Source organism: Neoarius graeffei, chromosome 20, assembly GCF_027579695.1.
Source record: "Neoarius graeffei isolate fNeoGra1 chromosome 20, fNeoGra1.pri, whole genome shotgun sequence".
NCBI lineage: Eukaryota > Metazoa > Chordata > Actinopteri > Siluriformes > Ariidae > Neoarius > Neoarius graeffei.
This window is the reverse complement of record NC_083588.1, coordinates 45088784-45160872: the sequence shown is the minus strand read 5'-3', so window position 1 is coordinate 45160872 and position 72089 is coordinate 45088784. Positions and strand designations below refer to the sequence as shown.

General features: G+C 41.7%; 2 protein-coding genes across 2 annotated transcripts; both read right to left on the bottom strand.

The window, feature by feature from the left end:
• Positions 1 to 1552: 1552 nt before the first annotated feature.
• tmem150b (transmembrane protein 150B) lies at positions 1553 to 4339 on the bottom strand. The gene is made up of 7 exons (XM_060902633.1): positions 4124 to 4339; positions 3653 to 3736; positions 3491 to 3550; positions 2702 to 2769; positions 2480 to 2607; positions 2203 to 2380; positions 1553 to 1845 (listed from the first exon to the last, which is right to left on the bottom strand). The coding sequence occupies exons 2-7, from the start codon at positions 3715 to 3717 to the stop codon at positions 1637 to 1639; spliced, it is 708 nt and encodes a 235-aa protein (XP_060758616.1). The 5' UTR covers positions 3718 to 3736; positions 4124 to 4339; the 3' UTR covers positions 1553 to 1636.
• Positions 4340 to 39376: 35037 nt separating this feature from the next.
• adsl (adenylosuccinate lyase) lies at positions 39377 to 71669 on the bottom strand. The gene is made up of 13 exons (XM_060901793.1): positions 71367 to 71669; positions 60487 to 60690; positions 55910 to 55954; positions 53760 to 53839; positions 53509 to 53680; positions 52995 to 53041; positions 52769 to 52859; positions 52509 to 52578; positions 52256 to 52403; positions 49299 to 49389; positions 48817 to 48906; positions 47678 to 47854; positions 39377 to 39684 (listed from the first exon to the last, which is right to left on the bottom strand). The coding sequence occupies exons 1-13, from the start codon at positions 71511 to 71513 to the stop codon at positions 39598 to 39600; spliced, it is 1449 nt and encodes a 482-aa protein (XP_060757776.1). The 5' UTR covers positions 71514 to 71669; the 3' UTR covers positions 39377 to 39597.
• Between the last annotated feature and the right edge of the window lie 420 nt (positions 71670 to 72089).

Here is a 72089-nt window from a genome sequence, read left to right as displayed (position 1 = left end):
TCAGCATGACAATGATCCCAAACACACCGCCCGGGCAATAAAGGAGTGGCTTCGTAAGAAGCATTTCAAGGTCCTGGAGTGGCCTAGCCAGTCTCCAGATCTCAACCCCATAGAAAATCTTTGGGGGGAGTTGAAAGTCCGTGTTGCCCAGCAACAGCCCCAAAACATCACTGCTCTAGAGGAGATCTGCATGGAGGAATGGGCCAAAATACCAGCAACAGTGTGTGAAAACCTTGTGAAGACTTACAGAAAACGTCTGACCTCTGTCATTGCCAACAAAGGGTATATAACAAAGTATTGAGATGAACTTTTGTTATTGACCAAATACTTATTTTCCACCATAATTTGCAAATAAATTCTTTAAAAATCAGACAATGTGATTTTTCTGGATTTTTTTTTTCTCATTTTGTCTCCCATAGTTGAGGTGTAGCTATGATGAAAATTACAGTCCTCTTTCATCTTTTTAAGTGGGAGAACTTGCACAATTGGTGACTAAATACTTTTTTGCCCCACTGTATATATACACATGCATACACACACATACTGAGATACTTGGTGGCACAGTGGTGTAAGTGGTTAGCATGGTCGCCTCACGGTAAAAAGGTTCTGGGTTCGTGGCTGGCGGGGGCCTTTCTGTGTGGAGTTTGCATGTTCTCCCTGTGTCTGCGTGGGTTTGCTGTGGTTTCCCTCACAGTCCAAAGACATGCGGTTAGGTTAATATGGGACGGCCTTGGGCTGAGGTGCCCTTGAGTGAGGCACCTAACTCCCAACTGCTCCCCGGGTGCTGTTAGCATGGCTGCCCGAGCAGTCTGGGTATGTGTGCGCTCATTGCTCACGTGTGTGTGCATGTGTGTGTTCACTGCTTGAGATGGGTTAAATGCAGAGAGGAATTTCACAAGTGTGTGATGAATAAAGTTGTGCTTTCTTTCTTGAATTACCTCAGAGTTTGACTGAGCCTCTGAATCTCAGTAGGGCAAATAAAAAGTGTCCTCCTACAACAAATTGGAAATGTCCACCAAATTCCATCACCATCCCAGAAACAAGTTTAAAGGAAAATAAATTGAAAAAGTTAATATAATTAACCACTGCAATTCCAAAAATTTCGATGCCACCACCCACCACTAAGCACTTAGCTTAGACTGCTCACTGCCAGTAAAGGAATCCCTGCAAATAAAAATCAGCTCATATCTTTCACCAAGTCCTCATCTAATCATGACTAATGTTGATTCTTCTGATCAGATTGATGAAGACTGCTATTACCTGAGAGCCACAGTGGCTGAAGATGTGGTTGTATTTCTGCACGCTGACTTTCGAAAGTCACAGCAAATACTTAAGCAGTGAGGACATGTATTTTTATTCATTATTTCAGCAAGATATAAACATATCACTGATAGCAAAGTCATTAATAAATGTGAGCAGCAAGACTTAGGAATAAGTCAAAACTGAAAAGAATGGGTTGGGTTTATAATTTAGACATCTTTAGTAAAACCTGATACATACGATAAAAACAGTTTTCTTATTCTATAGCATTAAGTCCATATTAACAGCATAAACCCATACAATACAGTATTATACATCTTTACATCAATACTGCAGGTCAAACTCTCACTTGGCAACAGGTGCGTGTGTTGGTTAATTATCCTGTTGGTGCCACCACGTTACTTTGCTGTGTTGGAAACGCAAGGCTAATTTTGCTGAGCCCCTCGTTCTGCACGTGTAGTTCATGGCAGTCAATGTGGTAAAATTCTGCAGAGAAAACAGCGAAAAGCATGAAGAAGCACATGACCAAGGCCCACTCACATATGGCTGATGCAGATCGGTAGCCTGTATTATGGAGCACAGACACTGTAGGATAGGGGTTAAGGTTCATCACAGGGAGTTTGAGAGTGTGTGTGTGTGTGTGTCCATCCCCGAATCCAAATGGACTGACTCATTTTACACATACTTATGATCCACTGTTAGTGAGACAGACAGAAACAGTACAGAGAACATGACAACATTTGTCTACAATTTGATTCTGTAATCTAATCATGTTATTGCTTCTTAGGTCACAGTCTGTGTCTATGCATCGGAAAGTTGATTAAGGATGCAAGATAATTTCAATAGGAACATTAGTTCAATTCTCTTTAAAATGCTAATTTCTAACTGGCACAATACAAATCAGCTTTTGACTGTTATTTGTGATGGCGGTTTGAAGGATACTGGCAAGAACCAAGCAAGTGCAAAGACTGCAGAAAGTAATTCGTGCAGGCCCCACCCACTTCTGCTCACATGATGGTTTTGTGTAGTAAGTGAGCCACACCTGAAGCCAGAAGTATGCCAGACCCACAAAAAATGCCAGGAACGCGCCCAACAAATGAGCACCCTTCACCACTGATTGCTAAGAATGAGAGAAGTAGATTTTTATACACAGGATGCAGAAGAACAAGAACAAGACAAGAACTTGTTTTTTAAGAACAAGTGGGTCAGGGGATCATACCTGGAAGTTTCCCAGGATGGAGATTCCAATTGATGAAATGAATCCCAGGACCAGACTGGCTGTGTTCACACGTGATGCACAATTCAAATCCCTAACCTGCTGGAATCTTATAATTACAATCCACAGAGCTGCAGAGAGAGAGAGAGAGAGAGAGAATATGAATGAATGAAAGTAGGTGAGAGATAGTAAGAAAGACAGCGAGAAAGAACAAGGAGCACTCACCTAGCACAGAGCAGATGTTGCATATCTGGGAGAAGAGACAGCTCTGTGGATTATAGGTGCCACATGTGCTGAGAAGAATAATACCAGTCAAATTACCATTGACTAAAGATATAGAAGACTTGAGTTGGCGTATGTCAAATAATATTTATTATTCTATCCACATTCACCGGATATGAGCAATCATGCACTCTGATTGGCTACTCTGCTACTAGGATATCAGCTCATATACCATGAGTAGAGAAAAACAAAATGGTGGAGCGTGTTGCTGAACTAACCAAGGACGAAGTAAAAACTTGACTCGAAAACAAAACCCCCAAAATTATCAAGTGTTTAAAAGAAACAGAAATAGCTAGCGGTAATAGCGGTAATGCACCTTTAAAGTTGGTTTGCTAACCGCCAAAAAACCCGAAAGAAGAAGGAAACCCCCCCCCCAAAAAGAGCAACAAAATATGGAATAAAAAGTATTTGATGGTAAGAATATATCTTTTTTATTTTTCAAGAACTATTATTGAAACATTTTTCACAAATTGCTATTATTATTTCGCCGGTTTGTTTCCATTCTAAGTGGAAATGATTTTGTTGGACGTTTTTTATAAAAGTTTTTATTTATCAAATGTGCAAAAAATAAAAATGCTCTGTTTCTCAAAATCCAGTGAATGTGGATAGAATAAAGCAATTATTCCACTCAATCTCATCGTACATGGCTTATAGCCAACTCAGTGCTACGCGCCTCATCAGCCATCACCTCATGTATGACACGATTTCATGGAATAACTTAAATACACGCACCTGATGTATGGGAACTCGATTGTCAGATTCACTGTCTCATTCGACACAGCTAAAGCAAACCTGGCACATAAAAACACAAACATGCAGCCAGGAAGTGATCGAGCCAGAATGCAGAACATTAATAGGAATAAAAACTCAAGATACGCAGATACAGATACATACACAGTCCAAATGCCTATAGTACCAAACAGTGCCAGGATAACAGGAAGTAGCACCCATGCCCACATGATGTTCCAATCGAACTGCCTGTTGATTCAACATGTGACATGTGTAACAGTCTCTTATTTCATGTTATAATTAAGCTCTTGTTTATACTTTCTCATGAATACGACAAATGCTGACATGTCTCACATCAAAAACCATTCAATCGGACGTCATGTGATTTGCCAAAAGATTAAAGAAGAACCAGCTCAACAAGGCTGTTGAGGATCAGCATACAGTATTGAAAAGTTACACGTCACCTCACACATGGCCATGGAGCTCAAAAGTGCTGCCTGTGTGACTATCAATGTTGTGCATTGGTGATGTGTCATTTGTATATGAGTCAACTCTTTGAGCCAGCTCACAGTTGAACATTGTGTCTCAAAATAGATGCTTTTATGGTTTTGTTGATACGGTGGCAGTGTTTAGTACCTGTAGAAACGTTCCAGATGTGGGTGGAGCACAGAAGTACAGCAGGCTGTTATTTGCTTGTGAGTGTTCTTTAATTTTGCTTTTCAGCACAACTCTGTCTGTTGGGGACACACACACACACTCATACACACAGACTACTATCGTGTTCTGGTCCCCGATCTCTCCTCCTCTATTCCTCTCACTCCTTTTATAGGGCACCGTCACTGTAAGAGACACACAAACACACATTAATTGACAACAGGTGTAGCGATATGACCACTCACCTTCCCCAACTCCGCCCTCCATTCAGCCACGCCCCCACTGCCACATACCCCCACCACCTGACTCAGGCTGGGGAGCCGTCCGGCCTGCAGCAGATTCCCCCCCCCCAGACGGGACAGGAAGTCCACCACCACCATCTGCGCCCCCGGCCTGTGTACCACCTCGAATTTGAATGGCTGGAGAGCAAGATACCAACAGGTGATCCGCACGTTGGCATCCTTCATGCAGTGGAGCCACTGGAGGGGCACGTGGTCCGAACAGAGGGTGAAAGGGCGTCCCAGTAGGTAGTACCGAAGGGAAAGGACTGCCCATTTGATGGCTAAGCACTCTTTTTCTATCGTGCTGTACCTGCCTTCCCACATTGACAGCTTCCGGCTAATGTACAGCACAGGACGTTCCTCCCCCTCATTCTGGTACATTTCAGACCCAGTAACACCCTGAAGCAGAAACTGGTCCACCCTAAGGACAGAATAGCCAGGCACAAACAGGACAACGTAGTGTATGCAATTCAGTGCAGTGAGGAATGCACGGATTTGTATATTGGGGAAACAAAACAACCACTTCACAGGCGCATGGCTCAACACAGGAGAGCAAGTTCCTCAGGCCAGGACTCTGCTGTCTATATCTTAACAACAAAGGACACTCATTTCAGGATTGCAATGTACACATTTTAGCCAGAGAGGATCGTTGGTATGAGCGAGGAGTTAAAGAAGCCATTTTTGTCAACCTGGAACGGCCATCACTGAACAGAGGTGGGGATCTAAGGCTACGTTCACACTGCAGGCTGAAGTGACTCAAATCCGATCTTTTCGCCCATATGTGGCCTGTATCCGATCTTTTATTGACAATATGAACGACACAGATCCGAGTTTTTCAAATCCGACCCAGGCCGTTTGGATATGTGGTCCTAATTCCTATTCCTATCCGCTCTTTTCATATGCGACTTCAGTCTGAACTGCCAGGTCGCATTCATCCGACTTACACGTCATCAACAAGCCACAAACGTCACTATTCTGCGCTGAAGTAGGCGGCGGGTCTCTCAAAAAAAGTTACAACAACATGGCGCATAATCACTGGCGCAGATAGAGGGTGGGACTCATCCCACCCAGATTTAAATTCACTTCGTTCGGTCCCCCCCCACTTTGCATAAGGCAAACCTCACGGAAAAATCAAAAGACTAATTACCATTCGGTTTATTGAGGTGCACAGCAGTGTATACATAGTTGCAACAACTCACATAAAACAAAGACTGATATTTGGTTGGTTGAGCTGCGCAGACTGCACAGGTTGCGAGCTCGAGCTTGGTTGCTATAGTAACCCACAACAAGTTTGACAGGCATATCGGGGTTGGGGTTGGTTTGCTGGCAGCTTTGTCCCCCCCCAGTTTTTTGTCCCCCCCAGTTCAAAAAACGTATCTGCGCCCCTGCGCATGACATCAATGCGAGGGACGCTTCGGGCTGTGAAGGTTCTGAATCTTCTCAATGGAAGGACGCAGAGGTTAGGGAGCTGATTTCCATTTGGGGGGATGCAGCTATTCAAACTAGATTGGATGAGTCATACCGCAACCGGGCGGTTTTACTTCCGTAAACACTGGCCATGCTCACTGCGTGTGACGTCGTCGTATCCTGCAATGTGCATGTGGAACACTTTTAGGTCGCTTTTCGTTCATACTGAGGATCACATACAAGTCGCATATATTTGTTAATGTGAACGACCTCACAAAAAAATCGGATTTCACAAAAAAATCGGAATTGAGCATTAAGCCTTGCAGTGTGAACGTAGCGTTAGACATCATTTATCAGCCACCTATAATGCAGTCCTTGGCACACTTCCCAGACAACTGAATGCACACCAAAACCCAGCTGTTTTCAGTGATTCACAGGAGGACAGAGAGAACCAGCAATCCATTGATCACCCTAATGACTCTTGAGGCCATTCACACCCAGCCCCCAGTGACCCACACAAACAGGATGGCTCAACGACACCTTAGGATTGCTTTTCATCCATGAGAGGATAAATACTTGATACTCCCTAATGAGGTTTTTCACCTGACGTCACAGGGTCACGTGACGCCCCGGTGTCCACCATTTTGAAGGTCAAGCTACATACTAACGCTGCAGACAGAGAGGGAGAACCAGCTTGAAAAAAACGTGTTACAGACACCGGATCCAGTGTAAATAGCTGCAGGAGCGCACTCCGGCTTGCTCCCCCTCAAATTAAGCAGCGCGCTCCGGCCGAGGTTATGGAGCGCGCTCCGGCTTGCTCCCCCTCAAATTAAGCAGCACGCTCCGGCTTGCTCCCGGAGTGCTCCGGCCGAGGTTCCGGAGCGCGCTCCGGCTTGCTCCCCCTCAAAATAAGCAGCGCACTCCGGCTTGCTCCCGGAGTGCGCTGCTTAATTTGAGGGGGAGCAAGCCGGAGCATGCTCCGGCAGCTATTTACACTGGATCTGGTGTAAATAGTTGCCGGATCATAATTACAGTAAACTAGTAAATACAGTAAAGGAAAAACTTGAGACTGAAAGGTTTTAACAGTCATCCAAATGACTGAACGTAAACATTGCTACAGTAACATACCAGCTACTATGTTGTTGACATTAGCTAGTGCTAACAGCTAGCTGCTAGTACACTGCTACAACACAGACACCGACCCTAATAATACAGTTCTTGGTCATTGCCTGGTAACAGCAAATTTATAACAGGCCATGTCTCAACAGACTAAGAAGTTATTTCAATGACATTTAATAACATTTTGTTTATCCTGAGGACTGAAAGTAAATGAAAATGTGAACAAACCTTAGCTGTAATAAGATGGCGACCACCGGCTCCAGGGACGACCCATTGATGTAGGCATGTTACCCAGCCTGACAGAAAATATTTGTAGGCTTCCAAACTCTTATACGCTTTCAGATCAATACCTGTGTATGGCGATGGGTTTTTAACGACATAGGTATACAGATCATGTGGGCCGAAGTCAGGTAAAGATGAGGGCTTCGTGTACTTCTGTACGTCAGTGAACAATCCTGGTGGAAGCAGGTAAACGTCGTTCTCTAAGCCTGCTAACCTCAATTTTTGCAAATACCTCTCCCTCTGCTCGCCCTGTAAATGCCCTACGTCACTGGATAGTGAAGGTGTTTTCTGCATCTCGCTCCTTTTTCTTTTATGTTTTTCATTTGTCGCCTTCCTCGCATTCAAACTGATTCGAGCCGTGACGTCCAAAATGGCAGCCTAACGATGCATCACATGACTTGGTCACGTGGGTGAAAAACCTCAATTAGTCAGACAGAACTGAAGAAGCCTTTTGGATGAGAGGTGAAACGTCTTCAAGAATCTTCAAGCAAGTCCAGTTGCTCTCTTTTACCACCCACAGTTTACTGTGACCTGGATGACTGAGAATCTTCACAGACATGTTCCTCCCCCTCCACCTTCTGGGACAAAACGGCCCCCAGTCCTCTGTCCGATGCGTCCGTCTGTAAAATAAAGGGGAGAGAAAAGTCAGGGGAGTGTAACAGTGGCCCCCCACACAGTGCAGCCTTTACCCTAGAGAAAGCCTGTTGGCATTGCTCCATCCACTGGACTGGATCTGGTGCTCCCTTTTTAGTGAGATCAGTCAGCAGGCTGGTGACGTCCAAATAATTAGGTATGAACCTATGATAGTAGCCAGCCAGTCCCAGGAACTGTCTCACCCCCTTTTTGGTCTTGGTCCTTGGGCAGGCCGCAATCGCTGCAGCCTTATTAATTTGGAGACACACCTGCCCATAGCCCAAGTGGAAACCCAGATACTGTACTTCCACCCGCCCAATTGCTCACTTCTTTGGGTTAGCTGTGAGACCTGCACGCCTCAGCGACTTTAGGACGGTCCTAAGGTGTTCGAGGTGCCATGGCCAGTCATTACTATAGATGATAATATCATCAAGATACGCAGCTGAGTAGGCGAGGTGGGGGTGGAGAACCCTGTCCATGAGCCGCTGGAACATCTCAGGAGCCCCAAATAACCCAAAAGGAAGTGTGACGAATTGGTGTAAGCCAAATGGTGTGGAAAAGGCCGTTTTCTCTCAGGATAGAGGAGTCAAGGGAATCTGCCAATATCCCTTCGTTAAATCCAGTGTCAAATAAAAACAAGCAGTGCCTAATCGATCGAGCAGCTTGTCAATGTGAGGCACTGGGTAAGCGTCAAATTTAGATACTGCATGAACTTTTCTATAGTCCACACAGAACCGGACCGACCCATCGGTCTTGGGGACCAGGACCACTGGGCTGCTCCAGTCACTGTGGGACTCCAATTATGCCCATTTCAAGCATGGCCTCAAGTTCATCCCAGACCACCTTTTTCTTGTGTTCAGGCAGGCGGTAAGGGTGGCTGTGCACTACCACCCCCGGGGGTATCTCAATGTGGTGTTCTCTGAGGTGGGTACAGCCAGGCAGGGGTGAAAACATGTCGGAAAATCCCTTCTGCAACTGGGCTACCTCTGTGAGTTGGGCCGGGGAGAGGTGGTCTCCACAAGGGACCGGAGTGGTTGGCGATGTCAATTTTCTTTTTTGAACCTCCGGCCCCAGCTCTGCCTTCTCCAGGATTACTGACACCAACACCATGGGGACCCTCTCATTCCAATGTTTTAACAGATTGAGGTGGTAAATTTGCAATGCCCCACCCATCCGTTCGCCTCACCTCATAGTTGACGTCCCCAACTCACCGCGTGACCTCAAAGGGCCCTTGCCGCTTGGCGATCAATTTGGAGCTCGACATGGGCAATAATATATGAGTACTTTGTCTCCCGGTGTGAACTCCCTAAGGCACGTGCCTGTTGTACAGTCAGATTTGATGTTCTTGTGCCTACCGCAAATTCTCTTGGGTTAAGTGCGTGAGTGTGTGGAGTTTGGCGCGCAGGTTGACAATGTATTGAATTTCATTTCTTACTAGATGAAGGTCCCTCCTCCCAATTTTCACGTAGCACGTCCAAAATGCCATGCAGCTTACGCCCATGTAATAATTCAAATGGTGAAAAACCTGTGGAGGCTTGCAGGACCTCTTGTACTGCAAATAACAGGGGCTCGAGCCACTTATCCCAATTACATGCATCTTTGCTTACGAACTTCCAAATTATGTTTGAGAGTTCGATTAAAATGTTCCACTAAGCCATCCGTTTGTGGGTGATAGACACTGGTGCAGATAGGCTTAATCCCCAGTAACCCATACAGTTCGCGCAGTGTGCATGACAAACGTAGTGCCTTGGTCTGTCAGGATTTCTTTCGGAATTCCGACCCGGGAGATAAAGCGGAAGAGCGCTTCCACAATACTGCGTGCTGAGATATTGCGGAGAGACACTGCTTCCGGATATCACGTTGCATAGTCCACCAGAACTAAAATAAAACAATATCCCCGTGCTAACCGATCTAATGGCCCGATGAGATCCATCCCAATTCTTTCAAAAGGGGTCTCGATTAAAAGGGAGAGGGCGCAAAGGCGCTTTTGGAGTGGCCGCGGGATTTACTAATTGGCATTTGCGGCATGCTGCACACCACCAACAAACATCCCCGTGAATCCCTGGCCAATAGAACCGGGCCATTATTCGGGCTAGTGTTTTATCCTGCCCTAAGTGTCCGGCCATGGGATTAAAGTGAGCCGCCTGGAATATGAGCTCCCAACGGCTCTTTGGGATTAATAACTTATCTTTTCGCCAGTTTGAGTGTCCTGCATCACTCGGTATAACCTATCCTTAATAATAGAAAAGTAGAGGAAGGCCGGCGTCGCATTTGGCTGGAGATTTTGACCAATCAATTACTGTCACTTGGTCAAATGCATGCTGCAGAGTCCTGTTTTGCAACTGCTCTAACGGGAAATCCCCAAGGGAATCCCCAAAAGAGAGAGGAGGGGCGGGGCGCCCCTCACTCCGCGTATCGCCCTGACACGGTGCTGGTGTAGATGGCTCTGTGACAGCTTCTCCCACCAATGCTAGTCCAGGGTCTTCCCCAGATGGATTACTGCAGGACCCACTCCTTACTATATGTCATTAACTCCTTAAATCCCGACCAATCAGTCCCCAAAATCAGTGAGTGGGTGAGACAAGGGTTAACTGCTGCCTTTACACTATGCTTTTCACCCCGAAATAGAATGTGGACGGACACTAAAGGGTAGCTGTGAACATCCCCATGCACGCACACACACACACACACACACACACACACACACACAACACCTTCACCACTCGTGCTCTCCCCAATGCCTCACCTTGCACCAGGCTTTGGTGGATTGAGGTCTGGTTACAGCTGGAATCCACCAAAGCCTGGTATGTATCCCCTTGGACACTTACCAGTATACGATATGCTCCGGCCTGATCGAGGGTGGTTTCTGGTGCATTGGGGACCCGGACCACCGCACCCACCTCCATTGCGGAGTGCTGATTTTGGAGATGTCCTGGCTCCCTGTAGCGCCAGCACACCGGCCCATGCTCTCCCTCTGCATTGGTGTTAAGGACATCACTCACCTGGGGGGGAGAAGACACAGACAAGGAAGGGGAAAACGGGAGGACACCACGGGTGCACTGGGCCGGCTGGGGGGAGCCGGCCCCCGCAGTGGGGGAATGGGATGAGGATGGGAAGCAGAGGGAGAGAGAGAGGAAAGCAGAGGAGAAGCACGTCTTCCTGCCGTCAGAACTGCCACCATGTGGTCCTCTGCCAGCTTGACAGCTTGATCCAGCAACGCCGGGCAATGACACTGTACCCACTCTGCTGTTCCTTCTGGAAGTCACATGATGAACTGTTCCAGTGTCACCAGGTCAATAATTCCCTCGGCGTCACGGTTGTCTGCCCTCAGCCACCACCGGCAGGCGTCCCGGAGTTGTTGCCCGAACGCGAACAGTCGGCCAACCTCCTCCAAGCGCAGCGAGCGGAAGCGCTGCCGCTGTTGCTCTGGGGAGCGGCCGACACGCTGGAGGATGGCTCTTCGGAGGTCCGTGTACGTGAGGCGGCTGTCAGCGGTGAGCTGCAGCGCGGCCAGCTGCGCCTCACCCGTCAGCAGGGGGACAAGGCGCACTGCACGCTGTTCGACCGGCCACCCCACGCCTCCGCTGCTTGCTCAAAAAGCGTGAGGAAAGCTTCTGGATCGTCATGTGGACCCATCTTTGTTAGGATGAGGTGGGGAGGGTCCGCTCCGGTGGCGGTCGTTGACCCCGCCAACGTGAGCAGGTGCTGGAACGCCTGGTGGTCTTCTTGTTGTGCCAGCACCAAGGCTTCGAACCATTGTTCCTGCTCCTTCCGGAGGGCAATCAGTGCTTGATGCTGGTTCTGCTGTGCTGTGGTGAGGGCATGAATAAGACCTTTAAACAGTGAGGACTCCATGGGGCTGTTCCCTTCTGCACTCCCGGGTTTCGGCACCACTGTAGAAACGTTCCGGATGTGGGTGGAGTACAGAAGTACGGCAGGCTGTTATTTGCTTGTGAGTGTTCTTTATTTTTGCTTTTCAGCACAACTCTGTCCGTTGGGGACACACACTCATACACACAGACTACTATCGTGTTCTGGTCCCCGATCTCTCCTCCTCTATTCCTCTCACTCCTTTTATAGGGCGCCGTCACTGTAAGCAGGGGCGTAGCTGGGGTGGGTTCTGGGGTGCCCGTGACAACCCCCTCCCCTTGTCGGACCATACATTTTTTCAATAGCCGCATAAGAATATTAGAAAAGTGCCCACTGTAATTTTTCTAACTTTTTTTTTTAACTAGATTGTCACCTCAGCCTCATTAGGGTTTCTATAACCTTGACTTCCTGTGGTTTGGGTGCAAAAACCCAGTTTGTCAGTGTGTGTGTGGGAGAGGCAGATGTAAATGCAGATATGTTAAATAATACACAATGTGATATGAGCATAAAGTGTGTGAAATGCAGGCAAAGTCGTAATCGAGGAAACAGGCAGGTGGTCAATCGAGGTGCAGACAGAATATCAGAGGCAAAACTATACAAGATCAAGGGACAAGAAACAGGAGTTGAAAAACCAGGAGGTCAACAAGGACAGGGAACAAGGCTCTATCAGGCACACTAGACGCGGTGTAATACTTCACATCGTCCTTGCATGGGCGCAGTCCTTAAATAGCCTAAACATAGTTCATTGATTAAAGACAGGTGTTCATTGTGAACGGCGCACATGCCGGAGCTCATTAGGCACACGCGCAGCCTGAGGCGCACCTTCAGGTGCACAAGCCAAGGCGCACAGGACTGACACAGTCCTGCGCAAGCACAACACGATCGCACTAGAAAGCATGGTCAAGCTACCAGTGTAGCTGCAGTCTTTTTAGTTGCGAATTATGAGTATTTCCTCGTGTTAATAATTCACCATGTCAAAACAAGTGAAACTTTTCTCCTTCTTTTGATGTGAAGAGAGGTAAGCAACTTATTATATATTTTTTTCCATCAAAGTTGCATTTTGTGGCTTCAAAGCTAAGTTTTAGTGTGCCGTTTCTAGAACACATCAAGAAAACGTGGAAGAAACAGCAATAATGTAAGATCCGGTTTCTAAGCTACCTAAAATTAGCAATGGTAATTATTTTTTGTTACATAATGTACTCAGGCTGCCAGTCAGTGTATGAACCCCCCCTTTGAAAAATCCTAGCTACACCCCTGGTAAGAGACACACAAACACACGTTAATTGACAACAGATGTAGCGATACGACCCACTCGCCTTCCCCAACTCTGCCCTCCATTCACAGACTGATGCTCGGCCACGCCCCCGCTGCCACAGTACCCTAAGGGTAGTATCTCACTAGGCTGCAACAGCCTGCGACTAGTTGGAGACACAACAATTGTGATAAAATATGCGAATTAGCAACAATTTTCACTTGGAATCACACTGAATTGATATTCCCATATTTTATCGCAATTGGTGTGTCCCCAACTAGTCGCAGGCTGTCGCAGCCCAGTGAGATACACTCGCACTTCCTGTCTCACAGAAACTGACTTGAGAAGGGTTCGTGAAGGCTTTGCGACACCAGCGACGCATTTGTGGCTATTTTCAGAGAAATTTTGTCACACGAATTTTTTGAACATGTTCAAAATTTCAGCGACAAAGGAGTGACACTTTGCGACTCATGCGAGGAAATTGAAAAGCCCCGCGAATGTTTCAAGACACTTTTGAAACTCTCTTGTGAATGGCATTCACAATTTGTCACAAGCTGTCGCAGCCCAGTGAGATGCTACCCTTTTGAAACTCTTTCGCGAATGACGTTCGCAATTTGTTGCAAGCTGTCGCAGCCCAGTGACATACTGGCTTAATGCTGTCAATCACTTACAGTGCAATATTGACTGAAATACATCCAGTGAATTTGAACAATATCAGATTTATTTGGTAGAAAATGATGATTTTGAGTTCTATCAAGAATGTTGAGACGTGTAATCGATCAGCAGGTACAATTTTTACTGTCTCTCTTAATGCAATATACAAACACAATGCAAAGTATAATGCTATATCATTAACCAGAATGTTGAGTAGGATTTTAGGCATGGTGGAACAGTGATTAGCGCTGCAACCTCACAACAAGAAGGTTCTGGGTTTCGAGCCTGCCGGTTGACGGGGGCCTTTGTGTGTGAAGTTTGTACGTTCTCCTCATGCCTGTGTGTTTCCTCTGAGTGCTCCAGTTTCTTCTCACAGTCCAAAGACATGTGGATTAGGTCAACTGGCTACTCTAAAATTGCCTGTGGGTGTGAATGGTTGTCTATCTCTGTGTTAGCCCTGCAATAGATTTCCAACCTGTCCAGGATGTACTCATCTGTTCTGCTAAATCATTTTATTTTATTCTGCTGTTTTTATGTGAATGAAACTTGTAGTAGGTAAGATAAAATTCACTGTCTATGTCGTCTTGCAACCCATAGATATCCATCCATTATCTGTAGTTGCTTATCCTGTACAGGGTTGTAGGCAAGCTGGAGCCTATCCCAGCTGACTATGGGTAAGAGGCGGGGTACACCCTGGACAAGTCGCCAGATCATCACAGAAACAACCAACCAACCATTCACACTCACACCTACGGTCAATTTAGAGCCACCAATTAACCTAACCTGCATGTCTTTGGACTGTGGGGGAAACCGGAGCACCCAGAGGAAACCCACACAGGCACGGGGAGAACATGCAAACTCCACACAGAAAGGCCCTCATCAGCCGCTGGGCTCGAACCCAGAACCTTCTTGCTGTGAGGTGACAGTGCTAACCACTACGTACATCACCATACTGCCTCCATAGATATCCATTATGTTTATTTACATGTTTTCTTTTCCTATTATTTAACCGGCATTTATTCATTGGCTAAGCCTCATTAGGGCGTGGTCTGGTTAACATGGTTGGAAGGAAATGAACAGGGAAAGAGAGATTTTGGAAGGGAAAGGGAGGGAAAGAAAATAGGCAGCTCATGTCTAGTGTTCTTTTATAGCCATGATGCACTCAAAAAGACTTTTTATTGCCAACCTTATTTTTTTTAATAGTTCGAGAATAGTTTTTTTTCCCCCCCAACATTATCTTTTGTAGTTTGAGAACAGTTTTGTTTTTGCCAACATTGTTGTTTTGGAGTTTGAGAACTTTTTTTTTTTTAACCTGGGATGTTGATAGAGGACATTCACTTTCTTTTCAGTGAAAATTTAACATGCTTAATTTATACACCGAATTTGGGTGGTTAATATTTGCACATTCAGCTACAGTATATTATGAGGAAAATATCTCTCAAGCAATATTAAATTAGTGTGGGAAAAAAAACATCCTGTCCTTTGGTTTCTATAGACTGCTTCGTCATAAATATTTGTCTATAATTCAATTTGATTTATAACCACTGTGCAGTGCAATTTTCATATTTTGCATGTCCTAGTTTAGAAAACAGAGTACATCAGTATTATAACATGTTTGCCTATAACGTCACTGATTATTAGACTGTATGTTACATCTGCTTAACCATAGAGTATGACTGCCATCACCAACGACAAAATCCTTCCATCCCATACACAGCATGACAGAGAAATCAGTGGTTGATTATTGATCTTTTTGTCAGTACAATCAATGTTAACCAGTGCTTACAAAATGGTGTGGTTCACCTAAACTGATTTTCAAAAAATAAGCTCAAATAACCCTGTACTTAAATCACAGTCAGTTATTCGAGGCACGAATAAAATGAGCAATATCTGGTCTGAGGATTAAAAAAAAAAAGGTTTAAAAAGGTAATATTTTGTGCTTCCAAGGATAAAAAAAGTAAATATTTAAAATAAAGGATTGATTTGGGCAAAGGTTTTTATTTTATTAATCTTTATTACATAAATTACCAGTGCTCTGTAAATTTGCTGTAAATTATTTCCTAACAGATTGCTGTATCGGTATTCAGTATGTTATCACATTATACTATAATTCTACTTGCGCCCCCAGGGATAACCTATCCTCCATTTTTATCTTAATATACTTCATCAAATACTGTAGATCCATACAACATATCATTAGATCACTGAACTCTTCTAGATCCCCAGCCAGCCCAGGCCCGGGACAACTTTCCATATTATCCCTGGATAAAATAAGTACAGTAAAGTTGTACAAAACATCATAATTATGGAAATGTATATTAAATATTGAATGGAAAATTCTATGGTAACTTCGTAACCAATCACGTCCCACCCTTGTCCTGAATTACACTCATATATTTTCCTGATACATTTGAACAGCTGATGAACAAGCCCCTTCTGAGTCCATGACTGACATGAAAAGTACAGCAAAACTAACCTGTGGAAAGGAAGAAAAAGCACTTACGTGGCCCTGGTTTTGTGAATATGTCCTCTTGAGTTTGAGCTCTTCCTCGCTCATTCCGAGGCTATATATTCATATGGATTATATCTCAGTGTTTTATTAGGGAAGGCTGCACTTTGTCCTTGCTGAAAAGTTTTATTACCCAAGTGATATGAATAATAACTGTATTACACCAGAGACCAAATACAGCCCATTTGCAGGTGTCTAAATGATGATGGTGGTTGTGGTTTCAAATTTAGAGGCAATGTCATTTTGGGTGTGTCTCCAACAAGACAGACTCGCCTTAGTGTGGATATAAAAATAGAAATTAGGCACAGGCAGATGAACCGATGAACTTCATGACAAATGATATTGTTCTTGAATGCTTTAGCAAGTGAACTTAATGGCATCTCTTCCTTGTTCCAATAGAAACTTTTGTACATTATTAATACACTAATACTCAAGCTCCTTGAAATCCAATATAGACCAAAATATTGAATGAGACACATAAGAAGGGTGGCTGTCTCTAGATTTGTATTTTTACTAGTTAACAAATTCACAAAGTGAGACCAGGTAGCTACAGATCAGTAAAACCCATTTAAGGAGCCAGTTCCAAGTAGACTGGAAACCAAGATGATTCCAACTTGTATTAGTACAGTAGGCTAATAATTTATCTTTAAGCTGGACTTTGATCCAGCATCACTGATTTATTGCACATTTCCACAGCCAGTCAAATTATTTCATATGCAGACACAAATGTTATATGACATACTCAACACACTGCAATAATTCATTCATTCATCTTCAGCAAATGTTTTATCCTGAGTTTATCAGAGTCACGATGGATCCTTAGTCTATCGCAGGAACACTGGGCATGAGGTGGAAATACACCCTGAACGGAACACCAATCTATTCAAGGGCACCATAAATGCACAGTCACACACACCTACAGGTAATTTACTATTTTGTGTGGTGGAAGGAAACCGGAGAACGTGGATGAAACCCACAAGGACACAAGTGAGGAGCTAAAAGATGGCAACGTTACCTGCTACACTATTGTGCCATAGACTTCAAACAGTCACAACTTGTTTTTATAGTTCGTGAGGAGCAAGCATTTCTATAGGATCTAGTAAAAACTCAAGCCTTTCATGAAAATGCCATACCTTATATCCTAACAACCCTGGATTCAGGAGGGACAGGCCAGGGATCTGTAGTGGGCCCCGAACATCCATTGACATAGGGTAATTGACCTTAATCAAAACACGCTACACAGAAATGTGCACAATGGGATACAAATATACCATATAGGGTATTTCAGTTGCTTTCTGGGTGTTTTGTATTTTCTATACAGGGAAATATAACTGAGTGAGTGGGTGGCCTGCAATTTATTCAAGTGTGTTTGCTGGTTTTCTGTTGGGATTCAAAGGTATTATCAGGACTCAAAACGTGATCATCTGGTATTATCTTTGGGTTTAATAGCTATTTATATCATGTGCCGGACAATCCTCATATATATATATATATATATATATATATATATATATATATACACACAACAACCCGATTCCAAAAAAGTTGGGACCAAGTACAAATTGTAAATAAAAACGGAATGCAATGATGTGGAAGTTTCAAAATTCCATATTTTATTCAGAATAGAACATAGATGACATATCAAATGTTTAAACTGAGAAAATGTATCATTTAAAGAGAAAAATTAGGTGGATTTAAATTTCATGACAACAATACATCTTAAAAAAGTTGGGACAAGGCCATGTTTACCACTGTGAGACATCCCCTTCTCTCTTTACAACAGTCTGTAAATGTCTGGGGACTGAGGAGACAAGTTGCTCAAGTTTAGGGATAGGAATGTTAACCCATTCTTGTCTGATGTAGGATTCTAGTTGCTCAACTGTCTTAGGTCTTTTTTGTCGTATCTTCCGTTTTATGATGCGCCAAATGTTTTCTATGGGTGAAAGATCTGGACTGCAGGCTGGCCAGTTCAGTACCCGGACCCTTCTTCTACGCAGCCATGATGCTGTAATTGATGCAGTATGTGGTTTGGCATTGTCATATTGGAAAATGCAAGGTCTTCCCTGAAAGAGACGTCATCTGGATGGGAGCATATGTTGCTCTAGAACCTGGATATACCTTTCAGCATTGATGGTGTCTTTCCAGATGTGTAAGCTTCCCATGCCACACGCACTAATGCAACCCCATACCATCAGAGATGCAGGCTTCTGAACTAAGCGCTGATAACAACTTGGGTCGTCCTTCTCCTCTTTAGTCCGAATGACACGGCGTCCCTGATTTCCATAAAGAACTTCAAATTTTGATTCGTCTGACCACAGAACAGTTTTCCACTTTGCCACAGTCCATTTTAAATGAGCCTTGGCCCAGAGAAGATGTCTGCGCTTCTGGATCATGTTTAGATATGGCTTCTTCTTTGAACTATAGAGTTTTAGCTGCCAACGGCGGATGGCACGGTGAATTGTTTTCACAAATAATGTTCTCTGGAAATATTCCTGAGCCCATTTTGTGATTTCCAATACAGAAGCCTGCCTGTATGTGATGCAGTGCCATCTAAGGGCCCGAAGATCATGGGCACCCAGTATGGTTTTCCGGCCTTGACCCTTACACACAGAGATTCTTCCAGATTCTCTGAATCTTTTGATATTATGCACTGTAGATGATGATGATATGTTCAAACTCTTTGCAATTTGTCGAACTCCTTTCTGATATTGCTCCACTATTTGTCGGCGCAGAATTAGGGGGATTGGTGATCCTCTTCCCATCTTTACTTCTGAGAGCCGCTGCCACTCCAAGATGCTCTTTTTATACCCAGTCATGTTAATGACCTATTGAGTTGCAATTTGGTCCTCCAGCTGTTCCTTTTTTGTACCTTTAACTTTTCCAGTCTCTTATTGCCCCTGTCCCAACTTTTTTGAGATGTGTTGCTGTCATGAAATTTCAAGTGAGCCAATATTTGGCATGAAATTTCAAAATGTCTCACTTTCGACATTTGATATGTTGTCTATATTGTGAATACAATATCATTTTTTGAGATTTGTAAATTATTGCATTCCATTTTTAAAATTAGCTCATATTTTAAGTCGTTCAAATTCTGTAAAACTGCTTTGCGACAATGTTTATTGTTAAAAGCGCTATACAAATAAACTTGACTTGACTACTTTGTCCTAACTGTTTTGGAATCGGGGTTTTATATATATATATATATATATATATATATATATATATATATTTTTTTTTTTTTTTTTTTTTAAATTAATTAATTTATTTATTTATTTTTAATGTGTGTAATTGACAATGAAGTTTTCTGTAATGAGATGTTTATTTCACAAGTTTCCAGTGGTGGGGCTTTGTAACAGGTGGCGAGAAGGCTGTGCCCTTTGCTTATCTGGCACAAGAAGTCTGCAGTTTCTCAGGAATATAACAAGCTGCATTTTTTTTCTTTTGAAAGTTGAAGAGGGATGGAATTATAAAAGGCTGGTGAGAAAAACATCTGTTTATAGTTGCTATAATATAAGCAATTACAGGAAGTAACTTGTTTCATTTTACGTTTCACAATTTTTAATCTAATTATAGAGGCTTTGCGCCATCATGTGACCCTATAGCAACGGTAACTACGCTGCCATGACAAGGACCAGACTTGTAGCGCTTCATTCAGCAGAGTTAGTCGTTATTGATCAGTACGGGAAGGTTTTGTTGTGTTTTTGGATGTGCAAATCATTTTGAACGAAACAAAGACATCAGATTTTTTTTTAATTTACCAAAAGTAAATTATCATCAGGGGGAAAAAAACGTAGAAGGGAAAAATGAAATATCAATAAAATTCTCTCTCTTTCTGTCGAACAGAGAGGTCAAAAACCTGATGGTATGCTCATTTCATTTCCACAAAGGTGGTTGTTGTTTTGTCTGTAACCGCTTATCCCGTGCAGGGTCACAGGGCAAGCTGGAGCCTATCCCAGCTGACCATGGGCGAGAGGCTGGGTACACCCTGGACAAGTCACCAGCTCATCGCAGGGCTGACATACGCAGCCATATATATATATATATATATATATATATATATATATATAAAAATAGAATATTTACCAGCTGGGAGGTCCGTATCATGAAATACCGTGACCTCGGCCTCTGTCAATTTAGAGCTACCAATTAACCTAACCTGCATATATTTGGACTGTGGGAGGAAACCCACACAGACACGGGGAGAACATGCAAACTCCACACAGAAAGGCCCTTGTCAGCCGCTGCGTTCAAACCCAGGACCTTCTTGCTGCAAGGCAACTGTGCTAACCACTACACCACCGTGCCGCCTTCCACGAAGGTAAGAATTTAAAAAATAATAATAATTAAAGCCGCTAGCGGCCTTGACAGGCCCTCACACGTGTGGTTCTGCAACCCAGGACATCCTGCCACCCAACAAAACAGTCACATGTCATATATTCATCAAATGTTCAAAGGTGATGTGCATGTTGCAAATGCCATGACTGCTTGACAGATGAGAGATAGACAAAGACTGTGTGTGTGTGTTTCTGTGGTGTGAAAATGTACATTTATATATGTACAAAACTATACATGTGTCTCCTCCTTATCTCTATCTCACGCTGTAATCTTAAGTCATCTTAGCTTTCCTGTGTCTGCAGCGTGTGTGTGTACATGCAGAGTTTTCAAGTCAACTTTATTGTCAAATATGCTATACATGCTCGACATACAGCACAGATGAAATATCAGTCCTCTCTGACCCACAGTGCAAACAGGCAATGCAATAAATAAAAATAGAATAATTGAAAAAAACAATATAAACAGTATAAACACTCTAGATAGGAACTAGACATAGACTAAACACTCACACAATATAAACAGTATAAATAAACAGTATAAACACTAGATAAGAACTAGATAAGAACAAGACATAGACTAAACACTCAGACAATATAAACAGTGTAAACACTAGATAAGAACTACACACAGACTAAACACTCAAACAGACAATATAAACAGTATAAGCACTCTAGATATGAACTAGACGTAGACTAAATACTCATATATATACACATAAATTGGTTCAAATAACCAAACAGTCAAGGGCACTTGAGGTATAGCAGGTAAACATGAAATAAGCAGTATAAACAAACTAGCAGCTGTTAAGATGAGGTAGTGCAGAATAGTGCAAATGAGCGAGGTAAAGTGAGATGTGCGGTCCCTGAGTTCAGTGTGTTAATGAACAATGCACACATTTCATATGTCTGCAACAAAATGCACAATGATGGCAGGTCACTAATATATAGATCTAGGCACTGCCTAAAAGCGGAGCTCCCATCTGTTTCTGGGTTGTAGAATTTTCTTATATCCTAGCCAGTCTCTTTTGTTTTATTTCTTTACTGGCTAGCACTGGCCACTAGGCGGTGTGTATGACTGGTAATTACTAACACTGGCCACTAGGCGGTGTGTATGACTGGTAATTACTAACACTGGCCACTAGGCGGTGTGTATGACTGGTAATTACTAACACTGGCCACTAGGCGGTGTGTATGACTGGTAATTACTAACACTGGCCACTAGGCGGTGTGTATGACTGTAATTACTAACACTGGCCACTAGGCGGTGTGTATGACTGGTAATTACTAACACTGGCCACTAGGCGGTGTGTATGACTGGTAATTACTAACACTGGCCACTAGGCGGTGTGTATGACTGTAATTACTAACACTGGCCACTAGGCGGTGTGTATGACTGGTAATTACTAACACTGGCCACTAGGCGGTGTGTATGACTGGTAATTACTAACACTGGCCACTAGGCGGTGTGTATGACTGGTAATTACTAACACTGGCCACTAGGCGGTGTGTATGACTGGTAATTACTAACACTGGCCACTAGGCGGTGTGTATGACTGGTAATTACTAGCACTGGCCACTAGGCGGTGTGTATGACTGGTAATTACTAACACTGGCCACTAGGCGGTGTGTATGACTGGTAATTACTAACACTGGCCACTAGGCGGTGTGTATGACTGGTAATTACTAACACTGGCCACTAGGCGGTGTGTATGACTGGTAATTACTAACACTGGCCACTAGGCGGTGTGTATGACTGGTAATTACTAACACTGGCCACTAGGCGGTGTGTAGACTGGTAATTATTAACACTGGTCACTAGGCGGTGTGTATGAGTGGTGGTACACGTACACGGACAAACCACAAAAAATCGACTCGATGGGTTTACCATTTTTTCTTAGGTATGGTGCTCCGCTGGAGCGCCGCTATTATTGTGTGTGTGTCTGTCAGAGGGAGAGAGAGAAAGTATGTGTGTGAAAGAGAGAGTGCTCATAGATGTTGCGTGTGCTGTGCATGAGTGCATACTTGTGAGTGTATGTGTGTATGCATAAATATGCATATGACTGTGTGTATGAGTGTGCACAGAATTGTATATGTTATATCATCAGACTCATGATATCCAATATTTTGTAAAGTTTCAGATCAATCCATTAATGAATTGAACATTTTTCCCCACTTCCTGCTTGGCCAGATGGTGGCGCTGTGCTAGGCATCTGAATTACACATGTGAATATCATCACAGTCAGAATACACAATATTTTGTAAAGTGTAAGGTCAATCAGTTAAGGCATTGCCAATTTCTGGCACATTTCCTGGTTGGCCAGGTGGTGGCGCTATAACAGGCAGGCCCATTGGGCGTCAGGTTATCATAATAATCATAATATCTATTGAAGTAAGAAGTGTCCGACCATACAGTCAATGCACTGTGGCTTTCTGACACGTTTCCTGTTTATGTGGCAAGATATTAAAATCACCTGTGTGAAGTTTCAACATATGGGGTGCCAACTTCACACAAACATTAAAATCATAAGGCCATTTCAACATATTACAAGATATCAAAAATCCCTTCGCAATTTAATATCAGCGACATCTTGGCATCACGTATAACAAATTTCACATGAATCTCATGAACCGTCTAGGAGAAGCATGTTAAAATTCATCGTGTCAAAACACACATTCAAAACCCTATTCTTTCCTTGGCCAGTTGGTGGCGCTATACCAGACAGGCCCATAACGGCTAAAGAGTGTCAGAATCATATTACAAGATATCAAGTTCAACATTCAGCAATATCTTGGCATATTATGTGTTATAATATTTCAACATATTAAAAATCCCTTAGCAATTCAACTTCAGCAATATCTTGGCATCATGTTTGCCAAGTTTGACATGAATTTGATGAGCCGTCTAGGAGGAGTACGTTAAAAATGACCGTGTAATTTCACTCCAAATGGCCTTATGACATCATTCCAAAGTTCTACCCATTCATTTCAAGGGGAAATGGAAAAGGGGCGCCATGAAGTCCCGGGGCCAAAAGTCTGTGGCTGAGTAGCGGTGACGATGACTGATGTGTATATCGAATTTCATGAGTTTTCGTGCATGGGAAATGCCTCAAATAAGGCCAAACGCGACAGAAAAAAATTTTAATAATAATAATAATAATAATCCTTCGAAAAACAATAGGGTCTTCACACCAAACGGTGCTCGGGCCCTAATAATAATTATTTTATTAGTGTGGTGTAGTGGTTAGCGCTGTCGCCTCACAGCAAGAAGATCTGGATTCGAGCCCCGTGGCCAGCGAGGGCCTTTCTGTGTGGAGTTTGCATGTTCTCCCCGTGTCTGCGTGGGTTTCCTCCGGGTGCTCCGGTTTCCCCCACAGTCCAAAGACATGCAGGTTAGGTTAACTGGTGATTCTAAATTGACCGTAGGTGTGAATGTGAGTGTGAATGGTTGTCTGTGTCTATGTGTCAGCCCTGTGATGACCTGGCGACTTGTCCAGGGTGTACCCCGCCTTTCGCCCGTAGTCCGCTGGGGTAGGCGCCAGCTTGCCTGCGACCCTGTAGAACAGGATAAAGAGGCTAGAGATAATGAGATGAGATGAATTATTTCACAACTTCAGCAAGGTGCTCATTCTTATCCAGCAAAGTGAACATGAGCAACACAGCAGCTCGGCAGAGCCTAACCTTCACAGAGACTTCGTGTCTTCACATTCGGGGATCCTTCAGAGCACATTGTGCACGTGCTTGGTACCCAGTGATTATGGGAAACACCTGATGCTGATTTGAGCACAATTGGCACATGCACAGAGACTTTATGAAGTATTCTGTCAGGTATGGGGTGGTAGTCGGCTCTAAATCCAGGAAGAGTGTATTAGCAGGAGTGATCTTTACAAAAACGAAAGCAGAGCCATAAACATGGCTACAAACAAACATGACCGTGATGATGATAATACTTCACAAAGCCTCTGTGCCCTTATATGCATGTGCTGATTGCACTCAAATCAGCATCAGGTGTTTCCCATAACGACTAACTCGGCTGAATGAAGCACTACAAGCATGCTCCCTGTCATGGCAGCATAGTTACCGTTGCTATGAGGTCATGTGATGGTGCAAAGCCTCTATAAATGGCCAAAAAAAGTATGAGGTGTCATTCTTTTTTTTAATCATAAATTTTGTTGGCAAATTGTGGTATAATAGGAAAACACTTTGAAATAGCACTCATACTACACCACACTGTTATTAATTTCCTATGGCATGGTTGTCTTTTATCCTTACCAAATGGATGTAATAGACTTAAGTGACATTGGTATCTACAATGATCATGCACGAGAAGATACTGCAAACGAAAAGCATATGGTATTCATGGTTGTCTACCCAAAACTGGCAGTGTAATCAGTAGCTTACAGTACACACCTGATCACATAGATTTTACATTCCATCAGGATGTACGTCCTGAGAATTTTAAGGCATGTATAAATTAGGCAGCTTAGAGGAGACAAAGGGGAATGGTGAGGATCATGTAAGAAAACAAACTGGCCAAATCACACCCAAATTCTACACTGGTGTGCAAAATGCCCTCGAAGTAATGATGCTTTACTCATCAGACTTTGTGTCCAGTGGGATACAAGCATTGAAGACCATGTTGGGTGCGGATTCCTTCTACGTAGAATAAGAAAGTTTGTCCCCAGTGAGCACAGCGCATCAAAACAGGACCAGTGAGGAATCAGAAACGTTTTGAGAGTCATATTGCATCATGCTGTAGAAAGGATCAGAATTTCTCAATGGTAAGAGGAATGTCATATTACAGAATATGATCAAAATGGCACCAACATCATTGCTGACCAAGAAGAAAACAATTGGGGATGTGCTGTTAGAGGAAAATAATCGATCAGTGGTGGGGTGGTGTAATGGGGCTCAAGCTATAAGAAGAGTTAGTGGAAAATAAATCAACTTCAATTGATGATAAACAACAACAACAACTCAAACTGTTTTATTCCTCTTACACCACAGCCATTTGCCAAGAATTTCAACCTGCCACATGATACTTTTTGTCATGTTTTAGTTATAGAGTAGCAATTTGATGCTGCCATTAACCTTAAATCTGTGCAGCAGCTCCCTCAAGCAACAGAAGTTTTTGGTTTTTTTTGCTTCCCCCCCCAATTAGATTTTTGGAAAGTTACTGAGAAACAGAGGTGGACAAAGTACCCAACTTCATTACTTAAGTCAAAGTACAGATCCCACTGGTCAAATGTTACCCCTATACAAGTGAAAGTTGTCCAGTCAAATTTTTACTTACACGTAAAAGTGTACATACACGTGTGTGTATTTTTTTTTTTATATATATATATATGGGAAAAATATTCTTTTAGCAATGTCTGTTTCTTTTAAATACTTGATTAAAAACACCATTTTGTTTTTCTTTATTCACAGTATGAGAGCTGATATCCTAGTAGTAGAGTAGCCAATCAGAGTGCGCGATTGCTCATATCCAGTGAATGCGGATAGAATAATGTAGATTATATAGAAAAAGGGTGACGTGAGCTGTACGTTTAATATGAGTGAGAAGTCTGGCTGCTGAATTTTGAATGTCTTGGAAACAAGAAAATGTTCTAACTGCGAGGCCAAAAAGGAGGACATGGCAGTTGACTATGCTGGGATTGGGCTGTGTCTTGGTATTAAAAAGTATGACAGGTTATTTAGAAATTCCAACAGTATGATTTTTCAATACCATCAAAAATACAATTCATCCATTATCTGTACCACTTACCTGTCAGGGACACAGGGAAGCTGGAACCAATCCCAGCTGACATTTGGGTAAGAGGCAGGGTACAACATAGACAGATCACCAGTCTATGGCAGGGCGCTATTTAGAATCAGAATCAGAATCAATTTAATTGGCAGGTATGTGAACACACGAGGAATTTGACTCCGGTTTCACTTAGCTCTCTTAGTACAAACAGATAAAAAAAAAGCGTAGACAAAAAACAAAACAAAAAGCTATGTACATGTAGAAGGGTAAATACATCTTTTGGTGCAAAATGGTGCATAGTGCAAGGATGAATTAGTAAATATAAATATACAGTGTGCACAGAATGACGGTATGAGTGTGCAGATATTTCACAGTTGATGTTAACAATATTTGAGTCTGTCTGTGAAGATTCTCAGTCATCCAGGTCATGGTAACTGTGGGTGGTAAAAGAGAGCAACTGGACTTGCTTGAAGATTCTTGAAGACGTTTCACCTCTCATCCGAAAGGCTTCTTCAGTAACCAACCAGAGAAAGATGTTTTATCCAAGGGACTTAACTTTGCAGTTTCACCAGAGCGGATACCAGTGGTAGATCTCATCACAGCCACAGAGTCAGCCATCAGAAACAACAATCTGGCCAACACAGAGGCAGAACAACTTAGACTGAAGGTATCAGCTGCTCTGTCCAGTGCAAAAGCACCCCCCTCCAACCTCACCAGCCAAGAAAGGAGGGCTCTTACATTGCTTCAAAGAGACCGGGACATCACCATCCTTCCTGCTGACAAAGGGAGATGCACAGTGGTGCTAAACACAGCGGACTACCACTCAAAGATGACCAGTCTCCTCAGCGACACAACCACCTATGAAACCTTAAGGCGGGACCCCACTAGTTGTTACAAAAAGAAAGTTGTTAGCTGCCTGCAACAACTAGAAAAGGACCAAGCCATCAACCGATCTCTGTACTACAGATTGTACCCTGGGGAAGCCGTTCCTCTCATATACGGACTCCCCAAGATTCACAAGGAAGGAGGTCCACTCAGACCTATCATCAGCAGTATAAACTCTGTCACCTATAACATTGCCAAACACCTAGCCACCATCCTGGCTCCTCTTGTTGGGAATACGCTACATCACGTCAAAAACTCCCAAGATTTTGCTACTAAAGTTGCAGACCTCAAACTAGACTTAGATGAAACCATGGTTTCTTACGATGTCACTTCTCTTTTCACCTGCATTCCCACCACAGAAGCAGTTGAATCTGTTAGAAAACGACTCCTTCAAGACAACACCTTACTGGATAGAACGAACCTCATCACGGACCAGATTTGCACCCTGCTTGACCTCTGCCTGACTACCACTTATTTCCAGTTTAAGGAAAGTTTCTACAGACAGAAGCATGGATGTGCCATGGGCTCACCGGTGTCCCCTATTGTGGCCAATCTTTACATGGAGGAAGTGGAACATAAAGCTTTGACCACTGTTTCAGGAGTTGCTCCCAGCCACTGGTTCAGATATGTGGACGACACCTGGGTCAAAATCAAAACCCATGAAGTGGAAGCCTTCTCTAAACACATCAATGCAGTGGATATCAACATCAATTTCACTCGGGAGGACGTAATTGGGAATAATCTAGCCTTCTTGGATTGTGATGTACACATTAGACAAGACAGAAGCCTTAGCATCGAGGTCTACCGGAAAGCCACACACACGGACCAGTACCTACTCTTCGACTCTCACCACCCACTGGAGCACAAACTGGGGGTCATTAGGACCTTGCAACACAGGGCTCAGAACATCCCTACAATGGTAGAGGGAAAAGAGAAGGAGCAGAATCACATCAGGAAAGCACTTCAGAACCGCGGGTATCCCAATTGGTCTTTTTCAAGAGCAGAAAAAGGAACATAATGGACAAGGAGGATAACAGGAACAAACGCAAGAACATTGTCATTCCCTACATTTCTGGTCTATCTGAGAAACTCAGGAGGATCTTCTACAAACACAACATTCCGGTACGTTTCAGACCGAGTAACACCCTGAAGCAGAAACTGGTCCACCCTAAGGGCAGAATACCCAGACACAAACAGGACAACGTAGTGTATGCAATTCAGTGCAGTGAGGAATGCACAGACTCGTATATTGGTGAGACCAAACAACCGCTTCACAGGCGTATGGCTCAACACAGGAGAGCCAGTTCCTCAGGCCAGGACTCTGCTGTCTACCTTCATCTTAATAACAAAGGACACTCATTTCAGGATTGCAACGTACGCATTTTAGCCAGAGAGGATCGTTGGTATGAGCGAGGAGTTAAAGAAGCCATTTTTGTCAACCCGGAACGGCCATCACTGAACAGAGGTGGGGGTCTAAGACATCATTTATCAGCCACCTACAATGCAGTCCTTGGCACACTTCCCAGACAACTGAATGCACACCAAAATCCAGTTGTTTTCAGTGGCATACAGGAGGACAAAGGCTACATCCACACGACAACGGCAACGAGATGTTATTTTAAAATATATCGCGTCCAAATGGGCAACTATCAGTAAAATATCAGGTCCATATGGCAACGCAACACTTGCTGAAAACGATGCAATACACATGCCACACCTCTAGGGGCGCTGTAAGACGGTCCCTTCGGAGACACCAGAACAATAGAAGTAAGGACGCATGCGCATAAACTGTTATGCGCGAGACTTCATATTAGCCACAAAGTCAGGAAAATCTGTTTGTAAAATTACATTATAATGACCAAATACAATGAAAAGTATTTTTCCAGTCTCACCTGTGAAAGGTAATCCCATGTGATCTTGTTTGGACAGAAAACCTGTTGGTACAGTTAAACGCAGCTAATCTTTATTCTCCGCTTTGACCTATCCAAAATGGCGGCGAGGATGACGTATGATTCTACACGGAAGGCGGCGTCTTTAATGGTCCGGAATAAATTGAATGATACACGTTGATGGATTAATTTGTTGTTTCTCACCTGTGAAAGGTAATCCCATATGATCTCGTTTGGACGGTAAACCTGTTGGTACAGTTAAACGCAGCTAATCTTTATTCTCCGCTTTGACCTCTCCAATATGGTGGCGAGGATGACGTATGATTCTACGCGGAAGGCGGCGTCTTTAATGGTCCGGAATAAATTGGATTAATTTGCTCCTCTACGCCCTTTTTGAGGAATGTATTGTCGGACTTAAATCAACATCTGAAGAGGTGAGATCGCTCCTTTTTTCCCCTATTTTTGCTGGCGGGATTGCACCATTACACAATATTCACAGTGAAAATATTTTGTAAGCGCGTTTCATGAACCAAGTTATAGGATTTGTTGACAACTCGCATCGCAATGAGAAGATCATTGGCACTACTGGTGTTAAGAATCAGACCATTTCATAAATGAATATTTTGCTGTAGAGCTGCAGTGTTTGTACAATTGCATGTTTTTGCTTCACTATTACTGTCACTATTCTGCTTCTTGCATTACTACTGTGAACTAACACTGAACATAATAATAATAATAATAATAATATCCAAGCTCGTGTTTCACTCTCACTAGTGCTCTGTAAGGCTTTTTCCTGGTGATATTCGTTACACTTCTACCCGGCGTGAAGCATTCACAGTCATGTGGTTGTGACGTCATCATAAACAAATCCGTTCTACTCATCCAGACGACTTCACAACGGCAACGTTGCCAGATCTTTCCACTCTGGAACCCGTTCTCAAAAAGATTGCGTTTTGGGCACCCAAAACGCCAGTGCCGTGTGGATGCCAGGCCTAAACGATAAGCAATTGTATCGGAGTCACCTGAATCCGTTGCCGTGTGGACAGGGCCAAAGAGAATCAGCATTCCATTGATCACCTTAATGGGCAATACATTGATCACCCTAACGACTCTCGAGGCCATTCACATTCAGCCCCCAGTGACCCACACCAACAGGATGACTCAACGACACCTTAGATGAGCTTTTCATCCATGAGAGGATAAATACCTGATACTCCCTACTAGTCAGACAGAACTGAAGAAGCCTTTCGGATGAGAGGTGAAACGTCTTCAAGAATCTTCAAGCAAGTCCAGTTGCTCTCTTTTACCACCCACAATATTTGAGTCTGGTTTTAGCTGTTCATCACAGAGACAGCCTAAGGGAAAAACTGTTCTTGTGTCTGGTTGTTTTTGCGTACAGTGTTCTGTAGCATCTCCCAGAGGGAAGAAGTTTAAACAATTTGTGACCAGGGTGTGATGGGTCTGCAGAGATGTTACCTGCCCGTTTCCTGACTCTGGACAGGTACAGGTCTTGGATGGAGGGCAGGCTGACACCAATAATTTTCTCTGCAGACCTTATTGTCCATTGCAGTCTGTTCTTGTCCTGCTTGGTGACCAATCCAAACCAAACAGTGATGGAAGAGCAGAGAACAGACTGAATGATGGCAGAGTAGAATTGTGTCAGCAGCTCCTTAGGCAGGTTGAGCTTCCTGAGCTGGCGCAGAAAGTACAACCTCTGCTGGGCCTTTTTGATGATGGTGACTGTGTTGGTCTCCCACTTCAGGTCCCAGGAGATTGTGGAGCCCAGGAACCTGAAGGTTTCAACAGCAGTCACAGCGTTGTTGGTGATGGGCGGCAGGGTGGGGGGGTGGGGGACTCTTCCTAAAGTCCACCGTCATCTCCACAGTTTTGAGCGTGTTCAGCTCCAGATTGTTCTGACCGCACCAACAGACCAGCCGTTCAACCTCCCGTCTGTATGCAGACTCATCGCCATCTCGGATGAGGCCGATGACCGTTGTGTCGTCTGCAAATTTCAGGAGTTTAACAGACGGGTCTCTTGAGGTGCAGTCGTTGGTGTAAAGGGAGAATAGCAGTGGGGAGAGCACACACCCCTGGGGGGCGCCAGTCCTGATAGTCCGGGTGCTGGATGTGATGCTCCCCAGCCTCACCTGCTGCTTCCTGTCAGTCAGGAAGTTTATAATCCACTGACAGGTGGAGGAGGGCACAGTGAGCTGGGTGAGCTCATTCACACTCACATGAGCAATTTAGAGTATCCAGTTGACCTAATCCACGTCTTTTGACTGAGGGAGGAAACTGGAGCACCCGGAGGAAACCCACGCAGGTATGAGGAGAGCATGCAAACTCCACACAGAAAGGTCCCAATCGGCCACTTGGTTTTAAACCAAGAATCTAACTGCTGTGAGGCAACAGTGCAAACACTGCATCACTGGATGAACCCTGTTAGCTAACTTTTGCCTTCAGTTAACCTAAAGTTCACGTTTACCTTTCACTTCCAGTGTTGGCTTGGCATTTCATTACCAATACAAGCCATACTTACATAATTTATTACTAGAAAAGCACTCGGAGAGCGCAGACCTCCGCCAAGAATCCTTTAAAAAATTCCGGGATCCAGAAGGTGATCCGGATCACAGCCAAAATTTAATGGATTGTTACTTGTGCCCAGTCGCACCTCTGGAAAAAATTTCAGAGCAATCTGTTCATAACTTTTTCCATAATGTTGCTAACAGACAAACCAACAAATAAACAAACCAACGCTACCGAAAACATAACCTCCTTGGCGGAGGTAATAAAACATTAGCTAATGTTCGCCAACACTGGTGTTCAGTCATAAGCAGGCAGACAGTGGAGGATTAGTTGTTCTAGAGCTATGTTTTGACATCAATAATAATAGTCTATCATTTCATTTTGCTAGTCTTTTGTGTAGCTATTGTGGTTTAGTTAGTCTTTTTGGTATTAGCTTTTATCATCAAGTACCTTCTTTGTTTTCACTTAGGAATTCAGGACCGGCTAAAAAAGGGGTGTGCTACATGCCCAATGAGTATAATGGATTTGTCATCTACAGACTGCAGACACTGCATTAAACAAGCAAGATTGTATGAAGATTGTAAAGACAAGCACACGCCTGTGCTGCAGCAAATAAAAAACATATGGTGTTTAATTAGTTTCAAAACCCATGCACATGATCTGAGCACACAGAACAGTATACATGAAAGGAAAACATCCTCCCAAGGAAGCATTTCTGCTCCACATCCAAAAGTGAGGTCTTGCAAGCTCGCCGCCGTAACTACTGCTCAACTCTCCCTACACGTTCACAACTGCTCAACACTCACTTGTTGGTTAAGTTGAATTCGGAGACTTTGGAGGCAGGGACAGTGGCTGCAGTCTCTGCTCCTTTGATTGCTCACTTTCAACACATAAATACCTTCAAACAATGCTGCAGTGGGATCTCTGAAAGATGTTAACTTGGTCCAAGACTTAGGCTACATCCACCCGACAACGGCAACGAGATTTTAAAAAAAAAATATCACGTCCACATGGGCAATGGATCAGTAAAATATCAGGTACATATGGCAACGCAACGCTTGCTGAAAACAATGCAATACACATGCCACACCTCTAGGGGCGCTGTAAGACGGTCCCATAGGAGACACCAGAACAATAGAAGTAGTAAGGACGCATGCGCATGAACTATTATGCGCGAGACTTCATATTAGCCACAGTCAGAAAAATCTGTTCGTAAAATTACGTTATAATGACCAAATACAATGAAAAGTATTTTTCCAGTCTCACCTGTGAAAGGTAATCCCATGTGATCTCGTTTGAACGGCAAACCTGTTGGTACAGTTAAACGCAGCACATGAATGAGGCATCTTTATTCTCCGCTTTGCCCCATCCAATATGGTCGGCGAGGATGACGTATGATTCTACGCGGAAGGCGGCGTCTTTAATGGTCCGGAATAAATTGAATGCTACATGTTGATGGATTAATTTGTTCTTCTACGCCCTTTTTGAGGAATGTATTGTAGGACTTAAACCAACATCTGAAGAGGTGAGATCGCTCCTTTTTTTTTTTTTCCCTATTTTTGCTGGCGGGATTGACTCTGCCCTAACTCTCTCTCACTTTGCACCATTACACAATAAATATTCACAGTGAAAATATTTTGTAAGCACGTTTCATGAACCAAGTTATAGGATTTGTTGACAACTCGCATCGAGTTCGTTACACTTCTACCCGGCGTGAAGCACATGTGGTTGTGACGTCATCGTAAACAAATCCGTTCTACTCATCCAGACGACTTCACAACGGCAACGTTGCCAGATCTTTCCACTCTGGAACCCGTTCTCAAAAAGATTGCGTTTTGGGCACCCAAAACGCCAGTGCCGTGTGGATGCCAGGCCTAAACGATAAGCAATTGTATCGGAGTCACCTGAATCCGTTGCCGTGTGGACAGGGCCAAAGAGAATCAGCATTCCATTGATCACCTTAATGGGCAATACACTGATCACCCTAACGACTCTCGAGGCCATTCACATTCAGCCCCCAGTGACCCACACCAACAGGATGACTCAACGACACCTTAGATGAGCTTTTCATCCATGAGAGGATAAATACCTGATACTCCCTACTAGTCAGACAGAACTGAAGAAGCCTTTCGGATGAGAGGTGAAACGTCTTCAAGAATCTTCAAGCAAGTCCAGTTGCTCTCTTTTACCACCCACAATATTTGAGTCTGGTTTTAGCTGTTCATCACAGAGACAGCCTAAGGGAAAAACTGTTCTTGTGTCTGGTTGTTTTTGCGTACAGTGTTCTGTAGCATCTCCCAGAGGGAAGAAGTTTAAACAATTTGTGACCAGGGTGTGATGGGTCTGCAGAGATGTTACCTGCCCATTTCCTGACTCTGGACACGTACAGGTCTTGGATGGAGGGCAGGCTGACACCAATAATTTTCTCTGCAGACCCAAAACGCCGGTGCCGTGTGGACGCCAGGCCGAAACGATAAACAATTTTATCAGATTCACCTGAATCCGTTGCCGTGTGGACAGGGCCTTACTTGCTCTGATATGACCCCATGAAAACGGTTGCTCTCTCAGCCGATTGCCTGTCTGTGTCAGTGATCATGCAGGTTCAGCAGGGATTAAAACAATCATTCGGCTCCAAAATACCAACCAAACGTAATGAATGTCATGAGTTTTAGCCGACATAAAATCTCCCAACTGTGCTGGACTCTACTATTATGTATGGTAATGTATGTATAATGAATCACATACATACATGTGTGTATGATTATTTTTTATAATCTACATTTTAGGCTCGTTTTTAATGTCAGCATTGAAAAGATGGCAGGTTTGAGAGTACTGTTCCATCACCATCGACCTGATACTATTTGCCTTTCTGTGAGGTTCTGGCCACTGATTAACTAAGATACTTATTACTTCCGTCAAGTCACCACGGTTTCAATCCACCTGTACACACCTTTACTAATTCCATTTGGGGCATCACTACAAAAGGAGTCCAGTGTAGTGAAAGTTCATCTCATCTCATCTAGCCGCTTTATCCTGTTCTACAGGGTTGCAGGCAAGCTGGAGTCTATCGCAGCTGACTACGGGCAAAAGGCGGGGTACAACCTGGACAAGTCGCCAGGTCATCACAGGGCTGACACATAGACACAGACAACCATTCACACTCACACCTACAGTCAATTTAGAGTCACCAGTTAACCTAACCTGCATGTCTTTGGACTGTGGGGGAAACCGGAGCACCCAGAGGAAACCCACGCGGACACGGGGAGAACATGCAAACTCCGCACAGAAAGGCCCTCGCCGGCCACGGGGCTCAAACCCGGACCTTCTTGCTGTGAGGCGACAGCACTAACCACTACACCACCGTGCCGCCCTGTAGTGAAAATTCATTCCACAAATTCAAATAAGAGTGCAATTACTTACACACTTTTTAGTGTCACCTGCAGTTTAATTATCAAGGTTTTTTGTTTGTTTGTTTCAAGTTTATTTTACTTTCTTGCAGTTTTTTTCACTTTCATTTTACACTTAGTGTTTATTTAATGTTTATTGCTGCACCATGGGTTTAAGAGTAACGCAATTTCAATCTTCTGTATGTCCTGTACATATTGCAGTACTGACAATAAAGTAGACTTTGCATTTAGAAGTCACAGCAATGATCTAAAATGTAAATAGCTTAATATAATAATTGAAATAGCTGTACATAGTTTTCCTTCCTTTTGGCCTTTTTTCTTTAGTAAAAAAAATTTAAAGAACAAACAAAAAGCTTCTTTAAACATGATCAGTAAGTTTTCATAACTTACTGATCATGGATGAAGTGTTCTTGGATCTTGTATTAAAAGACTTGTGCTAAATAACCGTAAACACACACATTTTATATATTTTATATATATATATATATATATATATATATATATATATATATATACACACACACACACACACACACATATATACACACACATTATAATTATACAACCCTGATTCCAAAAAAGTTGGGACAAAGTACAAATTGTAAATAAAAACGGAATGCAATAATTTACAAATCTCAAAAACTGATATTGTATTCACAATAGAACATAGACAACATATCAAATGTCGAAAGTGAAATTTCATGCCAAATATTGGCTCATTTGAAATTTCATGACAGCAACACATCTCAAAAAAGTTGGGACAGGGGCAATAAGAGGCTGGAAAAGTTAAAGGTACAAAAAAGGAACAGCTGGAGGACCAAATTGCAACTCATTAGGTCAATTAGCAATAGGCCATTAACATGACTGGGTATAAAAAAGAGCATCTTGGAGTGGCAGCGGCTCTCAGAAGTAAAGATGGGAAGAGGATCATCAATCCCCCTAATTCTGCACCGACAAATAGTGGAGATATATCAGAAAGGAGTTCGACAGTGTAAAATTGCAAAGAGTTTGAACACATCATCATCTACAGTGCATAATATCATCAAAAGATTCAGAGAATCTGGAAGAATCTCTGTGCGTAAGGGTCAAGGCCGGAAAACCATACTGGGTGCCCGTGATCTTCAGGCCCTTAGACGGCACTGCATCACATACAGGCATGCTTCTGTAGTGGAAATCACAAAATGGGCTCAGGAATATTTCCAGAGAACATTATCTGTGAACACAATTCACTGTGTCATCCGCCGTTGCCAGCTAAAACTCTATAGTTCAAAGAAGCCGTATCTAAACATGATCCAGAAGCGCAGACGTCTTCTCTGGGCCAAGGCTCATTTAAAATGGACTGTGGCAAAGTGCAAAACTGTTCTGTGGTCAGACGAATCAAAATTTGAAGTTCTTTATGGAAATCAGGGACGCCGTGTCATTCGGACTAAAAAGGAGAAGGATGACCCAAGTTGTTATCAGCGCTCAGTTCAGAAGCCTGCATCTCTGATGGTATGGGGTTGCATTAGTGCCTGTGGCATGGGCAGCTTACGCATCTGGAAAGACACCATCAATGCTGAAAGGTATATCCAGGTTCTAGAGCAACATATGCTCCCATCCAGATAATGTCTCTTTCAGGGAAGACCTTGCATTTTCCAACATGACAATGCCAAACCACATACTGCATCAATTACAGCATCATGGCTGCGTAGAAGAAGGGTCCGGGTACTGAACTGGCCAGCCTGCAGTCCAGGGCCCTGTACTACGAACGGAGGTTAACCTACCCAGAAGTAACCCAGGGTTCCCCCGCTAAACCGGGGTTGACAAAACCTGGTTATCTTGTTTGGGGTTAAACGGTACTACGACGCCAGTTATGAAGTTGATTTGTTGAACCTGGTTTAACCTAATCAGGGTTAATGCGCGTTCACGTTAAAGGGGAGGTTATCAGCGCAAATCACCACTGTTCACAATGGCACGGTCGCCGTACTTCACGGAGGAAGAATGCGCTGTCATAATGCAAAGCTACGAGGAGTTCAAAACAACATTAAGAGCAAAATCTAACACAGCAGCTGCCAATAAGGAGCGGCAAGCATGTTGGCAACGAATTGCCGATCGGGTAAATGCGTAAGTACATTCTCCCTTCTACATGTTCCAGAACAGAAGTATAGGATGAGAGAAAGCTTCATGATCAATCACAAGTCACAGAAAATGGTCCTTCGACGTGGCCCCAGTCATATATAGCTTGTTTAATGTCCGAAAAATCCTGAATAAAATTTGATATGGTAAATTCATGGAGTAGCCTACTTAAGCTGATATGTGCACAGAGTCACATGAATTAGGATGACTGACTGTTCAGTCCCTTTGACTAAGTTGGTGTATGTTCTGTGAACATTTCAGTGGCAACAGCAGTGCCAAACGCACCTGGCAACAGATGAAAATGAAATATAAAAACATCATTCATAATGGTGTGTGTGTGTGTGTGTTTGCAAGCAAGCATTCATTTGCCTTTTATTTATTCAAGTTTTATCTGTTTGCCTAATAGTTCAAATTGTTTTGTATATAGGTAGTTTATAATGTTGTGTGATATTAATGATAATATTGTGGGAAAACTACTTTGCACGGACGTTCATTTAATTTATTCTATCGTCATTTTGTTTGTTCTATTTTTGTGTATTTTATTTATTTATCTGTTTGTCTAGTTGTATCTATTTTTCTAATAATATATTTTTTGCATTAATAGTTTGTTTTTTCCTATTAAAATAATCTTGTGTTCTTGTTATAACTTTATTTATCTGACTGTTTAATTGTATCTATTTTTGTTACAATTTCAATATTTTTAATATAGAAAGCTTGTTTTTTTCTATTAAAATGTTCTTGTGTGATAACTAGTTCTTGTGTTATATTTATTGTAGTTGTATCTATTTTGTATCTCAGACTTAAATATTTTTGTAAAACAAGTGTTTTTCTATAAAATATTCTTGCGTTCTTGGTAACTATGTTCTTGAGTGGGTTCTTTTTTTTTTTACAGAAAAGCCGTTCTGCATGGACATTCATTGAAGCCCTCATTGTTTTTTGATGGTTATTTATGAGCGTTTAGGGGTTACAATAATGTAAGTCTAGGTTGCTTTGTATAAAAGGTATGTCCAGAAATATTGATGTCACTGTCTAAGCAGAGGGATCTGGCTTCTTTAGACGCTGTCTTCTTAAAACTGAATAAATATTTAAAAAGAGCCAAATGAGCCAGTCTTTTGAACGGCTCTTTTCAAAGAACGGATCACAAAGATGCAGATCCCATCAAAGAGCCATAAATCCCATCTCTAATCTGCGCTGCGATATCGCACAGGTCATCCAGGTACACTGGCATTGTCTCTAGAGGAAATGTCGGTGGAGAGGTGGTGTTTAAAAAGGGTGTGGTTAATCGGAAACCTCGGGTTAATCAAGAACATAACCTGAGACAAGCAGGTTTGAGATGCAGCGTAAGTTGCCATGGCAGCATACCTCGGTTTGAACATAGCCAACTTTCGTAGTATGGGTTAATCGGGAAGTTACGCTGCACGTGATCAAGTTACTCTCAAAGTTACCCTGGTAAGCCAGAAAACCTACTTCGTAGTACAGGGCCCAGATCTTTCACCCATAGAAAACATTTGGCGCATCATAAAACGGAAGATACGACAAAAAAGACCTAAGACAGTTGAGCAACTAGAATCCTACATTAGACAAGAATGGGTTAACATTCCTATCCCTAAACTTGAGCAACTTGTCTCCTCAGTCCCCAGACGTTTACAGACTGTTGTAAAGAGAAAAGGGGATGTCTCACAGTGGTAAACATGGCCTTGTCCCAACTTTTTTGAGATGTGTTGTCATGAAATTTAAAATCACCTAATTTTTCTCTTTAAATTATACATTTTCTCAGTTTAAACATTTGATATGTCATCTATGTTCTATTCTGAATAAAATATGGAATTTTGAAACTTCCACATCACTGCATTCCGTTTTTATTTACAATTTGTACTTTGTTCCAACTTTTCTTGGAATCGGGGTTGTGTGTATATATATAATTATAATGTATGTATATATGGTGTGTGTATATATGAGAATGGGTGTGAGAGAGATGTAAATAAATAAATAAAAACCACACACTTTTTTGGCCATAAATGCTTCTCTTAATCTTATGACTTTCTAGGCCAAATAAAAGTGTGCTACACATTAATTTAAATTTTACACAAAGTTCACAGACTTTCTCCAAACTTAATTTTCCATGAAGACAATGATACATTAAACATTTCTGCCAATTTCTCTTGATTGGCTTCACCAAATGTAACAAATTATCTTAAAAATAAAAAAAGGGGTTAACTGTAGATTTAGAATATCCAATAAAACAACTTCATTCTTTGACCAACTGGACTCAATTTTGTCGTGACTGATAAATTCCACCTACAAATAAAATCACTTGATAATCAAGAGCTGATTGTTGTTTTGAAATGTATTTATTTTTTTCTTCTCATGGCATTAAAATGCTGAAGACAAAACATATGGGTTTCTTGATTGCACAGTGTTACTGCTTCTGCATCACGCTGTAAAGCAGCATCATGATGACATTAGAACAATTTTGTTCAGCAAAATGATAAAAGGCTGAAGTCATAACACTGTTGTTTTGGCAAGTTTACATGGATTGTGTGCATGTGTCCCTCAAAGCTCCAGTTCAATCTTCACATCCATCTTGCTCTTATAGGGCTCGAGTACAGGTTTAACCTCTTCAGAGAGAAATCTAGCAACCTGTGAGACAGAGGAAGATGAGACACTCGTGTGATGCAACAAGGCTCTGGAAACTGTGATCTCACATATTGGCACAGCTTCCACCACCAAACAAGTAATGTTGCTCCAAATACCCCTGATGCACTTGGTCACCCCTCTTAGCCAGGCACCATGCAGGACACAGGGGTGGAGATAAAAATACTGCAGACCACTAATCTGGTCAAACACAATTGTCACAAACAACCTGAGGAATGCCTCTGGCTGAAATCACTTCAGAAGGCAAAAATCTTAGAAGTGTAGTGACTGTCTGCCAAAGTTTATTTCTCCTTCCAAAAGTATTTTCTGCAATGCAACAATTTAAATAGTTTAGATTTTTTTTTAATAAAATATACTTACCCACAGTTGTGATTTCTAATCACCATTCTGCTAAACTTTACAAATCGTAACCGTAATCAAAATCTGCCATGTTCTTGTTCGACAGCATCCTGAACAGCTTGTTATTCATTTTGCTTGTGCTCTATATGGGGTATAACACAATGGAGCTCATCATCCTACCGAGTGCCTTATATACAGTGCGGAGCGTAAATGAGTACACCCCCTTTGAAAAGTAACATTTTAAACAATATCTCAATGAACACAATTTCCAAACTGTTGGCAAGACAAAGCTTAATTATAACATCTGTTTAACTTATAACGTGAAAGTAAGGTTAATCATATAACTTAGATTACACATTTTTTCAGTTTTACTCAAATTAGGGTGGTGCAAAAGTGAGTACACCCCACAACAAAAACTACTACATCTAGTACTTTGTATGGCCTCCATGATTTTTAATGACAGCACCAAGTCTTCTAGGACTGGAGTGAACAAATTGGCGACATTTTGCAACATCAATCTTTTTCCATTCTTCAACAATGACCTCTTTTAGTGACTGGATGCTGGATGGAGAGTGATGCTCAACTTGTCTCTTCAGAATTCCCCATAGGTGTTCGATGGGGTTCAGATCAGTAGACATACTTGGCCACTGAATCACTTTCACCCTGTTCTTCTTCAGAAATCCAACAGTGGCCTTCGATGTGTGTTTAGGATTAGGGGCGGGCGATATGGGCAAAAAAATAATATCTCGATTTTTTTTGGATTTTGACGATAATAATTAGTCGATATTTTTAAAAATGTGATTGGAATTCTCAGAGTTATACCTACTTGGAGATTACAATAATGGGCACAATGTTTAAGGAAAACATTTATTGTCTTTAAACAAAAATAACTTCATTGAACTACAATGCAGAAATATTGAACTCTTGTAATAAAGTGCTCCATGCATCCATGAGAATTATTGCACATCAACACAGCAGCAAGTGTTTATGGCCTTATTGTACAAAAATATCACTTAAAAAAAAAAAAAAACTTTCCTAAAAAGGTTCTCAAATAAATAGAAAGAGATTTGTAAACAAAATACAAATGTTGAGAAAAAAAAAAATCCACAATTCTCAAATAGTAAAAATACCCAGTATTATCACAGTTAAGGACAGATGCCAGAACTTTGCAGAACTTTGAACATTCTAGGCCAACAGGTTTTTTACTTCAAATTATGTGCCAAAAATACCAGTCTGTCCACATTGTCAGGCTTGAGTGAAGCCCGGTGACATGTCTCAATATTTCCTCCTGTGCTGAATGCCCTCTCTGAAGGGCTGCTTGAGGCAGGGATGCATAGATACTTTTTAGCTAACTTTCCCAATCTGGGGAAATTTCTCTCTTATGTTTTCCACCATTCAAGTGGATTGACATCACTGTCTACCTCCGGTATTATAAGGTAGCTCTTGAGCTCCTTTTCTATGGCAGTAGCCTGTGTCTCCCCTCTCACTTGTTTTTTGAAGTAACTGCCGAAAGACTTATCTTTTTGGCTGGTTCATTGGCGTCACCACCATCTGCTCCACCTTCAGCGGCAGCACCTTGAGCTGTGGTAGCTGAGGTGCCTGGAGAATCGCTCTCTTCCCGAGTTGCCATAGCCATAAGTTCAGAGGAAATTGTTGACATTATCATCTGATCATCATCATTGTAACGGTTTTTAAACCGTGGATCAAGTGGATGCCACACTTAAAATGCCATCCACATTGTCATCTCTGTATTTTGTAAATCCAGAATGGTTTCCTTGATTTTTTTGTGAGATCTATATCATCAGACTCCACTGCCAGGACCTCAGAGTTAAATAATGACAGGACGGGTTTCAGGTAGGAGATTGTTACTACTTGCTCACCTGAAAGGGCATCTGTAAACTCAAGCAGCGGACTAAGTGCTTTGCTCACTGATTCTAGCACATCAACATCTTGCCATGTTGGGATAAGATGTCTGCGTGTCTTGTCTGCACCTAGCACATGATGAATGGCCTTTTCTTGCTCAGTAAATCTCTCGATCATACACTGTCTTGAGCCCCATCTTGTTGGTGATTCTGTGATGAGTTTATGCTCTGGGAGCTTCAGCTGATTTTGAGCATCATCCAGAGCTTTCCTCAATTTAAAGCTGTTGGAAAAAAGGTTCCAACCACCTTCTTGCAGACACCAATGGCTCGGTCTATCCTAGTATCATGCATGGTCCTCTCTGGAAAATATTTGAAATGGAACATTATTAGCCAATTAACAGTGTAATGATGTAACATTCAGTGCCATGTATGTTGACCTTATAATACCATGCACTGCAGTTTAAAATGGCAGTTAATTTCATACAGGCTTAGTGAGTGTCCAATAACAAAAAACCTAGGCCTATTTAAAAAAAAAAAAAAAATGTATAATGTACACTACCATTCAAAAGTTTGGGGTCACCCAGACAATTTTGTGTTTTCCATGAAAAGTCACACTTTTATTTACCACCTTAAGTTGTAAAATGAATAGAAAATATAGTCAAGACATTTTTCTGGCCATTTTGAGCATTTAATCGACCCCACAAATGTGATGCTCCAGAAACTCAATCTGCTCAAAGGAAGGTCAGTTTTATAGCTTCTCTAAAGAGCTAAACTGTTTTCAGCTGTGCTAACATGATTGTACAAGGGTTTTCTAATCATCCATTAGCCTTCTGAGGCAATGAGCAAACACATTGTACCATTAGAACACTGGAGTGAGAGTTGCTGGAAATGGGCCTCTATACACCTATGGAGATATTGCACCAAAAACCAGACATTTAGTAGAATTTAGCTAGAATAGTCATTTACCACATTAGCAATGTATAGAGTGTATTTCTGATTAGTTTAAAGTGATCTTCATTGAAAAGAACAGTGCTTTTCTTTCAAAAATAAGGAAACTTCAAAGTGACCCCAAACTTTTGAACGGTAGTGTATATACATTATAAGAAAATATATGTTATATACATATTTTCACTTTTCTCGGCAGTGATGACACTTACATTGCTATTTCATATCAACTGCAATAGATAAGAATATTGAAGTGATAACTCACCGATTGCAATATGAAGCCGGTGACCAAAGCACAGTAACCTTTTCCAGTTGTTACTTCTGAGTGCATGGACGACGTTTGCACCGCTGTCGGTGGTTATGCAAACCATGCCCTCTTCACTCAATGACCATGATGCGAGGGCATCTTTCAGACCAAGGGCAATGTTGGCTCCTGTGTGGTCGTCTGGGAAATAGGATGTCTGCAAACAGTAGCTCCGAAGTAGCCAAGATTCGTCAATGAAATGCACGGTCAGAGAGGGGTATGGCTCCGATGTTCTGCTCGACCATAAATAGGTTGTTGTTGCGAAGTGTGCCACCTTTTGCATTTCGTTCATCACAGCTTTGCGAATTGAATCATACAGGGTGGGGAGAGCAGTTTCGCTGAAATATTTACGACTAGGCACACTGTATCGCGCGTCTAAGATCTCATCTCATTATCTCTAGCCGCTTTATCCTTCTACAGGGTCGCAGGCAAGCTGGAGCCTATCCCAGCTGACTACGGGCGAAAGGCGGGGTACACCCTGGACAAGTCGCCAGGTCATCACAGGGCTGACACAGACAACCATTCACACTCACATTCACACCTACGGTCAATTTAGAGGTCACCAGTTAACCTAACCTGCATGTCTTTGGACTATGGGGGAAACCGGAGCACCTGGAGGAAACCCACGCGGACACGGGGAGAACATGCAAACTCCACACAGAAAGGCCCTCGCCGGCCACGGGGTTCGAACCCGGACCTTCTTGCTGTGAGGCGACAGCGCTAACCACTACACCACCGTGCCGCCCCACGTCTAAAATATTCACAAATTCTATAAAGCCTTGTCCCTCCACCAACTGCATCGGTAACATCTCTTTGGCTATGAACTTGGTGATGGCATTTGTTATGTCTTGCCATTGTTGACTTTTTCCTCATATGGCACTTTTCTGCTGAATGATTCAGCAAGCGTCTGTTGGGTATGCTGACTCGGTGGCCTGCTTGTGCTTGTTTTTTCTTGAGCAGCAGAGTCTCGAAGTTTCTCATATTCTTCGTACTCCTTCCTATGATTGGTTCAGAGGTGGTGAAACATGTTCGTTGTGGAGCTCTGTTTCACGTTGATTGATTTTCGACAAATCTTGCATATGACTGTCTTTTGATCTACGTCTGTCTTTTTGAAACCAAACCATTTCCATGCCAGAGAGGTAGACCCGCGCCTCAGCGCTAAAATCATCTGAAGTAGCTTCAGGGACTGGAGATGCCTGCATTTTCTCATCACCATGCGCTGCTGACCTGTTGCAAAGTGGAGGCGAGAGGTCATGTGATCGCGTAGGCCCACTAGTCATGTGACTGAATACTGCCGTGCTGTGGGGAGCACTGCTGCGCCGTGGGGAGCACTGCTGCGCCGTATATTGACATGTGAACAGTTTCCCCGTGCGTTTCATTGTTTTTGGCGAAGTCATTTAAATACTCGATAATGTAAGTTTGCACATCGTTAAAACAACAATGACGATATTATCGCAGACGATATATTTCACCCACCCCTATTTAGGATTGTCATGTTGGAAAAGTGCACGACAACCAAGGGCACGGAGTGATGGTAGCATCATCTCTTTCAGTATAGAGCAATAAATCTGTGAATTCATGATGCCATCAATGAAATGCAGCTCCCTGACACCAGCAGCACTCATGCAGCCCCACATAAGGACACTGCCACCACCATGTTTCACTGTAGGCACTATGCATTTTTCTTTGTATTCCTCACCTTTGTGACGCCATACAGTTTTGAAGCCATCAGTTCCAAAAACATTTATCTTGGTCTCATCACTCCAGAGTATAGAGTCCCAGTAGTCTTCATCTTTGTCAGCATGGGCCCTAGCAAACTCTAGGTGGGCTTTAAGGAGAGGCTTCTTTCGTGGACAGCATCCATGCATGCCATTTCTCTGCAGTGTACGCTGTATTGTGTCACGGGAAATAGTCACCCCAGTTTGGCTTTCTACTTCTTTAGATAACTGCAGTGAACTTGCATGCTGATTTTCTTCAACCCTTCTCATCAGAAGACGCTCCTGTCGAGGTGTTAACTTCTGTGGACAACCTGGACGTCTCTGTGAGATGGTTGCAGTTCCATCTTTCTTCAATTTTTGTACCACTTTTGCTACAGTATTCTGACTGATAAGTAAAGCTCTGCTGATCTTCGTGTAGCCTTCACCTTTGTGGTGTAAAGAAATTATTTTCTTTGGGGAATTCTGAAGAGACAAGTTCAGCATCACTCTCCATCCAGTCACTAAAAGAGGTCATTGTTGAAGAATGGAAAAAGATTGATGTTGCAAAATGTCGCCAACTTGTTCATTCCATGCCTAGAAGACTTGGTGCTGTCATTAAAAATCATGGAGGCCATACAAAGTACTAGATGTAGTAGTTTTTGTTGTGGGGTGTACTCATTTTTGCACCACCCTAATTTGAGTAGAACTGAAAAATGTGCAATCCAAGTTTATATTATTAACCTTACTTTCACATAAGTTATATTAAACTTTGTCTTAACATTTTGGAAATTGTTTGTGTTCATTGAGATATTGTTTAAAATGTTACTTTTCAAAGGGGGTGTACTCATTTACGCTCAGCACTGTACCTTACATAATGTAGAACACCATTTGGAGATTCAGACACAAAAAGCAATACATGGCCCAATGTTTATACTGTATATAAAGTGTGTGAGTGAGATACAGTACCAGTCAAAAGTTTGGACACCTACTCATTCATAGGCTTTTGTACATTTTGACACTTTACATTGTAAAACAACACTGAAGACATCAAAACTATGAAATAACACACGGAATTATGTGGTAAACAAAAAAATGAAAAAAAGTTTCATATTTTAGATTCTTCAAAGTAGTCACTGTTTACCTTGATGTTTTGACCACCTTGAACGCTTTTCAATTAACAGGTGCCTCGTCAAAAGTTAATTAGTGCAATTTCTTGCCTTCATAATGCGTTTGAGCTCAAACAGTAAATAATAAAAATACAGTAAATAGCCCTATTCCACAACTGTAGTAATCCATATTATGTCAAGAACCACTCAACTAAGTAAAGAGAAACGACATCATTACTTTGAGAAACAAGTGTTGCCAGGCAAAACAAACCTCGCCCGGTAGCACTCATGATGAATATGAAGGAAGATATCACGAAAATAAAATAAAATAAATAAAATACGTACCCTATGGGTACATGTGGCTATGGCTTATAAATAAAAAAAACTTCAGATACCATGTCCATACAGTAAATATAGCACGCATGCATACACACACACACACACACACACACACACGAGACAGGAGCCACAAAAATGAAGCGGAATCCAAAAATGAACAAAGTAAAATATACCAAGTGTCTGTACTTTATATTATTCTACTCTTACGGTTTTCGAAACTGAAACCTCGAAACCAAGGCTGACATACACACACTGTCACCATGACCCAAACTCTGATTTCCTGGAAATGGCCCGGCGCTAGAGCTCAGTGGAACGCACTTTCCCTCTGTAATAAGCATAAATGTCTGAAAGCAATTTCTTTAGTCTAGTCCATTTATTTCGAATGGTGAACCGAATTGTATACACTCACCAGCCATTTTAATCGCAACACATGTATCCGCGTGCACAGTACGCGATTGTTACACTCTTACATACGAGTGTATGAGGCAGTAGCCACAAAAACCTTGACCCAGGTGACCCTCAAAAATGTTGGAGGTTCTATTTGAGACCAATGCCCATCTATCCTGAAAGTTTCATGAAGATTGATCCAGCCATTTTCCCATAATATCGTTTACTGGGGGGGGGGGGGACCCCAACCAAAAACAATACCTCACCCCTTGGTGGACTCCGTCCCAGGGCGAGGTAATTGTCTTAATTAATAAAAATAAAGAAAAAACACTGAATTACAAGGCGTGTCCAAACTTTTGACTGGTAATGTATGCATGTATGCACATACAGTGCCCTCCATGATTACCGGGGGGGATAAAATTTCAGCAAAAACACAGGTGCTACAGTTATTGCCACCTCTGCATTTAATACTTTGTAGAGCCTCTCTTTACTAGTAAAACAGCACCGAGTCTTCTCCTGTAACATTTTATAAGGTTGGACAACACAAAGCATAAATTTATGAATCAATTTTTCAATTAAAGTCTGGATTTTTAAACCCCTTTTTTACGAATCTTTACAAGGGGTGCCAATAATTGTGGAAGGCACTGCATGTATATACATACATACCATATACCTATAGTGCATGTTAGTACAGATTAAAACTATTGCCATATTTGGTCGTGACTGGGTGTCGAAGTTCCCATTAAAACAAATTCGCTGTGCATCAGTGAACCACAGTAGCATGCCTAGTTTCACTTATTAAAAAAAAAAAAAAAATTCTCATCATTTGTGTGTATTACTAACCAGCACCTGAAAACTAACTTCAGTTTCATGGGTGCAATTATGTAACTGGAAATACACCCAAGCAGGATATGAACAGCCTTTGGATTTGAGAGAGAAAGCGGGACATGAAGAAAAAGGTGGTGTTTATATTATAAAAAGAGGAGTAGATGTGTGAACCTGTTGTGGAGCTCGGCCAATGAAGGTTTTAGGGTCCAGTAGAGCGTCTAGCTGGTTGAGTACAGGAGTGAAGTAGGGGTCAGCCCGCACTCGAGCCAAGAAGTCATTATCTCCTCCTTCCTGCTTCACCACAGTCGCTGCCTGCTGGGACAACACCCGGATCTTCTCATGGCAATCCTGCGCTCATGGGTAGACAAACAAAGGATGTGGTTAACCATCAAGACATCAAAAACACAGTGATGTATATAGGCATGTAATGATATATTGTGCAAAGATAAGTCACAATTCAAATTTGAATCAATGAAATAAAAATAAACAAATCATGATTCTTCTCAGGCTGCACAATCAAAATTTTGCCTAGTGGTAACTGCGTTATTTACACAACAGAGGACACAATAACGTACAATAGCAGAATGCGCATGACTTCATCCTAGGTGAAGTAACACAGCTCTAATGCCATACACAAAGGAAAAAAAAGCCCACACACAAAAATGGGAAAGAGCTGTTGTGTGACTGACTGTACAAACAGATTTAACAAGAAATCGGAGCTCTCTTTTTACAGACTGATGAAAGCTAAAGTTGGGGGGGGGGGGGGGGGGGGGGGGGGCACTCCAGAAGTTTAAAAAAAAAAAGCCCGTGTTAACTTTTTTCATTTTTAACAAAAGGAATATTTTAGATCATAGGCTATTATTTTACTCCCACCTCCACAATAATTTATGAAAATGAAATAATTTTTTTTTTATTTAACAAAAGAGGTCACCAGGTCATCGCGGGGCTAACACCCTATTCACACCTATGGTCAATTTAGAGCCGCCAGTTAACCTAACCTGCATGTCTTTGGACTGTGGGGGGAAACCGGAGCACCCAGAGGAAACCCACGCGGACACGGGAAGAACATGCAAACTCTACACAGAAAGGCCCTCGCCGGCCGCTGGGCTCGAACCCAGGACCTTCTTGCCGTGAGGCGACAGTGCTAACCACTACATCACCGTGATGCCACCAGTTGACTCATTACATGCCTAAATATATACAATGCATCAAACACCAGAACTAACCAATCATAGATATATTAAATCTGCATAGTTTAATACTGAGCAATGAACAAAAAGTTTGTAATAAGGCTATAAAGAAGATCATACCTGCCTGTTTCCTCCTGCCTTCACCATGGCCATGATGATGTTCTCAGTAGCCATAAACGGCAGCTCGTGGCGGATGTGCCTCTCGATCACCTGCAGAGGGCGCCAGAAACGTTAGCTTTAGCAGCAAAGCAGCTGGTGGGAAAACCACAGACCCAAAAAAAAAAAGTTTAAAAAAAAAAAAAAGATTAAAAACCCCACCATCCAACACCACAAGAGTATGGAAAGTTTTTCAAGGCATGTGTGTTATCTGAATGACTTATAGTCTACATCAACTCTTTACCCCTTAATGACGACCCCGTGTATATCCCATAATGACGACATATGATGCTGGCATGTATGCACCATAATGACGACATTTGACAACTTTTTTTTCTTGTAAATATGTTCCAAGGGTGAACAGAATATACATATACGGTACAAGGGTGGCTGTAGCAACTGCTTTAAGGGGTAAAGAGTTAACCTATACACGCACGCAAACGCACCTTAGGATAGACCACCAGACCCTCGGTGACATTCTGTAGTGTGCTGAGGATGATGTCAGCTGTGAGGAAGGACTCAGGCAGAGAGATTCTCCTAAACATTAGATGGAGAAAGTATTGGTTCAGAATCGATTACAAAATAAACTAAAGCTGAAGAAAACCCCTCAAAAAACACTTCGACTTTAAAAATTAGGTTTATTTTTCTATTTGGAGTCTCTCTCAAAAACACTTGCCTCAGATATCACAGTGCTTGTTTGCAGGATTTTCATTCTCTTGCCTTTCACACTTTACACCAGTTCCAATCCAGACACCATCAGGTAGGCAGGTTTAACAGAGATTAGCCTGGATTAGATAATATGGTCTACAGTATGGTCTGGTAAATTCAGGCTCAAGGAATAGAAGAGTTAGACTGCCTTTAAGATTTTTCAAGTGTAGGTCATAGAAAGAATTTTCCCCTGACACCCAAATATTTTTGTTTAGTGGACTGAGATACCAAATTCGAATCAGACTTTCAGTTTTAAAAAAATAAATAAATTTAAAAAATGAATGAATTTAGGGCCACATGGCTACACTACAGTAACGGAAAGCGAGAAGAAAAGACGTTATGCTGCAAAGGAAAGGAAACGCAGGACCAAACTAAAACATCGGCGGTCAGCGAGCACCTCGGTGTGATCAACTGTTCATTTAGCGACAGAACGATGTAACGCTCAATGCACGGTCCAAGGTAAACCTGTAAACCAGTAATGCAACACTGGATGCCATCCATCCATTATCTGTAGCCACTTATCCTGTGCAGGGTCACGGGCAAGCTGGAGCCTATCCCAGCTGACTATGGGCGAGAGGCGGGGTACACCCTGGACAAATTGATGCCAGCTGCTGTAAAACCCAAAAGATGAAGAAAAAGAACAATATAATGTAAACCTGCGTATGCACACACGGAGCTTCTCTGTCTGCTTGACTGCGCGAGGTGAGCGAGCAATTTCATACACATTATTTGCTAGAGAATCCCATCAAATTAAATAACTTCCCAGCCACAGAATGGCCCGTTTTTGGGTTTTTTTTTTTTAGATATTACAGAAATAAACATAACAATGACCAAATTTCAGAAGGAACCAAATTTCACAGATTTTATGAAATTGAAAAGCCGTCTAGCTTTAACAGTCAGTCAGGTTTAGCAGGATGAGTGAAAGTAACAAAAATTAACTGATTACAATGGAATGGATTTTAAAAAAAAAAAAGGCTGTGACGGAAAGACAGTTGATCAAAAATGCAAGTAAACTGAAGTCAAGTGATCTGATAAGTGATGAACACGGCTCATATGTCTCATATGGCTCATATGTCTCATATGCTAAATATCAATAGCAAAGGTAATTCCTGATCAGTGAAACGCAAAGAACAATCCAAAAACATACATGCTGTGCTTCTGAGGTGATTCGGTTTGACAACACAATTTTGTCTCATCCAAAAAATTTAAAAAAAAAAAAAAAACCCCAGCGAGAAACATGCTAAAAATAACTTAATCTGTAGGCGAGTATAATGATGTAAACTCCAGGTATTTTTATATATAAATAAATAAGGGATAAACAGAATAGAGCTTATTGTTATATTAGAACTAACTTAGTATATGGTATATATGGTATGTATTTATTTATGGGGATAGTTTATATATTCATATTTACAGGGATAGGTATGTAGTAGATATTTATTTTTGTAATTATATATAGATATTTAGGAAGTGTATATATGGTATATAGTATGTATATATGGAATGTAGTATATATTTATTTTGTAATTAAATATTTATATTAGTGCTGTCAAGCGATTAAAATATTTAATCGCGATTAATGTCGCGACTGTCATAGTTAACTCGCGATTAATCACAATTTAATCGCACATTTTTGTCACATGAAAAACCATTGTAATTCTCTTATCAGCATAAAAAAGTGAATGGGCTTGCTCACCGTTCGAACTACGGGGGTACACGGGGGATCCGAGATCCCCTGAAAACATGATTTGGGAAATGTTGGGGGGGTCTCTAAAATATTGGCAAAATGATGTATATTGACATAGCAATCGTGTGTAACGGGAAGCATTTGCATATCCGAAGTGAGCGCGCGGTGGAGAGCCGCGCTCTGAGACAAGCGCAAGCACCCCCCCCAAGGGAAAATAAGGGACCCCCCGAAAATATCGGCATAGTTCGAACACCGGTTGTACCAATGTTTTTTTTTTTATTGCAGAGCATAACACGTCTTGTCACAGCCACTGCAAAGTGGGGCTGGAGCCGCCGATGGGAAAACGAAAAACTTAAGCCGAGCACCGTGGCGCTTCGGGGGAGGGCAGAGGACTCTGGCTGTGCGGGGCGTGGCATCATGTCACAGAGCGTTAACCTCGCGATAAAAAAAAATAATCGCCGTTAAAATTGAGTCAAGTTAACGCGTTAATAACGCGACATTTTTGACAGCACTAATATATATAGATATTTAGGAGATATATATATATATATATATATATATATATATATATATATATATATATATATATATATATATATATATATATAGTGTGTAGTATATATTTATTTTTGTAATTATATAGATATTCATGAAGTGTATATATGGTCTATATTTTTATAGGTGTATTAATGAAGTCTGGATTTTGGGGTAGTTAAAAAGGGGTTGGAAATTAAAAAAAGTATTGTACTTCTTCCCACTCCTTTTTCGAACAATGTGCGGTGTATTGTAATGTCTTAGCTCTTTATGTATTTTATTTATTAATTTTTTTTTGTCACTCTCGTTTTCTTTCTTTTGTATGTACAAATAGCTACATAAATTTTTTTTAATGCATGTTCAAAATAAATAAATTCATATTTTTATTTATTTATATATATATATATATATATATATATATATATATATATATACACACACACAATTTAAAAAAATAATAATAACACACAGTACCTGTTTGCACTGTCATCCAGAGTCCTTTCCAGCCACTGCACTGAGGCAGTTTGTAGAGGATCAGACACCAGCGCCACCAGGTGACGAGCCAGACTACAGCAGCGCTCTGCACGCATCGGGTTCCTCTTATACGGCATAGCGCTTGAACCTGGGCACGATAAAATAGTTTTACATCAAGCACCCAGATATGCATCTGCTTTTGAAAACAAGTGGTGCTTAGTTTTATTCCAGGTGTCCAGCAAAGTCTACTTGCCTATCTGCTCTTTCTCAAACGGTTCTTCAATCTCCTTCAGGTTTGCCAGCAGACGGATATCAGTACAAATCTACAAGAGGCACAAAGCACGTTACAGACGACTGCAATGAATCATAGTAGAATCTGAGCCAGCTCATCTGCTTTAAATAAATAAAAAGGCATTGCTTTGTACAAGCCTAGTGAATATCTTGAAAAATTATACAGTGATAATGAAAAGTAGTGGCGCATACGCGCGTGTGTTTAAGAGAGGAGACATTAACCTTGTGTACAGTGGCTCCCAGGCTAGCCAGCACAGTCAGAGAGTCAATATCCACTTTACGGCTGTACGTCTGTCCCGTCACCAAATACGACCTAAAGCAGGACAACGATGGCAAAACGCATCAGCTGAACCCTGAGTAAACAGCCCTCACAAGGTCACGGGTACCAGTAATATTTGGATTTAGTTGGGTGTATAGACATGTGACACACGGCCAGAATCACACTCACTTTTTAAATCCAGCCATCTCAGTCACCTTCCTATCCAGTTCCTCCACCTGACAGAGAAATAAGAGGATCGATATTAATGGAAAGGAGAACCAAATAACAGCTCAAAATGAGCTCTAAAAATAAAAACGCACACGAAACCGGATCTGAAAGATTAAACCGAGTTGTATTTCCTGAAACCTGATCCGCTCAAATTAAAAGATGCCTAAACACTAGACTGATACTGACTGAACAAAATCAGAGGCCCCTGTTAACTGTAAATCAATTCCACGGACCAGATTACAGATTTATTTTTTAAAAACACAATCCAACTCATTAAATATCATCCATTTATTAGACCAATTTATGTTTATTAATAATCCCGGTTGACTCAAGTACTTGATAATAAACAATTATGCTACATGGAACCCAACACAACTCTTTGAGAAAGAGTTTTAAGTGATTTTGATACGACATGTTCAGCATTCCTATCGCTCAGATATCTGGTATTAAATCTACAGTCCTATTTTGCGTTCACCTTGTCATGATCCCCCTGGAAGAGCTGCAGGAAGCTGGCCTGGGTCCCTGTGGTGCCTTTCACGCCTCGGAAACGCAGGTCATCTTGAGCTCTCTGAAGGTTGCGCATGTCCATGACCAGGTCCTGCAGCCACAAACACGCTCGCTTGCCCACTGTAGTCAGCTGAGCTGGCCTGAGAGAAAAAGACAAAAATCATTAGGCATTTATACATAAATGTGGATATTAGTTGTGGTGAGGAGAAACACACTCACTGGTAGTGGGTGAAGCCCAGAGTTGGCAAGTCAGCATATTTTTCTGCAAAAGCAGCCAATCTATCAATAACACGGGCCAGCTGGGGAGAGACAGAACAAAAAGTTAGGTCACAGGATTGTATGATGTAACATCTACTTAATCTATTAAACTGTAAGCGAATAAAAGAATTAAATTTATTTACTTTTTCCCCTCTTTTCAGTATTGCTTTTTAATCAATAAAAATGCATTTTTATATTTACAAAATGGTCAATGGACATTAAATAAAACAAACAGTTTATACAACACTACAGTATTGCATGGCAGTTAGCCGTGGCCTGGAGATTACAGAAGCCGCCTTTGGGCCCAAAGGGTTGCTGGTTCGATTCCCAGGACCAGTGATGGGAGCTGAGTGAATGAACAGCACTTTCCCCTCCTGCTGTATCATGGCTGAAGTTCCCTTGAGCAAACCCCAACTGCTCCCTGGGTGCTGTAGCATAGCTGCCCACTGCTCTGGGAACGTGTGTGCTCACTGCTCACTTGTGTGTGTGCGCGCGTGTTCACTGCTTCAGATGGGTTCAACGCAGAGGAGGAATTTCACTGTGCTCGAGTGCGCATGTGACAAAAGAAAGGCTTCTTCTTGCTTACAATTTATCACCAAACATATACTGTGATACATATCATAGATCAGAAATGTTTTCAAGAGACGTGAGCTCGTATTTTTGTCCCTGATCAGAACCTAATCTGCTCTGCACACATTCCATTAAATGTAACTCGAAACTGATAAACATGGATTCTTCAATTAACAAAAAATAAAAATTGGCAAATTGCTGTCTACAAGAGGAATAAAACACTTTGAGACATCTCATCTCATTATCTCTAGCCACTTTATCCTGTTCTACAGGGTCGCAGGCAAGCTGGAGCCTATCCCAGCTGACTATGGGCGAAAGGCGGGGTACACCTGGACAAGTCGCCAGGTCATCACAGGGCTGACACATAGACACAGACAACCATTCACACTCACATTCACACCTACGGTCAATTTAGAGTCACCAGTTAACCTAACCTGCATGTCTTTGGACTGTGGGGGAAACCGGAGCACCCGGAGGAAACCCACGCGGACACGGGGAGAACATGCAAACTCCGCACAGAAAGGCCCTCGCCGGCCACGGGGCTCGAACCCGGACCTTCTTGCTGTGAGGCGACAGTGTTAACCACCACACCACTGTGCCACCCCTACTTTGAGACATGTTAAACAAAATAGGTACCCTATGGATTCATGTGGCTACTGCTTATAAATAAAATTCTTTTCTGATCCCATGTCCATACAGTAAATATAGCATATATACATGTTATCAATGATACTCGCCTCATCTCTTGCAAGTATCACAGAGCTGTGAGCAGCATCAGGGCTTGTAGTATTTTGGTTCCCAATTTTGTTTACTGCGTTTTGTTCAAAATACAGTGCTGTGAACTACATTTTCAAAATAGTAAGAAAGCACTTGGTCATGAATTGTCTTAGAAGCATTATTTAGTACTAAGGAGTACATTCTGTTTCACAAGGGGAGTGTAAAGACTCTAAAATAAAAAATAAAATGAAAAAATTAAAGCGAACAGCAGGAGTTTGATACCGGCTTCTCAATATCTCGGCCAAAAAGCTTATAAATAAATAAATAACCTTACAAAACCTTTCATTTGACCTTTCAGAAGGACTAAACAAAAGCTGTGATAATCAAAAGGTTAATTTTCTTAAAATAAACACCACTTACTTGATATCGAATCAGCAGCCTTGGCGAACCACGAGGTGAATTTCGTTTATCTTTTTATCTGCCGATTATCTTCCGATACTACGAAGTTATAACGAGGTTTCTCTTATTTCGTTTCTGGTTCTGAAGTTTATCAAGAAGTAGAACGGGTAATCGAACTTGATCAGGATAAGTGCTGATTGGTTACGAAGTTGCGCTATTGTTACACTCATTCTTACATTCTCAAAACACGATGACATAGTGGCTACTGCCTCGCTTCACCTCTATGAGGCAGTAGCCACAAAAAAGAAAAAAGTCTTCGGGTGATAACAGCCCTCTGCTTTGCATCAGGCAGCAACACTGGTTTATTTTCCTATAACAGCATGGCCGGTCATGTTTTGGTCCTTAGTAAACAGAGCAACATTTACCTTGGGCAGCAGGATGTCGAATCCATCACGGAGCATAATCAGGTCCTAGTGAGAGAAGAGAAAACGCTTTGAATTAATTCCATCAGTGCAAACATTTGGACTGTTTTTGTATTTACTTTTCCTAAAGGGCACAACTGTCTACTTTGGGCACTTTTATATTAAAAGGGGCAATATGTAAGAATTTTAGTTTAAAATATATATTTTTTTAAATAAATAAATTAAAAAAAAAAATTAAACAGGATGCAAAGTAGCAACAGGTTTGACATGTGAAAGACGTCTACGTATCATGTTGGGATATCTACTGAAGTTCAAATGCTAACCAGCTAGCCCAGAGACAGGACGGTCCATCTTGTAATACCACTTTGTAACTCAAGAGGTGATAGTGAGTCACTATAGCGTCTAGTTTACGCTCAGTCCAACATGAGAGGACAATAAGAATGCCTGTGACATCACAATATGCTGAAGTCACCACTGGTTACATACAAGTCAACCTCAGAGCTCTTTTTTTTTTTTTTTTTTTTAAACAGACTGCCGAAAACAAAGGAAAAGAGAAGCATAAGAAATCGCTGCAATTTGCAGAAACATCTGGAATCCAGGCACAGAAAATCAGATTTGTGGTTGCCATTTGTCAGTATGTTGTATTTTTGGAAAAGGGGAAAAAAAAAAAAAAAAAGAGAAAGAAAAGGGGCCCTACTGAGAGAAAATGAATCAATGCCAAGCAACAGTATGTGGACAAACAAACACCAAACAGCAGCCGAGGACTGGATTACAGACCTGGACGTTGTAAACCATCTTGGTTTTTTGGGATTGAGTACAAACACTTTGCGTGAGTTTAAAAGTTACAAACGTCTAGAAGCTCCTGAACAGTTTTGCAGTGGCTGGGTGCAAGATCTGCGAACGCCAATTCACAAGCCAACAACCTGCGAGGGTACGGTCATTCTGGCAAAGGTCAGGTGGCATTCCTCTTTTTGGCCCAATTATTAAACCAAACAAAATACAAACAAACATTCAAGTATGTGATTGAGTCATAGGATTTGATCAGGCGGATTATTAACTAAATTATTAATTTTTATTTTTTTAAATACTTTTATTGCACTTTTTTTTTTGGCTACTGCCCCATCTGTGAGCTGCTGGAACATGCAAACTTCCCCACCAAGGTACGAATAAAAAGTTTATCATCTTATGTTAACAGGAGTGCTCTGAGGGCACAATATCCCCCACTGGCAACTATATCTATGCTATAAGTGCTTAATACACCCTCATGAAATTGTCAAAGTACAAGTTTGGTAATCAAGGGCTGTAACCAGGGCTCGACATTAATGGTTGTCCACTTGTCCGGGACAAGTGATACTTAAATGTCGGACAAGTTCATCGTCTCAGTTACTCGTCCGATCGGACAAGTGCCAAAATACGCAGATATTTGGGTTACATATCAAATTTATCAGTTTATTCACATGATTTCCGAAGCATCTCATTCGACATATTGTTTTGATGAATCGCCGGATGTTTCTATTCGGAAAGAGTGATGTGCGCATGTGCAATATTCCACTTGCGAAAGCGGCCAATACCGCTTCGTGTCGTTTATGATTGGTTTTAATCGTGTCATACACGTGGATTTGTTGACATTTCTGTTGGCGGGATCATTATTCAACTGTATATTTACATTGAGTGTGTGGTAATTTCCAAATCTGTGAATTGTTGTTGATGGTGTTCATTATATAGCCGAGCGTGTGCTGGCGGGGAACGTGCGCCTGCATGCGTGTGGATTGACAGGGAGTGAGGTAGGAGTGGAGAAAGTTATCTATGAAATACCAACCTGTCAAATGGCTGCTAATTAGGTTACCGGCTGTATTAATTAACTAATTAGTAATGGGAGTTTAGGGATTTGAAACATAGGGCTCTATAATTTAGATATAATTATGGATTACTTGAAATTATCTTTTTTTTTTTTTACCATTAAATACCATACAGGAGCCACACTGAATAATTAGACAACAATTAATCAGTGGAGGATATATATTCAAAATTAATAATTTAAAAATGAAAATATATATAATTTTAATTTTCTGGTTTTCAATTTCTCATAAATAAATTAATGATTGATGGAGTCCAATTAATGGAGCAGAACTCAAGGGTTGATAGATGAAGATGAATAGAAACTTTATTTGTATCCATTCATCTGTGAGTCAATAGAGGTGTGGAGGTTTTCATAAGATACATTATCTTGTCATTTGATAACTAGATTTCAGTGTATAATAAAAAGTGATTTACAGTATTAATCAGTCAATTTTGTTATCAGTTGTTTTTATTTGTAGCATTCTTATTTGTTTCTCTTGTCCAAACTAGTGATATCTCATCAAGTCATAAATTTTATGATAATGTTACTTTTTGTGATATTTGTTACTGAACTGCAGAGTACTGATCTGTGTATATATATAATGGTTAGTGTTTCTGGATCTCATAGTATAGTTATTTTGTTCTTAAAATGTTATGTTCATAATTTCTACTCTATTGGAATATATTGCTTCTGAACTTCAGCATAATAATTGGTGAATTATGGTATCAATCAGTCTGTTTTACTACATTTTTGAACTTTTGCCTCAGTATATCAAGTATTAATTACTTTTGATTCATAGATATTATGCACATGTGAATTCGGAAACAAATGCCATAAAGATTGTTGGGTTACAAATAGTTTGTGGGGGGTTTTTTTTTTCTCAAATATTTCTTCGGACAAGTCAACTTCACATTCGGACAAGTAAATTTCCTTTCAACTTGCCTGACAGGACAAGTGGTTTCAAAAGTTAATGTAGAGCCCTGGTAACTCTGGTAAAATGCGACCGAATTGAACAGAATTATAATATGCGTATTACCGATATATAATGAAGAATCCTGCCAAGTTTTGTGAAATTCCTCCAAAAATTGTGAGAGGAGTTAATTTCAGAAGGTGAGTACCCTTCCCAGGATGGACGGACGGACAGACAGACAGACAGACAGAGACATCGCCATGACAATCCCCCTTCAGGCCTTTCGGCCAGCGGGGGATTAAAAAGGTGACATCTTGCATGTCATGAGCTGCAGCAGTCTTGTGCATTACTGATGTGTGAGGTGATGCAGCCAATTTCTTGCTAAACACTGAGCTAAACAAGCAATAACATAAACTACAGACTGTTGGCACACGTGAAGATAAGTTTCTTATAATTATAAATTATAAGAAAGTGTCATCTTGACCACCTCTCAGAGTTTCTGCAGTTTGGCTGAATTTTGCATAGTCTTGCTGTGGTGTTCGGTAGTAACTGGCTTCTTGTTACTAACTCATGCCTGTAAAGTTAGACTGTATGAACCCAGTAGCAGATCAACTCAAAAAAAAAAGTTTTTAATTTAAAAAAAAAAAACCTTGCAGTATGAAGCCACAAGGTGGCCAATTGTTACTCCATCCACAGTCATTGGATACAAGCAATCGCGCGCTCTGATTGGCTACTCTACTACTAGGATATCAGCTCATATACCGTGAGTAGAGAAAAACAAAATGGCGGCTTTATCATCAAGTATTTAAAAGAAACAAATAGCGAAAAGAACACAGTCCGTCCATCCCCCCCATATCTCCTGTTCCACACTCCAGCTCAGTTGGTGGCAGTAATGCACCTTTAAGTTAAAATACCCTAAAGAAGAAGAAAATAATGGCGGAGCGTGTTGCTGAACCAACCGAGGACGAAATAAAAACTACTTGAAAACAAAACCGCAAAAAAAAAAAAAAAATACAAAAAAAAAAATTTAAGAATTATCGCATTTCACAAATTGCTACTGTCATTTCGCCGGTTGGTTTACATTCCAAGTGGAAATTATTTTGGTTGGATGTTTTGTATAAAAAGTTTTTATTTATCGAATTTGCAAAAAAATAACAATGCTCCGTTTCTCAAAATCCAGTGAACGTGGATATAATAATTTTTCTACTCAATCTTGTCATACATTGCTTATAGCCAACTCGGTGCGACACGCCTCATCAGCTATCAAGCTCAGGTTGTTGCTAAAACCCGTGACACGGAATGGGACGTGACATTATCGCTCGGGCAGTGACCTCCCCGCGATACGGGACGGGACACCTACTTTATTGTCTGTGGTGGGATATAATTTGTTGAAAAATTCTTGTGTTGACTTCTTAGGTCACTCTCATGTAATCTACGAGTCATCCTGCCATTGTAATACTGGGACGTGAAGACCAAAGAAGGAATAATATTAACACGTACACATTAATTTGTTTGTTATTTCTTTCTTTTGATTATTCTTAACTAACTGGAGCATGTTATTCAAACTATTCCATGACACATGACAGGACAGCTAAGGTAAGATCCCCCGGGACAGAACGTGACAAGAGTTCAATGCCCGTGAGTGATAACATGTCTGTGACAATTATTCCAGTCCGTGACGGGACGGGGAGATCACTGACCGTGAACGATAATATGTCACGTCCCTTCCCGGGTTTTAGTAATCGTCATCAGCTCATGTATGACTCGACTTCGTGGAATAACTGTTAAATATTCTTCTCTACATGGTGGCAGATACGAGCCCCTTCTTACAGTATTGTCTCCCACGTAACAGGAGGTAGCACCCAGGTGGATGATGGGAGCTGCAGTGGGGCAGCAGTGGGCGAAGGTGTGGACGTGGGCCATGACATCATGCCGAAGCTTGCGCTCCTCCTCAGCTGCCATGGCAAAGTCAATGTCCTCCACGTGAGCCTCCATCTCACTCACCTGAGCATCAGTGATGGGCAGCCCCAGCTCCTGGAGTGAGAAAGATAAAGGACAGTTAGAACATTATGTAAGGGTAACCATCACAGTCTGGTTCCATCAGAAAAAGACCCTTAAAAAAATAAAATAAATATTATATATACTTAGAACATGTTTATACCGCGATGCACTACGGTCACATGGTCTGAACTGTGTGTATGCAAGAAAGACAGGGCAGATGTCTCCGGACACCCAGTCTCACTCCATTTACACACTGTATAGGTAGTTATTTTAAACTGCACATGTACTATTGTGTTACACATTCCTCTTTAAGAAGCACACACACACACACACACACAATACAGTTAACATTTGACATACTGTTTGAAATAAAATTTATACCCTTCACCAGAATGTATTATGATGCTCTATTTTGAAGTGTTCTCTTCTGATGGATTCTATTATATTGTATTGTCACGGCTGTCTATTCTGTGGATATGTGGAGTGTTTTGTCGTGTTCTGTTCTGTGTCTTCGTGATGCTTTCTATTCTGGCATATTCCCCTTCTTTCTTTTAATCTATTCTGTTGTATTGTTATGACTGTCTATTCTTTTCTGCAAACTAAAAAGAACGCGTGTCGCATTTTGTCATACTCTTTTCTACGTCTTCAAAATGCTTTCTATTTGATCATATTCCCTTCTGTTCTTTTATAACATACTCCATTATATCGTCCTAATGTCTGTCTGTCTTTTTTTTTGTCATGTTGTTCTGTGCACATGCACTCTATTCTCCATGTTCTATCTTAATATGACGGGGTATGACTAAAATGTAACCAGTGGCGAGTCTCAGGTCTGAGAGGACTTGAGTATTGGGGAAAGTGGAGTTACCCCTTAATCACCATTACTCCCAGGTCCGCTCTGACCCAGAGTGGTAGGACCTGCCTGGGTTCCAGCTATGGGTTAAATAGTACATCACCAATAAGGCACTGGCGGCAGGGCGCTTTTCAGTGCAATGGGGCAGATGAACCCAACAGGATCAACGGCATCCGGAAGAGCCACTCAAATAGCTAACAGATGGCGTCACTCAGCAAGTCAGTGGTCACTGTGGGGCAACTTCTATACCCATCAGGTCTGCGGCACTTTTGTGCACCACTTGGCATCAGGCCTGGAGGTCCAGAGACACAACATGATCGGGGCATGACATTGTTGGTCTTCTCTTACCGTGCAAGGCACTTCGTTAGGAAAGGACATTTCTGCGCATCCTAATGAAGCAGTCATCATCGCTAGCGATAGACAGCCAATGACGATACCCTTGACCACAGAAAGCTATGTTCCGGTTTATATACTAACAGTCACAGATTAATAGTGACTTTGTATCAGATGCAGCAGCACTTTCTATGGCGCGCTTTCACTAACAGATGAGAGGAGGGCGTGCACATGACCAGAGTGACGAACTCCTGGCATTTCCTGCTGCCTTAATGAAAGAGAGTGTGGCCTCCATTTCAGACTTTACTGATTCCTATAATGATCCAGGCATGCAAACTGGTCAGGGGTGAAAAAGGTGAGAAGGATGCACGGGGACACGGCACGCGCGCAAAAGTACATTTCGTAGTCTACGTTACAAAAAAAATTGCAACCAGTGACCTCTTGAATTTAATACAGTACAAAATAACTTTCCATAAACATGTCTTAATAAGTTACTGTTGAGTGGCCGGTAAATTGTACCATTTATTTGTCAGTGGCCGGTAAAGTTTGATATTTTTTCACCCGTGTACAACACAGTGGGCTATTTACAAAAAGGTATATATTACTGCCTGTGCTATCTAACAGACCTACCCCAGAGGACACACTTGGCCAATCCCTGTCTGTCAATTTTCTTAAAGACATCACCTATGTGAAATCAGGGGCGGATCTAGACAAATATTTATGGGGTGGCAAGAGGGGGGCAGGAATTTTTGAGGGGTGGCAACGTATTACAGACATGTATATATCCTGAATTTAATCACAGTTTGACGACAAATAGTATGTACACACTACAAAAGGGCACAGACTGCCATTTACAAACTCATACAGAAACTTAATCTCATGCCTTTATTGTTCACGAAGAACACACATTCTCAGATGAGGTCTATACCGTTTCTGGACAGTTTTATACTGTATATGCAAAAGAACAGACACTAAAAAACAACAATAACAACACTGCTTTAAGTTCAGCATGATTTAAACCATTTACACCAGTGTCACATTTTATAGTTTTATTCCTCACGCTTTGTAAAGGCTCACCAGTGAGCATAACATGAACTTGTCATGCCTACAACAGCTGAATGCGGCGATTTCCATGTTGCTCAGCAAAACACTTCACAAATTTATCAAGATCTAATGCTTTTGTGCGCTTTGATTCAATGCTGAGTACAGCCAAACTTGATAGTCTCTTTTCTGTCATAGTCAACCGCAAATAAGTCTTTATGAGCCTGAGAGATGAAAAACTTCATTCACAGGATGCACTGCTCACAGGCAAGACAACCGCTATTTTACACAACCTGAACAACTCAAAAAAAAAAAAAAAAAAACACATATTGGTATGGGTCCAAAAACAGTGAACTCCATGAGAGTGGTAGGACTCTCCTGTTCCCCCTTTTTTCTGTCTAGTACTCTCCTCGTCTGATGTAACTCATGTTTAAGATCCTCAATATTTGAATCATAAGCTTCAGCCAATAGCAATGTTTTCCTTGACAGACGGTGAATCAATATTAACTTTTGTGGCCGACTTTACACAAAACTAATGTCAGACCTAGCTAACATTAGGCCAAAAAAAAAAAAAAAAAAAAAAAAAAAAAAAAAGTGTGTTTCAGGTAACATGAAATACTAAAATAAGGTCGGTAGGTAGGAAATTTTTTTTCTTAATTTGTTTTATTTTGTTCGAAAAAATTAACACAAGTAAACATCTTACAAAATAGTATTTTGGCACAGAATCCTTTATACCACACATCATAATAAAATAAGTGTTTTAAATCTTTAAACGAATAAAAAAAATATCGCAAGAGTTCGAGTTATGATCAGCGGAAGCGTATTGCTGCCACACTCAAAAAAAAAAAAAAAAAAATTGGCTTAGACTCAAGTAATTACGTGAAAAGATATTGTTAACAGAGTTATCACGTTTTTACAATATATTTATCATGTAATAACATAACACGTAATTTCATGATATTTTCATGTGATAATGTGAAAACACCTTATCAAGAAATAACGTGAAAATATGGTTTAACGTCCTAGGCTAGGCTACTTCCATTAAAAGCAGACGGCCTCGCCTAGCCTACTGTAGAACTTGGGTCGAGCAAAAACACGGAGCAAAAACATGGCTGAATCCTGAATGACTCCTATTTGTATAAATAGGGGACTACATAGGCGGCAAAATGTAGTGTTTTTCCCTGCCATGGAAGTGCACTTGTATACTGAAGAGGAAGCAATTTGCATTACAGCCAGGAAGGCTGATAGAAGTGGCAAAACATTTTACTTTTTATCGTTTCTTTCACAACTTGAATGCGTTGAAACAAAAAAATTATGACAAACTAACGCTGCTTACACTAAAATATCGAGGGAAATTTGTAATAAAAACTTTACGGTCGGCAATTTCGACGCGGAAATTCTCGGAAATTCTCGGGTTACCGGAAACACACTTTTTTTTTTGCCTTACATGTATAGTTAGCTAAATAACCTTCTCCAACCTGATTTTTATCCTCTCAAAATCAGCATCGCAACTATACTAGCACTGTTCATTCATTATAATTTCATTTTTTGATAGATAGTTAATCAGCTTTTACCCCTTTCCTCCCGTGTCTCCTTTCCTCGCGACTCCTGGCTCCCTCGCTTCGCGCCTCTCAATTTTCCAAAACAACCAATCTCTGGCGGTATCTCGTGCTGCATTCGCCGCAGTCGGACATTGGAAATTCGCGCACGTAAATGTCAAATTGGCCGTAATTTTTCTTTGAATTCGTCGCTGCCAACTGGGGTAGCAGCAGGGGTGGCAAGGCTTTCTTTTAGAGTGGCATATGCCACCCCGGTAGATCCGCCCATGGTTATTCACCCCCGAGCGCGCTGGAAACTGTTCCATTGGTATTCAGATTCAGTCGCGAGATGAGGTTGCCAGATCTCTCTATAAACAGGTGACTTTGCGGTCTGAATCTGTGGAATATTCGTAAGCGAGGACTGGCAACCAGCAGTGGGTTGTGCACCAGCTGATCAGAACTCCAATGGAAAAGAAGCGTGTTAGTAACTGTTTATCTTGATCGGCTGTAACCTTGTAAGTGAAATGTTTGGCAACAATAGCGTTGTAGCCTGCCTCCCCCCCCCCCAAAAAATCTCTTCGGATCTACACGATTCACACAAGTGACCTATTTTGGGACCAAAACGGCGAATTTCGCCGAAAGGTGAGGAGTTTGCATGTGTGTGATCTGCACAGAGACCTTGGGAGGGGGGGGGGGGGGGGGGGGGGGGGACCCAAGGCCAGTTCCATCACAAGTAGTGAAGATTAAATGCCATAACGCCAGTGGTTTGTGATATAGGCAAAAGTGTTGTGACATTAGTGTAAAACAAATCTAATTAAAAAAATTTTTTTAAAAAGTCTATTCTGAATTTAAAAAAACAACCCCAAAACATTGCATAAACTGGAAGCAGAGGATCAGGGGTCTGGACTTTGTACTGTAGATACACTGTAATCATTTTCTGAAGTGGTTCAAATGTCTTTTTTTTTTTTTTTTTTAAAGTCTCCAAAACTAGATAAACAGCACTCATAAAATGACTCGGCACATGCAATATGCAAGTGTATATCCTTATTTTAAAAGATACAGAAGTAAAATACATTAAAGGAACAGTCCACCGTACTTCCATAATGAAATATGCTCTTATCTGAATTGAAATGAGCTGCTCCGTACCTCTCCAAGCTTTGCACGACCTCCCAGTCAGTCAGACGCGCTGTCACTCCTGTTAGCAATGTAGCTAGGCTCAGTGCGGCCAATAGTATTTTTGGGGGCTGTAGTTAGATGCGACCAAACTCTTCCGCGTTTTTCCTGTTTACAAAGGTTTATATGACCAGTGATATGAAACAAGTTCAGTTACACAAATTGAAACGTGGCGATTTTCTATGCTATGGAAAGTCCGCACTATAATGACAGGCGTACTAATACCTTCTGCATGCTTCGGCAGCGCATTGATACGGAGCTCAGATATCAATGCGCTGCCGAAGCGCGCAGAAGGTGTTAGTACGCCTGTCATTATAGTGCGGACTTTCCATAGCATAGAAAATCGCCACGTTTCAATTTGTGTAACTGAACTTGTTTCATATCACTGGTCATATAAACCTATGTAAACAGGAAAAACGCGGAAGAGTTTGGTCGCATCTAACTACAACCCCAAAAAATACCATTGGCCATGCTGAGCCTAGCTACATTGCTAACAGGAGTGACAAGCGCGTCTGACTGCGTCTGACTGACTGGGAGGTCGCGCAAAGCTCGGAGAGGTACGGAGCAGCTCGTCTCAATTCAGATAAGAGCATATTTCATTATGGAAGTATGGTGGACTCTTCCTTTAAAAAAAAACTAAACATGTAGATATATAACTGAAGCTTCGACATGCTGTAAGTCAGGAGGTATACAAATATAAACTTATTGGCACTCAGCATATCATGTGCCTGTAATTTAAGGAAAGCGGATCAGCAGCAGCCAAATATGATAAAGTTACTGATGGAAGTACAACGAACGGCTTATCTACAGGATTTGCTTAACATAAGGACTCTGATCTCAGACACAATCCTCAGGGTTTGGGTTAAACTCTATGGTTTTGCAATAAGGAATTTCTGCAGCCTGGATTTCTTGTAGATTTCAGACACGAGGTTCTAGATTCAGATCTCAGTTCTTACTAGAGCGGCAGCTACAATTATCGACACCTTTTCAGGTTTACCAATAAAAATTAAAAAAAAATAAATTTTTTACAAAAGGTGAGTTTCAGTTACAACAATTATTATTGGTTAATTAATCCACCAGAAGACCCCCCCCTTTGATCTTGTTATCTGATGACACAGCTCATTACCCAAGATGGAATTTTTTTCAGCACAAATCAGCAATTTGGGGAAAACCTGGATGTTATCGTCGCAGGTAAGCATGGTGGAAAGATCACAGACATGTTTTTACTTCTCAAATTCACCAGTATTTCATGATCTTGTCGAAACCTACTTTGTTTCTTACTCTTCCATTTGACAGTCGCCATTTTGTATCTCAAAGTGTTTGAGAAGTCACGCAAGGTGTCGATAATAGTGATCACTTTCACCGGTGCCCACCATTATCGACACCCTGTGGAACTAAGTGACATTTACAACCGTTATGGATCGATCTTTGTGTAACATTGTTGAAGTAGATGAAGTACTTTTAGAAAATAAGAAGAATAAAAAGTGCTGTGATTTATAATTTTTTTTATTCATAACAGAATAGAATGTTTATAGAGTATTTGGAATCCTATTGTGATAAATAGAATTAGAGCAGAATTAAATTCCTAGCATTTACAAAAAAAAAAAAATTACATGCTTGAAATATTCAGATTTTTCAATTCCATTCAGAATTTTTTTTTTTTTAAGTTTGTTGTAAATATCTACCACATATTACAATATCAGTAGACATTTTATATTTTGGTTTGAGGAATGACATGCGACCTTTGACCTGGATTGTCATGTGGTTATAATATCAATTCCTGTTGATATTTATTGGCAAACTACGAAATTAGAAATTAATACAAACAATGAACGATTAATGAAATGTGATCTATGAAAATACTTAGAAAGTTGGTAGAAAGTGGAATAAAAAGATTTTCTGATACAGGTTCAACATTATCAGTTCATTTGTTTACAAACATTAGAATTACTTCTTCATTTACATAAACACCAACATCGATATAGTTATCTCATCTCATTATCTCTAGCCGCTTTATCCTGTTCTACAGGGTCGCAGGCAAGCTGGAGCCTATCCCAGCTGACTACGGGCGAAAGGCAGGGTACACCCTGGACAAGTCGCCAGGTCATCACAGGGCTGACACATAGACAACCATTCACACTCACATTCACACCTACGGTCAATTTAGAGTCACCAGTTAACCTAACCTGCATGTCTTTGGACTGTGGGGGAAACCGGAGCACCCGGAGGAAACCCACGCGGACACGGGGAGAACATGCAAACTCCACACAGAAAGGCCCTCGCCGGCCACGGGGCTCGAACCCGGACCTTCTTGCTGTGAGGTGACAGCGCTAACCACTACACCACCGTGCCGCCCCGATATAGTTATATAAAAAGATATTTTGTACTAAAGTTCATGTCGAACAAATTTGAAATAAAAGCTGTTTTATTAACTTAATACCACTTTTTTTTTTAAATAAATAATCATCTGGATGTGGATGTTCTATCAGTCTGTGGTCGCCGGTATCCTGTTTTACACTGTGGTGTGCTTGGGGGGGCAGCACATCCAAGAAGGACACATCCAGGCTGGACAACCTGATCAGGCGGGCTGGCTCTGTGGTCGGCATGAAGCTGGACTCTCTGGTGATGGTGGTAGAGAAGAGGTCTATGGACAAACTATTGAACATCATGGACGATGCCAGTCACCCTCTGCACACCGTCATCAGCAACCAGAGGAGCCTTTTCAGCGACAGAATGCTCCTTCCCAAGTGCAGGACGAACAGACTCAAAAACTCCTTTGTCCCTCACGCCATCAGACTGTACAACTCCTCTCTGAGGGGGAGGAGGGGTAACAGGAGGACAGAGGACGGGAAGGAGCAGTAGCCGAGCCTGACAAAAAGCAATATGGGATAATGTGCAATACCTCTCCTGCTAGATTTTTTTTCCTCTTCGTATTTTATATCTTTATATGGGTCTGTCTCAGAAACTGGGTACTGTGGGAGTACCCCACTAAATATACTCACAGTCAAACTATACGGTTTTGAATGGTGATGGTTTTAATTTGAAATAAAATGATGAAAGAAATACAGATAAAACTAAGTCTTTGATGTGAATATTCAGAATTTGGCAAAAATTCTGCAAATTTGTGGAAAAATGGTGGCTTGATCTGGGACATGATAAATGGTCGACTACATCGCATTCCCTTAAAAAGGTTGTCGTCCACTGAAAAGTCTACAGTTATCACTAATTGTATTTTAAGTTGTAACTTTATACACCTAAGGATTGGTGCGCTCACAGAATAATCATAACCGTAATAAAACCTCATGCAAAATATTTGATCTCCGTTGTAACTCCATTTTCCGCAGACCCAAAACCAATACAATCGTGTGTTTTGATCTAAACGGAAAGCCTCAGGGTCAAGGTCACTACCTCACCAAAAGTAGTAACTTAAAATCACTACGCCATATAAACATTTAGTTATAAATCTGCAATTTTCATTCATCTCTAGCCGCTTTATCCTTCTACAGGGTTGCAGGCGAGCTGGAGCCTATCCCAGCTGACTACGGGCGAAAGGCGGGGTACACCCTGGACAAGTCACCAGGTCATCACAGGGCTGACACATAGACACAGACAACCATTCACACTCACATTCACACCTACGGTCAATTTAGAGTCACCAGTTAACCTAACCTGCATGTCTTTGGACTGTGGGGAAACCGGAGCACCCTGAGGAAACCCACGCGGACACGGGGAGAACATGCAAACTCCACACAGAAAGGCCCTCGCCGGCCCTGGGGCTCGAACCCAGGACCTTCTTGCTGTGAGGCGACAGCGCTAACCACTACACCACCGTGCCGCCAAATCTGCAATTTTGTTTTTTTAAAACAAAAGCTGAAAGTTAGGTATAGAATATGTTTCTTACAGAATATGTTACGATGGTAGCTGGTCTTGGATGAATTTCTGAGCTATAAAATGAGTTGCGGTCTATTTTTTACCATAGCGTTATTTGTGTGCGGGGAAGGACACACATTAACAATTTGCATGTGTAGAACGGAATTTTCCACTCCAACAGTTAGAAGTTGATCGTGCTTCCATTTGCGGTCTTTCTGTTACGCGAGTGATCTGTTCGGACGTTATCACTGAAAAGGTGAGTTTTGACAGTTTTATTTTGTTTTAGTCTTGCAGTATAAGGCGATAGAATGTTTGTTTTTCATCTTACTTTCATATTTTGTAGTGTTTGCGTATTTTTGGCCAATATTTTCCGTCCAGTGTGGTAGCGATGTCCCGTTGCTCATGCGCCGCAGCAGAGACCCACGTGACCTTCAGCTGGTACAGTCGCTGTCCTTTTACCAGCGCCGTTATTCTCATCTTTCCGGTGTGTTCTTGATTTTTCCATTGTGTCCTATTTCGCCATATCAAATACCCAGAATGTATCATATTATTCATATTTAAGTGAATAATCAATTCAGTCATCATAACTTGGCACTTTTAACCCAAGCAATCAAAAAGAGGAAATTTATTCAATATTTTCACTCATCTGTGAAGGAGGGGCTTTAATTCTTCATGGAGTTATTTTATATGGAAATCAATTTTACAAAAGCATTTGAATTGTAATAAAAAAAAATTTCCAAAGTGGAGGCCAGATAAAGCAAGATGCTATCTTTATTCTCATTAAACATCTCATCTCATTATCTCTAGCCACTTTATCCTCTTCTACAGGGTCGCAGGCAAGCTGGAGCCTATCTCAGCTGACTACGGGCAAAAGGCGGGGTACACCCTGGACAAGTCGCCAGGTCATCACAGGGCTGACACATAGACACAGACAACCATTCACACTCACATTCACACCTACGGTCAATTTAGAGTCACCAGTTAACCTAACCTGCATGTCTTTGGACTGTGGGGGAAACCGGAGCACCCGGAGGAAACCCACGCAGACACGGGGAGAACATGCAAACTCCACACAGAAAGGCCCTCGCCGGCCACGGGGCTCGAACCCAGACCTTCTTGCTGTGAGGCGACAGCGCTAACCACTACACCACCGTGTCGCCTCTTATTAAACATGACAAAAGAAACATTGAGTGTTAGGTAAATGCAAGTAAAAATTAGAAAAAAAGTTATTTTTTGACCATAATACCCCAAATCAGAGACCAGTTTCTGAAACTAATCCATATGTTAATAATTTATCTAGAAGTTCTCTCCATTTTCAATTCTCTGTTTATCTGTAATGATGCTGCTGGAATTTTAAATTTCCCTGAGGGAACCCTCCCAAAGGGATCAATAAAAAGTTTTATCTATCTATCTATCTATCTATCTATCTATCACTTTGGACAAATGTGTTGATAATTGTGGAACGGTGTCACGTGATCTGATAAGCTAAATAATGAATAAAGTTGATCTAAAGTTGATAAAGTTAATGAATAAAGTGAATCTAATCTAATCTAATCAGGAATCAACTCTTTCCCTCCTCAGTGGAAGTTTGAGTAATTATTCATGCACAATTTAAGTCTCGAAAGTCTTTTCCACTTTTCTAACAGCCAAAATATCGTTAAGGTGTCGATAATTGTAACCACCGCTCTAGTAAGAGTGAAATCCCCCTGGACCTGTGCACAGTGCAGATGTTCCTCTTACAGTCTGATCCCTGGACCTCCTTAAAACTATTTATAGCAGGTGGGAACTTGAGCTGAATGACTAGTTCAAGGTCAAGAACTTCGTGTTGCCTTGGAAACAGGATTAATAATAAGGTAACGCTCCACACTGATCCATCACAGCGGTACTAAATAAAACTATCCAACCTTCTCAGCCTTGGCCAGGTAAACCCACAGCTTCCTCCAGGTCGTGAACTTTTTTCTGTCACTGAAATTAAAAGCCATTTCCTTGCTGGCGTAGCGGGAGACCAGCGGAGAGCGGTACTTCATAAACTCCTCTCCGGTTCCGTCCATAGCCGCAGGAAACAGATGGAGGTTTTCAGTGTGGATACAGAAAACAGAACAGCAGCACTTCAACACCGACCTACAGCCCAGCTTCTGCCTCTGATTCTTCTTCTGTGGTGTTTGGTAAATCAGTTTAATAGTGCATTACCGCCACCGACTGTTGTTCTTCCTCGTTTCTTCTTATTTAAGGCGGTTGACAAACCAACTTAAAGGTGCATTACTGCCACCTACTGGGCTGGAGTATGGAACAGACGCTATAAAAGGGGGGGGGGACTTTTATATTCTTTTAGCTAATTCTGAATTTTTCAGAAATTTCAAAATGTAACAATACATCTAACTTGATGCTCTCCCTAATAAACCAGCTAAAGTGAAGTTGTGATGATTAACCATTCTGAGAGATTTATAAAACTCATTTCTCTCACGGGCGGCACGGTGGTGTAGTGGTTAGCGCTGTCGCCTCACAGCAAGAAGGTTCAGGTTTGAGCCCGGTGGCCGGCGAGGGCCTTTCTGTGTGGAGTTTGCATGTTCTCCTCGTGTCCGCATGGGTTTCCTCCGGGTGCTCCGGTTTCCCCCACAGTCCAAAGA

Bases quoted from the DNA above. Each gene is read 5' to 3' on its own strand.
- tmem150b (XM_060902633.1), bottom strand. From the start codon at position 3,717: ATGTGGGCATGGGTGCTACTTCCTGTTATCCTGGCACTGTTTGGTACT. The intron at 2,770-3,490 runs GTGCGTGTATTT...TATTCTTCTCAG, and splicing joins ATCGAGTTCCCATACATCAG to CACATGTGGCACCTATAATC. The intron at 2,608-2,701 runs GTGAGTGCTCCT...CTCTCTCTGCAG, and splicing joins CAACATCTGCTCTGTGCTAG to CTCTGTGGATTGTAATTATA.
- adsl (XM_060901793.1), bottom strand. From the start codon at position 71,513: ATGGACGGAACCGGAGAGGAGTTTATGAAGTACCGCTCTCCGCTGGTC. The intron at 53,681-53,759 runs GTGAGTGTGTTT...TTTTTCTCTCAG, and splicing joins CTGGGCTTCACCCACTACCA to GCCAGCTCAGCTGACTACAG. The intron at 39,685-47,677 runs GTTCACACATCT...TCTGTCTCACAG, and splicing joins TTGGCCGAGCTCCACAACAG to GTTGCTAGATTTCTCTCTGA.